At 38.6% G+C, this 63,876-nt stretch overlaps 4 protein-coding genes across 10 annotated transcripts; 1 reads left to right on the top strand and 3 right to left on the bottom strand.

Annotated features, from left to right (window-relative positions):
- Positions 1–3,266: 3,266 nt before the first annotated feature.
- Positions 3,267–15,436, bottom strand: syt5a (synaptotagmin Va). 2 transcript variants are annotated; one of them, XM_061026853.1, is made up of 10 exons: positions 15,281–15,436; positions 8,037–8,200; positions 7,844–7,858; positions 6,691–6,872; positions 5,748–5,831; positions 5,476–5,643; positions 5,224–5,391; positions 4,985–5,102; positions 4,748–4,881; positions 3,267–4,187 (listed from the first exon to the last, which is right to left on the bottom strand). In XM_061026853.1, the coding sequence occupies exons 2-10, from the start codon at positions 8,194–8,196 to the stop codon at positions 3,978–3,980; spliced, it is 1,239 nt and encodes a 412-aa protein (XP_060882836.1). In that variant the 5' UTR covers positions 8,197–8,200; positions 15,281–15,436; the 3' UTR covers positions 3,267–3,977. The 2 variants fall into 2 exon arrangements, with proteins under 2 accessions (XP_060882836.1, XP_060882837.1); XM_061026854.1 differs by lacking the exon at positions 7,844–7,858.
- Positions 15,437–17,228: 1,792 nt separating this feature from the next.
- Positions 17,229–19,214, bottom strand: LOC132995410 (ferritin, liver middle subunit). Its single transcript, XM_061065376.1, has 4 exons — positions 18,906–19,214; positions 18,216–18,362; positions 17,788–17,913; positions 17,229–17,670 (listed from the first exon to the last, which is right to left on the bottom strand). Exons 1-4 carry the CDS (start codon positions 19,005–19,007, stop codon positions 17,515–17,517), a joined length of 531 nt encoding a protein of 176 aa, XP_060921359.1. The 5' UTR covers positions 19,008–19,214; the 3' UTR covers positions 17,229–17,514.
- Positions 19,215–22,031: 2,817 nt separating this feature from the next.
- Positions 22,032–31,891, bottom strand: aldh16a1 (aldehyde dehydrogenase 16 family, member A1). The gene is made up of 17 exons (XM_061065373.1): positions 31,697–31,891; positions 30,370–30,469; positions 30,095–30,221; positions 29,851–30,008; positions 29,684–29,761; positions 29,049–29,236; positions 28,804–28,962; positions 28,531–28,689; positions 27,865–28,021; positions 27,577–27,652; positions 27,311–27,416; positions 26,828–26,964; positions 26,491–26,661; positions 25,225–25,429; positions 24,918–25,103; positions 24,080–24,205; positions 22,032–23,958 (listed from the first exon to the last, which is right to left on the bottom strand). The coding sequence occupies exons 1-17, from the start codon at positions 31,784–31,786 to the stop codon at positions 23,788–23,790; spliced, it is 2,394 nt and encodes a 797-aa protein (XP_060921356.1). The 5' UTR covers positions 31,787–31,891; the 3' UTR covers positions 22,032–23,787.
- A 581-nt stretch (positions 31,892–32,472) lies between these two features.
- Positions 32,473–48,991, top strand: LOC132995266 (histone acetyltransferase KAT7-like). Of its 6 annotated transcripts, none has more exons than XM_061065221.1 (16): positions 32,473–32,611; positions 34,887–35,031; positions 36,661–36,876; positions 38,389–38,673; positions 38,766–38,848; positions 39,096–39,182; positions 39,910–40,008; positions 40,112–40,222; positions 40,331–40,378; positions 41,044–41,235; positions 42,996–43,085; positions 43,489–43,629; positions 44,863–44,956; positions 45,468–45,614; positions 48,182–48,288; positions 48,429–48,879. In XM_061065221.1, exons 1-16 carry the CDS (start codon positions 32,597–32,599, stop codon positions 48,525–48,527), a joined length of 1,959 nt encoding a protein of 652 aa, XP_060921204.1. In that variant the 5' UTR covers positions 32,473–32,596; the 3' UTR covers positions 48,528–48,879. The 6 variants fall into 6 exon arrangements, with proteins under 6 accessions (XP_060921204.1, XP_060921206.1, XP_060921203.1 ...); XM_061065220.1 differs by lacking the exon at positions 32,473–32,611 and adding an exon at positions 34,390–34,762 and having other exon boundaries at positions 38,392–38,673; XM_061065219.1 differs by lacking the exon at positions 32,473–32,611 and adding an exon at positions 34,391–34,762.
- Positions 48,992–63,876: the final 14,885 nt, after the last annotated feature.

The raw sequence follows: 63,876 nt of genomic DNA, 5'->3' as shown, positions 1-63,876 counted from the left end.
TAAAATGACATTTTACAAATCAACAGGGTTCAACCTTGACAGCACATCATCAGGGTTTAAATGATGGGATTTTACCCTTTCATACATTCCTTTGAGGGAATGCTCTTTTTGGGTTATTGTGTTTATTTGGTGGGTGATAGTAAGTATAACCAAAAAGTCACAGAAGTAAATAAGGGGGAAAAGTGTTTTACTGAAACCTGTATTTATTGTTGCATCAAGTTAAAAAATGTCCAAACGCAAATTTTCACCTGCCTCCATTTAAAAAAAAAAATCAGAACTGTTTATCCTTAAGCAATTTTTTTCTTCTTCTGAAAAACATCAATGTGGGTACGCTACAGTCCAGTTTCTCACACTGTACAGGCTGTCACATAGGCTGCAAAGGCTGCTATGTAAAGTGTCAATCAGTATGAACTAATTCCATTCATATGCATTCATACCACCGCCAAAGCAGCAAGAGCAACTTGGGGTTAAGTGTCTTGCCCAAGGACACATCTGACATGTGGCTGCAGAAGCTGGGGATCAAACCCCCAACTGTTTTTGACTCTCTAAGCTAAAGTCGCCAGTTTAGCTCAAGATTCAAGCTTAATCAGCTTCCATCTTACCTGGAGCATAAAATATGTAACAAGCTGAGTGAGCTGTAGGCAGAGAGCCAGAGACATGAAAAGATAATGAAAGAATGAGCAGAAATAAACGAAAAGACGTGGGAAGGTGACCTCGGTCTTGCATTTCAGATGTTTGTGTTTTTTATTTTTGTTGCACAAGAACAATAATTTATCTGATGTTGGTTACCCGGCCATTGAACAATGAGAATCAACCTGAAAAATATTTGCCCATATTTGATGTCCAGACTACTTGGAACTTTGCTAATTTTTAATACAATTAAAGTGCAAAAAGAATAGAATAAAAAGTGCCGTCATTGTGGACCAGTTTGTCGGTTCAACTTGTACAGAGTCCTGTTCAGTCCTGTTCCTTATTAACAAAAATCTTTAGTTGTTAGTTCTTTTAGAAATACTACCCTGTTGAGTTGGTTTCATACCGCTGCATGACATAAACACATCCGCAGCAGCAGCTACTTTATTTGTTCACTGTAATAAAATGTCTGAATGACATACAGCCACTGTATCAAACCCTGCCTATATTAGGAAAAGGTATGTTTGACTAGACATGAATCAGAAGCAGAGACAATTTCCCATTGATCTGTTCTGGGAACGGATGTTTGGTTTGTATAATTATACATGTAACCATATAGAGATGGAGCCACTGCTCTAGCACTTTCAGTTGACACATTAACCCACTCAACAGTATGGGTGGAAATCACCAGAGTCCCCACGATACGATATTATTGCGATACTCGAGAAACGATGCAATTCTATTGCGATTTTTAACATTTTGCAATACGCTGACAATTGCGATACAATATATTGCGATTAAGCTTTTTAACTGCATGTTATGTCTACTACACTAAACTAAATCAAGAACTGTTTATTCAAATAGGATTAAATTCTCAGTCTGTTCTTCTCACTTCAGTCTTTATATTTGTATTTTAGTCTAATTGAACTTGAACATGAATTCTTAACAATGTCATTCGTTCAGAATGAATTTTGCAACCCCTTCAGCAGTTAAAAATGAAAAAAGAATATCTAGAATAACATATTAAAAATATCGATACTTGGCCGTCATGAGACCATATAATATCGCCACACAAAATATTGCGATACTATACTGCATCGATTTTTACCCCACCTCTAGTCAACAGTATCATAATGTATTTTTTGTTGTGTATTTAAAGAAATGTTTGAAGTGTTGTCCATTCATTAGCCTGTCGATATCTGTTTTCCTGCTCAGGGTCAAAGTGGGCTGGAGCAGATCCAAGCTGTCATTGGGTCAGAGGTGGGGTACATCCTATACAGGTCACCAATCAATCACAGGCACAGTGCGTATAGTTGGGAAGCATGTCTTTGGATTTGAGAGAAAGCTGGAATACCATGTGTGGGGAAAACATGCCGACCTAAAACATATCCCACAGATAGAGCCCTGACCCGCAGAGATTGGAACCAGTTACCTTATTGCTGTAAAAAGGAACAGCACCATCAACTGACAGCTAACTATAGCCCTGTTGTCAGTGTTGTCATCAACATAAAACTAGAGTAAAGAGCTCCCTCAGGTGGAAAAACATGCTCATTGCTTTTTTGATGAGACTGCAGAACGTCATGATGTAAAAAATTGTACACACTAAACACACACAGCACTGGACAACATTCAAACAGACATAGGCTGAGTCCCAACAGACTTTTTAGAAACATCTTTCACATTGTTTATCCTTAGATTTCTCATGAGATCAAATTCAAATGTTATGTCTACATGTTGTTTATGATCATTAAAAAAAAGTTTACCACAGACAGAAAAAAAAAGATCAACTGTTTATAGTGATAGCTGAATAGAAATTGCACCTCACTGTGAAATATGAACGTGGTACCTACTATCTTACAGTAAGACAGTTTTTAAAAGCAATCTTTCATTCTTTTAGTCTTCTTGAGAACAGAGATTATTTTCTCTCTATTTCTTCTTCTCTCCTTTCTGCTGTAATTATGTTTCCTGTAAACGCCCCTCCCCCCTCCACTCCCTCCCCTAATTCCTGCCTCACATGTTTGGATCAGTGCGTGAGACAAGGACTAAAGAGGGCACACTGTTAATCCAGTCTTTCACTTACTGCAACAGATCAGCACAAAAACATACACTGACCTGGTCCTCAGTAACTACAATCACCTTTTTCAATGAGGCGTGAGATGTGATCACCACAGTTTTTTCCAGTTAAAAAAGCTCAAGCGTTCATTATGTAAATTGATCAGTGGGACTAATATAATCACAGGTGGAGGGATCACTTACTTTTATAAAATGACAATAAACAGATCAAGTCTTCTGGATGCTACTTTGACACTATCAGTGATACACAAAAGAGGACAATCTTCTCATGTATTCACGATATGTCATAAACATATAATCATTCAAAAGGATCTTTCTAAAGATTATGTCATCTTTAACCGTGTGTGTGTGTGTGTGTGTGTGTGTGTGTGTGTGTGTGTGTGTGTGCGTGTGTGAGACAGATACTTTCTGCTAGTGTGCAATTGAAAAGCTATCATGTTTGCACATGATGGTATTAATTCCGTGTGTATTCATGTTCATCCATCCATCCGCTTAACCATCTGTTGTCGTTTGGTTTCATTTGTTCAGCTATTTATTTACAATCACACAATAAGAACCAAAGGTAAAACTTCAAACAGCTTTATAATACACACATATCATATCAATAGACACACTCAATAGACACTCCAGGGAGAGTCTCCACTCATTCAAATACATGTACACAAGAAGACACAAGAAGACAGACCAAAAAACAAATACAATACATTTCCCAGGACAAATCAAGTTTACATTGTTTGGAAAATAAGAGAGGTACCGAGGTTACAAAGAAGAAAACTAAAGGAAAAAATAAAACAGATGCAGTATAAATCTTCACACTTTTTATGGCTGGACTAGAGATATTTCATTTAAACATGAAGCCTGTGTTATGAACTAGAAGCAGAAAGATGTGAAAGATGAAGAGATCCAATGATTTAGTTTTCAGGTTTTTTTTTAAGGGTACTTAAATTCTACCTTAATATTCTACTTGAAATTAGTTTTTTTTTTAAATTGTCTTCTTAGTAGTCTAACTATGTAAGTGCAACAGTCAATTGTTGGAGTACCATCAAAGTTTGTAAGCTATTTATATGCAAATTTCGCTTCATATGTATTTCTAAGGTATGTATGCAAAAAATATAAAGCACACATTCGTACAAAGAGAACCCAATATCAAATGTTACAAAATCGATACTGAAAAACATCAAAACTTCAAGTTAGCAGTCATTCGTTCTGTGTTATGATGAAAATGATACCTCTCTATGCAGATGATGGTAAACAATATGTGTGTGAGAGTATATTTAGCGGATTGGGGCCTTCAGAGCAGCATCTACCTCCTCCTCTGGGCACAGCGAGTGCCACTGGGCCACCGGACGCCTGGGATTGGCCAGCATGTCTGACCAGTGGCGAAGCCCCACGCCTGAGGCACCGAAGCCGATCCAGCACTTTCCGATAGCGTCGTTGCTGCCCAGCTTATCGTAGTCATACACGGTGATCAGCACTTGGATTTTCTGTGGATGAAAAAAAACAAACGAGAAGAAGTCGTAGTGAGAACAATTTTTTCTGTCTGTTCATATTTCCATTTGGCTTATTAGAAGAAGTGGTAAAGGGAATATTTTTCTTCGACTATAAACATTCCATGTACCCTTCAGCCAGGCATAAAAAGCTTGTATGATGTCATATGGGTAATAAGGGCTCGGCTGAAGGCTTTACTTTTATAACAAGGTGTGCCATAATCACTGATTTAAAAAAAGAGGGAATCTAGGAAGACATTTTTAGCACTTGACCCAAACCAGTGTTTAAATGTTTGGATATATCAGCCACCTACATTTTCAGAGTTTATATTGTGCTTATCCTTCAGACACGGGAGAATAGTGAGTTTGTAAATGCTTCTATGTAGTTTTCTACAGCACAGAAATACACCCTTTAATAGTCCTTTAAAAAGTTTAGATGTTTCTGTCCCTATGACAAACATCTTCCCTTTTAGAGACCTGCTGCTAGCCCAAGTTAAGTTGTTATGATCAGGTAGAACTAGTAAATGGGACATTAACTGAAACTGAAAAGCACAAACCTGGATCTGGGAGAATGGTATCTCGAAGCTAAAGCTCTCATTAAAGTAAGGATTCAGAGTGTTTTGTTTGACTGAGGTCTTCTTCTTCTTCAGTCGTTTTCCGTTGTGTTGCAGCACCACCTTAACAAAGGGATCTGAGAAAAAGGCGTGATATTAGTTACTGGATCAGGAGAGCCATTGTGAACCAAATGACTAATTGACTGACAGCCTTTGGAACAAATAAGTTAGTGTGTTTACCTGACAGTCCTCCGACATCCATTTTCTTCAGGTTCTTGGCTTCCATGATATTAACTGTTAGCTTACCAGCCGTGGGGACATAACGAAGTGAAATGCAAATATCACCAAGCTTTTCTTGCTGTAAAGAAAGAAAAAAAAAACATATGAGTTTGTCAAATTGGACCATGCTTTTGTGACTTAAAGTGTTGGCAAAAATGTATTTTGATCCTATGGAACTATTTTTATGGACAAACAAGTACCTCCTCTTTCTCTCCTCCAACCAGATCCTTCCATTCATGTATTGGCTGCGCGAGGTCTATTGTGTTCATTTGGATCTTGATCTCACCAATGACATCATGTTTACCAAAACGGTCAAAATCAAACACCTGTAGTACCAGAGTCTGACCACCCAAATCACTGTATGGTATCTGGAGAGGGACAGAAGTTTAAAATGAACACTTTTAGTTTTCATGTTTATTTGTCAGCATGATCTCCAGTGTTTATGTACAGACCTTAAAGGTGAAAGTCTCATTGAAGACCGGACACAGGTTCTTGCGCTGGACTTTGGTCTCAAACTTCTTCTTCTTGTCGGGCAGCATGTAGACTTTAACATAAGGATCTGAGGTCCCACCGATGTCCATGGCTGGTAGGTCCTGGGCCTGGATGATACCAACTATCAGCTGGAGAAGGAGGGGGAGATTAGTTAAACTGCAGGCCTTCTTGAGTCCATAATCCAAGTTTAATTTTAGACCAATGAAACCACATAAACTCTGTATGTGCTTACTTGGTTATCAGTGAAGCTATAGTCCAGTGAGTACTCCAATTTCCCTAAGGACTCCTTCTCTTCCTCTTTCTCTTCCTCTCCATCCTGGAAGACACAATGGTTTATAGACGTGTAGTTTATTACACACATTTGTTATTCAAGCTAATTTGGTTTTGCTGCAGTAGTTTATATCGCCCCGCACTTAAACTGATTTAATGAAGTTATATGTTGATGTCACAGACGGATGCTGGCGGAGTAACACATAGGCAAAGAGATTTAAGCTGTCATTTTATCCATTAACCTGGATCAAAGCCAAACAGCTGTGGACACTGAGGCAGGGAGCACTGCTGCAGCTCCTAACTGCATCTGTCAGCCTGTGAAAAGACATCCATGTTCTTATCCTGATGCATGTCTCTAAAATGTATCGTTTGAACTGACATTAAAGTACTGTTTGACATTTTGAGAAATAAAATAACAAGCGTCATATTAGACGATCAATGCCGCGCTTATACCTTTACATTGAGCATGATGTTACTGCTAGCAGCAAGTAAGGTCATCATGGAGTCTGGAAAAGGAGGGAAACATGTATTGTAGCTGTGTCAACAGGTAACAAAATCTACTTACCAGCCTTGATATGTTGTTACCTTTAGACAAACCCAGTTTCCTCTATTTGTAGTAAGCTATTCTAACTAGCTAACAATTCCAGTTCTTTATTTACCACACACAGGCTTGTGGTAAAGACAACGCTTGAAGGCAACAAGTGCATCGCTCAAAAGGCAAAAGTAAACCTTTAATCAAACTATGGAAACTTTTTTTACTATAGGCTGCTGTTTTTGTCATTTTCAAACTTGCATTGTTTTTGATTAGTGAAACTTTGTTTACCCTGCTAGTTTGAGAAATGTATGTAGTGAAAATGTCTGCCAAAACTCTCGATCACGCTCCTCTACACATAGTTTTGTTTTACCTTCTTCTCGTCCCCGTCCTCTCCATCCTTGTCCTTCTTTCTGCGCCCTCGTCCACCCTTCCTTTCACGGACTTTCTTGGGCTTCTTGGCCTTGTTGCAGCACTTCTTGTAGATGCAGAAACCCATGCAGGCGATAAGGGCAAGGACCACAACCACAATGGCTCCCACAGCCCACATGGGCACTGGAGGAAGAGGGTAAAACCGAGGTTGGCATGTTGGACCATTTGATAAGAAAGAGCAGTGACCTTGAGTGAGGGCTTAAACTGAGGTGACCTTGACTTTTAGGGCATTGGAGAAAAGCACTTTGAGATCAATGTTGGTGTCATAAAAATAAAGATGGTTCCATGGTTAAAAATGAGCCCTAGAAGAAGAAATTGGCATTTTTTTTCTTTCTTTGCTAGCCTCTTGGCTGTATTGATAAGGACGTTCGTTTATCTGTTAGGTCAGTGTGACTTAGGTTTACTGAATCCTCAACAACTTCTGAAAGGATAAACATTTTATAACGGATAAACTTATTCAAAGAGGATTTTAATCCAATAATTATTTAAATGACCAATGCGTTGGTTTTTGATCTGTAAAAGAAGTAATTATCGTTTTGCTCAATTTGTTGTCCCTTCCAAAGTATATTCTCTGTAGGTCCATAACTTTATCCCCCTTTCACATTGCCATTTGAGTCATTATTATATAAAACATCTTTTATTTTAGCCATTTTAAATTTGGGGCTTAATCTCAAACATACTGTATCAAAAAGCGGGGAATGATGTTAGACTGCATTTGTTTTAATCCTTTTAATTTAAGAACTATTCGCAGGGCAAGATGTTCCTCTATCAATTAATACAATAGTGTCAGAGAGTACCTCGTGGTAACACAGCCTGAAGGGCCATGGTTAATTCCTCCAGGCAGGAGAATATTTATAACTTGAATTGTTGTGATTGTGTGAGTTGTTTTCTCCTTTTTTTAATTCCTAACTTTCTTTTATGCTGGTCAAGGTTTTGTCTTCTTAACGCTCCCGTCAAACTTCTACTCTCATGGCAGAGCGTCTTTGAACCCCAATTGTCAATACATAGCTGTTTTCGTCAGTAGTTAATGATACGACATATATGTTTTTTTTTATGATGAACAGGAAAAACAACATAACAACAGAATAACTTACTTTTAAGTTTATGATCTTGAGGATAGAGCAGAGTGGTCATGTGAAGAAATGAGAAAGGACAGAATGATGACATGAATCAAATGGAATTCAATTGGAGATGAACGGAGTGATTGAGGTTGATGATGGTGTATATGTAGGTGAATGTTCATTTGGGGTTTATATGTTGCATCAATGGATGTGTATGTTTGCTCACTTGGCAGGTGTGTGAGCTCGTTGAAGAACTTGTTCTTCATGCTGGCAAACTGGTGGTTTGAGTGGTGTGAGGGGGGTGCAGGAGGTGGGGGCTCCCTCTCTTTTTCCTCCTCCTCTGCGGCCCTGCGGAGGCGGGCACCCGCCACACTTACCAGTCGCATGGCTCTGCGAAATTAAAGGAGGACGAACAAGATACACAGTCAGTGAATTCCTAATCTTTGATCAAAAAATGAGGAGACATTTAACTTTCGCAAAAACACTGAACCTGGGTCACATTTGTTCCCTCTATAGATGTGTCCTTAAAAGCTCTATCTGTTTTGACCCTTCACCTGGCAATAATCCATGTAATCCTTTCTCACTCTCCATCCCTGATTCAATCTCCTGCCGTGCACCATCCAGTATATTTACAGTTAAGTTCAAGCATCACACAAACACCAGCAGTTCTCACAGAGAACAATGTTTTTTTTCCAGAGATTTTTCTCAACTAGAAGCTAAATCCCAGCATGAAATTTAAGATGGCTCAGTGGTAGGATCAGTCGTTTCTCATATGGAAGATTGGGTTTGGCCCAGTACATTTTAATAATAATGCTTGTAATTTATACTTTATTAATCCAGCGAGGGGAAATTCGGTTTTACACTCTGCTACACACTCATAGGCCGAAATACACACATGCACAAACAGTATCCTATGGAAATGCACTAATGGAGAGATGTCAGAGTGAGGGCTCGCCCACAGCAAGCGATCATGATCTGTGGGATGAGGTTCAGTGCCTTGCTCAAGAGCACCTTGGCAGTGCACAGGAAGTAAACTAGCACCTCTTCAGCTACCAGACCAACTTCCAGACTTGGGCCGCAAACTCGCGACCCTCTGGTTCCCAACACAAGACCTCAAGAATCATTTGTTTAGGATGGACACATACAAGTTAAGTTCAAATGACATATCTTCCACTCTTTACGGCTCGCTATCTTCTCTGCAAGAAAAAGGCATCATCAGTCTAAAGCTACTGTACCAAATAATAAGTATGATGAACTCAGACATAATACTGGTGAATTGATAATGTGTATCTTAAAGCAAAAATGTAAAACTTCAATAGGAGGGTTATACCGTACATTAATCCCAGCCTAAAACATAGCTCGCTCCATGATTTCTACATGCTTATTCTAAAAATGCATTAAATGAAAAATGTATCTTTCACATAAACAGACCAAATAGAAGTTCAATCCCCTCCATGTTAATTTAGATATTAACATGAGCTCTTGCCCCCATGCCAAACAACAACAACTTTATCAGCTGTCTCATAATAATACTCAGCCCAGCAAATTGCAAGGTGCAAAAATCTAAAAGCCACTGCCGAGAGCAGGAGTTTGTGGATGCAGGAGCAGGTGCATCCTCCTACAAAAATATGGTCATTGGAGGAAAAGTGTCACTATTTTCTTTAAATCTAACATTGCACAAAAAAAAAATCAAATCAGTCGAACATGATACAAACTGTAAAGGGTTAATATTTGATTAAAAAATTATGATTGGTGGAACACATCAGAAATTTAAACAAAATAATTGACACATATGGTCCTTGACCATTTTGTTGTCATAAGGAGTCATAGGAAGTTTAAGGAGCGGTTTAAAACAGAATTGCACCTATAGCTTTATACAGGGTTTTAATTAATTAAAACTTCATTCTAATGCTTTACTTTAACTATGTACAGTCAGGTGGAATTATGTCCTTTCTGAAACCAATGGTTTGAAGACTTAAGACAACTAGTTCAACAAACTGTTATTGGATGCAAATGAACTACGACTGGCGATAAAAAGTGTAACAATTTTGTTTATTTTCAAAGAGATAATAAACATTATCTGTATCTGGTTAAAAAATCCAACAGAAGAAAATATTTTTTTATCTGTTGTGATAACACATTTAGCACTAAGCCTATACCACCTTTAAATAATGCGTGGATAAAGAGAGACTGAGCTCCAATATTCCTGTTCCACTGTGACAACATGATAGATAATACTTGTGATGTGAGCTCTTTGGAAATCTTGCAAACAAACTTTATGGATAACGATGTTGAATGCTATAGGCCCTCATTTTTGTCTTAATTAATCCACTCTTCATCTTAACCTCGCCCCGACACAAGATGGCAGTGTGTCAAAGAAAGAGCAAAACTGAGTCCTGCAGCTCATTACTCTCACATAATAATCCTTTTGATTTGGATGTGGCTCAGTGGTAGAGTTGGTTGTCTTTCAACTGAAAGGTTGGGGTTTTGATTCCAAGCTCCTGCAGCCACGCGTCAATGTGTCCTTGGGCAAGACATTTAACCCTAATTTGCAGCCGCTGTGGTGTGAATAAATGGGATTAGTTAATACGGATGGACACTTCACATAGCAACGTCTGCCATCAGTGTGTAAATGGGTAGGTGTGACACCTACAGCGACACCTGCGGTTTAAAACGGCTTTGAGTAGTACAAGCTCAAGTCCATTTTACCATTTACACACACACACACACACACACACACACACACACACACACACACACACACACACACACACACACACACACACACACACCTTGATACACAAGGACTTTCATTCTGACCTTAATGGTAGAACAGGTGTAAACAAAAACTGAAGCATCTCATCTTTACATCCTTTATTGTTGTACTGTGATATTTAGAATTCCTTCCATGAGAAAAAGCTTATTGAATTCACTACATTTAACCATCGAAAACCCCATACAGTTATCTTTTGTGGACTTTGTTAAAACTAATATTTAAAAAAAAAACAAAAAAAAACGACCAGTTTTAACAATCAATCAGGCCATTTGTGAATATTACTCATTAAATATAAAGATTTTAACGGGCATTAATGTTTACTATCTCTTACACACAATGACCTTTTTACACTGACACAGCCCTCACCCATGGACGTCCCTCTGTCGCTGCACAGCTATGTAACAAGATTAATTGCCAAAGGTAATCTGAAAATCCCTCAGCTTAAACAAATTAAGGACGTTTGGCTCTCCAGACTCCTCCCCTTTCTCCGCCCATCCCACTATCATGTCTCCTTCATCCCACCCCTCTGTTTTCTCCCTCTGTCTGCTGATTATCCTCTCCCATGACAGAAGAGAGAAATACACACACAGTAAACATATTTCCATAATGAGATTTGATTTTGGTGGAGCTGTTTTATATTATTTATATTATCCCTTTTATCTCCCTGAATTGCATAAGCATGCGATTAGAGACAAAGATGTGTGTGTGTGTGTGTGTGTGTGTGTGTGTGTGTGTGTGTGTGTGTGTGTGTGTGCGTGCGTGTGTGCGTGCGTGTGTGTGTGTGCGTGTGAAATATGCTTATTGGCTATCTGGATTAAAGCTACAGCTAGCAGCTAGTTAGCTTTAAACATAACAAAGGGAAAACAAGCCTGATTCTGGCAAAGGAAACAATATAAATACAATTTAAACAACTTGTCTTTACCGGGTACGACCACTTCCCAGAATTTCTGCTGGATGACAGCAACTATTCATAGCAGAAGCCTTGCAAATAATCCAAAATGAAATGGCACAGTATCCTTTAGGTACACAGCAGTTTTGTATGGATTAAGATAATGACATTTAAAAAGTTAACAAGAGAACTCTAGAGGTACTGGTCGGCAGAATGTATTTCATTTGGACAGTGCTACAGGTAGTTTCCAGTTTTTTATAACATTATGCTAAGCTAGCTGATGCTATAGCTTGAGGTTATTAATGGACCAATGCTGTCCATCTTTTCATCTAACTCTTTGCAAGAAGAAAATAAGTAAATTTTCCAAAGACAACTTATTTTACATGTTTTAAACTGTGTCTTTAACAAAAAAGGAGGGAAATCTGCTAACTTTTAAAGTTTAAGTCTTAAACTGTGATTCTTACAAACAATTCACACTCTGACCTGGTCCTCCAGGATGTAACTTAGAGTAAAGGATAGTTTTCACTTAGTCTTTTTTTTTTTTTACACAAGCTTCATGCTACATGAACTATAATGAAAATGAATGGCATATGAAAGCTGACTTAGTTTAACGCTCCACTAGCGTCCTCATGGTTTTGACCTGTAAAGGACTCAAGGTCATTCAAGTGTATTTGTGTCTATAGGAAAATATAATAGAAGAAATAAACTTTTCTGGCAAATTCCGCTGAGCGAAAATGCATTAACAATGCTCATATAGTGAATTGGAAGTGTCCACTCTGTCCAAAAACAGTCTCTGGGCAATAGGCCTCTGAAATGTTTTTTTAGACACTAAAACTCTTCAGCGAAACCCACAACAACCATTAGATTGATTTGATTTTAAAAGGAGCAGTCGTTTAAAAAAAATACAATGATATGAAATGTTTTAAAATAGCAAGGACATATTAGAGGTAAATGAAAGTGTATGAATATTTGATATTAAACAAATGTCTAATATCAGCCAGCAGCTTATGTTGCTGCTGTAAGTACTTTATAGAGAGACAGTCTCTTTGTGCTGTCTCATGCTGCTGTTAATAACATGGCTTTCTGTTAACATCATGACATTTTAGCTCAGGTTCAGAACACCCCAAAATCAGGATAATATGCACAGCTGTTATCTGGGTCACTGCAGGTTTAGGCTGGACTGCTGCCAGAATCTTACATCAGTGAGTCAGAAACCTTGTCAGGTTTAGGTCGCTGTCTGTCTGCTGGGTCAGAGTTTTTCAAAAGTAAATGAAAGCTGAATTTCAAGCTTGATCAAAAAGCCAAATGGACTTGGTAAAGGTTGCCTTTTGGACCAAGCTTTGAGTTATGATGAAGTGGATGACTGCAAACCTTCACAGACATTATGAAAACTGACGTTAAGTTGAAAGAACGATGCTGTCTAAGTCGATGCTGCTCTGTTGTTTAAGAGTTTCACAAACTAAAGCAGTTCTGACACTAAATGGAAAACACTGAATATATAAAATGCCACTGACACAAAGGTTAATGGAAGTCTTTCATTTAGAGAGATGAGTTTTCAGCCATTTATATACAGGATAGAACAAACAAACAAGTAGTTTCATATAGGGATTCACTGATTGTGAAAATCAGGCCTGATATCAATACCAATAAAATAACACTACAGCTTCATCACTCTTTTTTTACATTTTCGATGTCTGTTATTCAAATGCCCTATATGATTGGATGTATTTAAATCGTTGTTAGTGTTTCCTCCTCTTAAAATGTCACTGGGACATGTCTTACTAAGACTCCCACTCTGCCAATGTTTTTGTTGTGTTTGACCATAAAAACAAATCAGAGTTTGTCCAGAAGAGGACTTCTTCTGCCCAATAAAAAAAAAATCCCTGAATCTGTAGTTTGGTATATTAACTTGTCCACATCAAAGTTATGCACCACCAAAGAAACACATTGGCTTTTGACATCAGAAGACAGAATATACATTATATACAGAAATGTTGCTTCAGACAGGTGTAGCCATTTGGGCAGGTTTTTGACTGGTCTCTGCTCTGATCCGCCTGCTGACAGATTGGAGGTGAACAGCCGGTGGGGAATTTTATCCGTCTAAAAGCTCACAGCTTTGAACTCAACCGAGGCCTCATAAGGCTTCCCACACCCTGCTCAAATAATGGAGGTATTTACATGCACATGTTAGTAACGTTGGCATTTGTCATCATCATTGTTCATATTTTTAGCAGTTGGACGGAAAAAATAAACCATATAAAAATCATATCAGAATTTTCTTTTACTTCTTTGGTTGAAAATAACAACAACAAAAAAAAACAACAACAACTGGGGTATGTACTTTGCTAAAATGTTGCAACATCTTAATGAGAGGGTAACATGAATTGCAACGTGTTTATTGCAGACATCTTTTTGATATTTTAAATTCTTTACATTGGAAAGACTAGAAAGGAAATTAATTACAAGTATGACAATTCTAATAAAAAAAAATTTCAATATGTTTTGGGCTACCTTTTCCTTTGAGCTGCTGTAATACAATTTATAATATTCATTCTGAACTTCTTTCCCTCAGCTAACACTAATTTGAACATAGTATCAAGTTAAAGAAGTTAAAGAATTTAACCATCTTGATAAGAATAAGATGCATATAACCTTGTCTTGCAGTCAATAAAGTCAATCAGTATGTTTCACAAAAGTCCAACAGTTTCATCAATTTGTGATTTTTCTGCAGAAGTTCCGAGGGAAATAAATTATCCGTGGCTGACATGAATCCTTGCTGCAAACTTTACTTTTGATCTTTAATTTCCTTTTAAGCGTCCTGGGTTCCATGAAAGGCACTATATATGTTCAACATTCAACATTCACACATTGATAGTAGTGGTCGCAACGTAGTATCATCCATCAGAAGTAACTTATCCCATTCATACACCACCACCGAAGCAGCGGGAGCAATTCAGGGTTAAATGTCTTGCCCAAAGACAAATCGGACATGTTGTCCAGCTGGGGATCGAACCCTCGGTTGAGGGTCGAGAGGCAACGACTCTACCGACTGAGCCACAGGACCTTCCACTGTTCGCTTTGTGTCTGCAGCATTGAAATGTCACAAAAGCCAAGACATTCCTTCTGCATTAAGGTATATAAGCTGCTAACAATCATCCAATCGAGCTTATCTTACTTGTTCCCCGTACATCAAGCTACATGACTGAATAGTCTTATTACTCAAAACTTCACATTGGCTGTCAGAGTACATAGAGGTAGTGTGGAGGTGTATTCAAGTGACTGCACGTGAACACACACTCTACAAATAGCTTCGCATTAGCCTTCCGATAATCCACTTCAACTAATCTATTACAGTTTAGGAAAACATCCTCCAATATGTGTAAAATCAAATGTTTCTCTCAACTTACTTAATTAAATGCATTCATCAACGTGCCATAGAAGAAGATTTGAACTATTAAATACAACATGTCAACATTAACCCTCACTGTGACCATAGCTGCCTCATACCAGATTTTACCAACAGTTATACAAGGAGAGATAAAAACAGAATAGACACGGGAATAAATAGTGGTGAAGGACGTTATTAGTGTGTTTAAAGCCGACCACTATTAATCCTGATTAGTTTTGTGGTCGAGTAATTCTCGAGTTAAAGCATCAAAATATTCACAATGAGTTAAATGCTTGAAATAAGCCGATTACAAACAACAACTTTTGATTAATAGATAAGAAAATATACTCCTTAATAAAAAATAAAAACATACAATACATTCAAAAGAATCATAGAACTCTAGAAGACATCACTCACCCTGGCCCGGTATCAGTCCGTCTATCTTCTTTGACTTCTTTATAAATTCTATTTTTTCTATTTAGCAACCAAACAAGCGTACTCCTGACAAATCCAGCACCACTGACTGCTGAGAAGTCGTCGCACACAACACCCCCCCCCCCCCCCCCCCCCACCCCCCTCCTGTTAATCCTCCACTATATCCCTCACAGCCAACTACTTACTGGGCACCTCCACTGCAGAAAATTACATCTTCACAAGCCTATTCCACAAACACTGTGACCTCTGAGTATACTTCTCTCCAAATGATTGACACAATTTGAACCACCTTGTAAGTTCATTGATTGATTATCATTCGTATTCTATTAAACAGCTACCAGTGTAAATGATATGTTAAGGTATCTGTATTATACAGTGTAGCAGCTCGGTCTCACAGTGGAGGGATATGAATTGTTTTCTCATTTGGATGAAATAATATATTTTGCTTTTTTTTTGATTGCTTTAACTGCAGAGATAAGCTCAACAATTTGACCTGAGTCATTAATAATAGTTCAGTGATTGTAGTTGAGTTGATCTGCAGGTTTCAGCACCCTGGACAGCAACTGACCAAACAGAGCGGTCGGTCATGAAAGCATCCCTCTGACATGTTTTAAGTTTAGTAAAGGACCTAACCTTGACAAAAAAGCAGCACAGCCCTACATGAAGACATGAAGACACTCAGTTTTTGAAAGTTTACAGTTGCTGCAGTAAAGTCATTTTGATTGATGTCCGTTTTCGAAATTCTGAAATCTTCATCTTTGCACAGCTACGTTGGCTGTGGAATCTCACTTTGACTTTGTCTCAACGTGTCTGCGATACTGATTATACAAGATTTCAGGTTCAATCAAAAAGTCCAGTTCTCGGTCTTCGAGGTGCACTACCAACCTTCTCCAGCAGAGGGCCGCCATGCATAACAATATAACACATAACATCTCGTGTCCATGATGAAGTTGTAGTGAGTGAAAAAGTCCCTTTACTCAGTTGCACAACACAATTTTGAGGTAGCCTACTTGAACCTACACTTTTTTTCTCACTATCATTTAGCAATTTTATGATCATAATTTATTTTTAGTTGCAACGTTTGGATTAGAAATACATTTCAAAAACCAAGGTTAGTTATGAAGTTGTGATGAAATGAGGCTTATTGATCTCAGGGTGGATATTCACCTTTTCTTTTCTCAACAATACGTATATGTTTGTTTGTGTTGCATTTTTATGCATGGCAATAATTAATTCATAAGAAATGTACAATATATATTTATTTTTTTAATTAAAGTCAGTAACTTTGCATGATTTATACTTTAACTTCTGGTGCTTCAAAATTTGAATGCATACATATTAGTCAGATTTTTAATTCTTGACCTGTTCTCATATCTTTAGACAATTTGCACTACAGGGATCCAAAACAGCTTCCATGAGAAGTTTTTGGTGTGAAATTCACAGAAAAGAATCTGATGCAACTGTTAGACTGATGGCTGATGTCAGCATTTACATAATCTGAGGACGAGAATATTCTGACCAGTTTAACAGAATTTAATGCTTGCTCATTGCATGCCCTTTGAAATTATTTTATTTTCAGAATTGTGCTTAAATCATGACATGATAGTGTCCTCTTTACATATTCAGCTAAGTGGCCTGGGAAGAAATAGACTGCAAGAACAGTGATGTTCCGGTCACAAAATTATATTTTTCATGCTGTACTCATCTTTGTTAGGGTTTCAGGAGAGAAAGTCCCCATTACTTCATAGGAAACGTTTTTGATACTACAATTAAACAATTTGAGCACCCCCTTAAGAATTCACAGAAATGACCAGCCTGTAACCAGTTTTCAAAGATGTTTCTGACTGACATGGCGCTGTGATTTAACATAACCCACATTCTTAAGTCAATGTAAAATAGGTTCTGTAACAGATGCAAACACACATTTAAATCCAGCTCAAAATGTTTATTCAGTTTCAGAAACAATCAGAAGTGCCAAAAGGAGGGCTTACAGGTAACGAGGGCAAACCCGTACCTTGATGAATACCCATCCTGACATATGACATTAAAGAACAGCGACACCACCAGATCAAGAGAATTTATCACCATCGTAGACAAAGCAGGTTAGACTTAAATTGAGGCTGAGTGAATGAACAGATAAAGCAGAAAGGTGTTTATTTTTTTAAAGCCTTTTTGTCATTAAGACTCTCATTGAAAGCTTAATCCTGACTCTGCATTTAGCTTTTCCCACCCAGGGTGTGCTTGTCAAACAGGTACTCTGCCATCTTGTTGGTGTGGGCATCCATGCGGGTGAGGTTGGAAATGTAGTCACCCAGCTTCTTGATAGCCTCCACCTGCTCGTTCAGGTAGTGGGTCTCCAGGAAGTCGCACATCTGAGGGCAGAAGACAAAAAAATTAAAATAAAAGTGTTGGTTTGGTAAAGAAACAGATACTTTTGAAATTTAATCAATTACACAACGCCTTCTTAGATCATCTTTAATGCAACTTACATGTGGGTCTACGTGCTCAGAGGCCAGTTTGTGCAGGTCGAGCAGAGCCTGGTTGACATTCTTCTCCAGCTGCAGGGCGCACTGCATGGCCTCAAGCCCACTGCCCCACTCGTCACGCTCCGGTTTCTAAAAAGAAGAAAAACAGTACATTTAGTAGACTGAACATTATCATGACACAATCATTAAATGATTGCAGAGGAAAATAGGTTATTTAGGCAATAATTATATGTGCAGTAGGCCTTTGGACTGCTACTAACAGCGGTCAACAGATATAGTATCTTTTGAACATGTTATCTAACATTGTAAAAGGTATAATATAGTTCAGGGCCTAAAGAATACACAGCAAGCAGGAATGAGCGTGGCACATTAATCCCACAGGCTGTGGTTACATATGTCATAACAAGACCGGTTCTGCAGTCTGCACCCACCTTGATGTCCTGCAGGAAGATGCGTCCTCCCCTGTTGTTCTGGAAGGCCAGCAGCTTCTGAGAATGCTCTCTCTCCTCGTCACTGTTCTCCTTGAAGAAATGGGCGAAGCCTGGAAGGGCCACGTCATCCCGGGAGAAGTAATAGGCCTGTAAGAGACAAGAGGGGAGGACAAAAACTGTTATTAGGGGACATAACCGGTTATTATTTGGAAGAAAAGAAGGTTGTAACAAATGGTAGTTATGAAGCCAGTGGTCAATAATATGAGTCATTACTTTGGTGTGCTGTCTGTTTAGACACAGATAGCAATGAGTAAGAGGGAGTCAGTGAGTAGTAAGCATGACACAGCACTTTCTTTGCAGTGAGGAGAGTGGGGGATACAGATCTCCTTATCTGGCAACCTGCTAATCAGCGATAAACAACCGTAGACTGCAAATATTAACAACAGAGAAACGCAGAGACTGAAAAGCTGCTTTGAGTAAAAGATATAATACAAACACTACACAGTTAAGTAGCATTTGTATCGATTTTTCATTCTTTCACCATGCAATAAGATGCTATACAGTCTATGGTTACTATCCCACTTTAGGTTGAATGTAAAGGTTTAACACATCACGCAGTGCAGAATATAAATTGTATTTTGGAATCTGCAGTGTAGATTAATTCTGTGTAAAAACGTGTTTCTCTCTCACCATGGAAGTGTAGGTGTAGGAGGCAAACAGCTCCATGTTGACCATCCTGTTGACGGCGGCCTCGCAGTCGCGGTTGTAGTTCTGACGTACTTGGGACTCCATTTTGGCTGACGTTTTTCTTGTGCTTTTCTTAACAAAACGGTACAAAAATAGAGCTTTACGGCGACCTTTTCAGTAGTGTTCAAGTAGAAAGTCTTGTCCGGAATGCAGACGAACTGTAAAGAAAATCGGGACGAAGGAAGAAGTTCCGTTCAAACACTGTTGAAGCAAGAACTCCTGCAGATTTCTTCCCTGGTGTGAAATGGTGGAGGCGTCGCTCCTTGTATTTATACCCGACGTACGGTCTCGTGACAGACGTAACGTCACTGCCCACATTTCCGCCAACTAGTACAAAGCTCACTTCTATAACACACCAATGCAAAGCTCACATGACGCTGGTGAAATGAGGATGAAGTTGCATTTTTCACCACTTTATCTGAGGTTAAATATTCTATTAGTTTATTCTGAGCTACCACTCAACTTCAGTCACAAAGCACGTTTGATGTTTCAAGAGAATAAAATCATAATTTTATGTGAATTAAAAAAACAAAAAATATGTATTTTTAAATTATTTATTTTTTGTGAGAAAGAATGTAGGCTGATTGTCAGTTTACCTCCAATTCCCTCGGGATCAATAAAGTATCTATCCATCTATCCATCTATCTATCTATCTATCTATCTATCTATCTATCTATCTATCTATCTATCTATCTATCTATTTATCTATTTATCTATCCATCCATCCATCCATCCATCCATCCATCCATCTTTCTATCTATCTATCTATCCATCTTTCTATCTATCTATCTATCTATATATCTATATATCTTTCTTTCTATCTATCTATCTATCTATCTATCTATCTATCTATCTATCTATCTATCTAACAATTAATAAGGTCTAAGGTCTAGATAAAACAGGAAAACCAAATGATATTTTTTAACACTAAAACGGTTTTGTGTTGTAGGCCTACATAATTTCAGTAGGCTAGTGCTATGAAAATAAAAAATGATTCAATCATCTTAAAAACTTTCATTTGACTGTTTTACTTGCAACTGCAAATAAAGTGGCAAATGACCTTTGATTAATGTTTTACTGTACTTGTTGTTTCAGAGTGTTCTTTGGGGCTGAGAAATCTATCAACCTTTTTTTATTGTTGCTAACTGAACTAGTTTTACCTTGTGAACGCACCATGAACTCCCAGAACTGCTGATAACATGCTTTTCACCGAGGTGTTTTTTATTGCATAACTTAATACCACTGTTGAGAAATACTGAGTCTGGAAAGCCAGAAAAGTCCTCTGATTGCTGAAAGCAAAAAAATGCTGTCTTCAAAAGTCTTATAGAGGTTTAATTCCTACCAATAATACATGATTTTGTATTGTACTGAACACCATGTCAAGGCTCAAGCTGCATGAATAGAATAAGTGGCATAAAGCAGTGGTTCCTAAAGTGGGGGTCGGGACCCCCTTGGGGGTCGCGAGTTGCCTTTCAAAAACAAATGCAAACTGGAAATGACTTGAAATTACATATTTTACCTATTATTGTGAAATTACACACAAAAATGTTGTTCAATTAGTTTAACTGCTGTATTTTTTATTGTTGTTCTAATGTCAGGATTGGATAGGCCTAGTAGTGCGTGCTGCTGTGTGCAGCGTTATGCTTTAACCACTTCCAGGGACAGAAGGGGTCCCCGGTCTGTCGCATCGTTATTTTGGGGGTCGCGGGATGAAAAGTTTGGGAACCCCTGGTTTAGAGAACTGGTGCAACTGAGCGTTGAAGGGCCTTGAAGATTATTGGACATGAAATTTAGCATCTGTGCTAAACACAGACAATTGTACCGTATTGTAACAGGAAATAAAAGAGAAACAGGTAGCAAAACATGCAGACTGATTGATGTAGCTACTGCTTACTTATCATCATTTTCATGTAAGCAACATAACCTGTCCTACATTTATTGTTGGTCTATAAACTAGGCAACAATAAAACCAATTTTGTTGATGAAGAGCACTGTGTGGCTATAATATCTTTGTATCCAACAATATAACACAGTACCTGCTGTGACTCAGCAATTTAGATGTCTTTTTTTTGCCTTGTCATATCACATAATTGCTCAATCTTGTGAAAAGCAGTATCAAGTTGAACTGAGAACTGTGCTGAGTCATTGTTGTGACTCAGCATACCACAGTCTCAAGGCCATACTTCCTTTACTTTGTTTGGTCATGATGGCGGTAAAAGGGAGGAGTCTTGTGACAAGCGAAGAGGTCTTACTAGACGTTTGAGTGCTCAACTGGCTGGAACAAGTTTGAAAAAACGAAAAAGGAACAAGGATTCAAAATGGGAACCGATACTATATATATATATAATATAAGCATTTTAAACACAGTGTCCAGTTCTGCAACAGTGTCTACACTTAGTGATAGCTAAAAGATGAACCAAGCTACAAAAAATAAGAATAACATATTGTGCATAGAAATTGCATGTTTTTTTCACCACTGTTTTGATTTTCTTAAAGGTTGAATGTCATGCAAAGCTGCTCAATTCTAGACACAAAAGAAACACAACTTGTACTCAAAGTTGTTTTTGTTTCTGAATAGCTAGCCCGTTTTCTTATAGCCTTGCAAGCGTAACAGTGACCTATATTGTCATGTTGTTCCAAAATAAACCTTTTTAATTGTGGTATTCTGATTTCTTTTTCCTTTATTAACTTGGGTCTCTGAAGATGACTACAGTTATGAGTCTGCTTTGATTTTAATGCTCATGTCATCATACTGACAAGTTCACAAGAAATGCCAAACTGTTGATGTCAGGCAGCTGTACCATATTTAAGAAGGCTTATCAATAGTTTTCTAGGTATTGGGTCTGCAATTAGATGAAAAATAAAAGGATTATAAATGGGGACTATGAATGTCGGAAATAAACACAACTGCAATCTGTTATTTGGCTGTATATTTCAATTCAACTGATGATAGACTAGCGGTTATCCCTTACGCTCTCCTCCCCACATTTCCTGTCTCTCTTCAGCAGCCCTATCCAATGAAGCCTAAGGCCCAAACATTTACTTTAAATAAAAAAACATGTGCTAAAATCCATTAAATGTGATCTTCTTTTATGAATTGCATTCAGTGAAACAGGGCATACAGGGACATGAACAGATCTGCATGAAACATATTTTTCTACAATGTGAATTTGGACATGGAAACACACAACATTTTACAGGGAATGTTTGCTGCAAGGGCACTTTCATGGCTTAAAACAGAATGATTATACAGTATTAATGATAAACAGTACAGAATGTTTCGATTGAGTCAAACCATGATCGAGAGACTTTTGCTCAGTCATGAACAGAACCTTTAAGACGTGTGAGGTTTTAAGTGGTAGACTGAAAAAAGAGATATATTTGAAGTCAAATTACTACTTCAACTGAGACATTGTAATGAAATGAACAAGTCTCTGTTATGATCTAATGTACTTCAAAATCTCAAGAGTCCTCTTAATATTCTCTGAACCAGGGTTCTGCTATCTTCAAATCTGCCTGGAAAGTCAGAATAGTAGAAATAAACCAGAGGTGTGGCGTGTATGAAAAACAACGTGATTGCAGAAGAAGAGGTAGAAAGTTATGAGGTCATGTGTTATGATTGCACAAACAGCAGAGCAAATGTCAGGTGGACTTTTTACTGAGAGGAATGACCGACACTGGCTGTCTTTATTGGAATGGAGGAATAGGTCATTTAAATCACCCCATTGTAGATGTTCACAATTAAAGCAACAGTCACAGGTTAATGCTTCAGCGATACTGTAGACATATGACCCTCATAAAAGGAAATGTTAAGTTTAATATAAACCCCTTTCTAATTCAGTGCCTGTTTAAGTGCTTTTTGTAAATGTGTTTGAAACCCAGATTGAGTCACTGTAGCTTCTTCTGCCATAACCTCCGTATTAAGTTGGTTAATATATTTAATCTTTTGATGTCTCATTCTGCTGACTCACTTCCTTCTACAACCCCCCCCCCCATTGTCTCACAAGTGACCTTTCTAACAAATCATGTTATAACCAATTAAGACATTCACCGTTTTTTTGGGCAGGACTTCATGATTTCTGGGAGCATTTGAATTGTTTTGTGGGAAACTTCAAATTTAAATACATTTAAATTAGTCAATATTTTTTTATATTATATCTTAATTTTAAGGTTGCATGTTTTTTAAATATTTGTATTTAAATATTATATTATTATTATATTTATTTGTGTTTCAATATTGGAGCCCACCAACACATTTGAAAGCTGAGGGTTTTACATTTACAATTCCTTATTCATCTTTGATTTTGATTTGTCAGGTTTGTTTTGTTTCTGCTAGCCCTTGTCGCATTACCTGAGACCTTAGGTTTCACTAATGTTTGATTTCTTGCATATAAAAATGATTGGCCATAAGATGTTGAAACAACTGCCTCAAGAAATAATTACCACCTAAAAAACAAAACCAATAGTTAGCATGTCTGGCTAACTAAATCATTTATAGTAGTAACTGTGCTTTAAAAAACTCTAAGTTCACAACTAGAAGGTCCACACTGTTCAGTTTCCCCGCTGTATGAAAGTAAGTTAGTATGTAAAGTTTATTTATATAGCACCTTTGAAGAGCAGAAGTCACGAAGTTGTAAACTGCTAATGCAAGTAAAGTAAGTTGGCACGTGTTGCAGCAGTTATTAAGGAGGGTGGTGGTGTTCTTACTTTAACGGTAATTTAACTAACATCCAATTTTTCAAACAATCCTTCCATTTAAATCCAAGCCCCAAAGGTTACATTTTATTATATATATTTCACTTTTCATACTCTCTCCCTCTGTCTCTCATGCTGTAGGAATCCAAACACTTTTCCATTGGACGGCATTTCTCCACATCTCTTCCAGGACCAAAGAATGACACCAGTCTTTCCCTCCGTCTTCTCCAGCGTCATTTTGGCAGAAAAGGCGCAAGGTCTTCAGGGGGCTGGTGCAGGTGTACTGGAGGAACTGACAGCCCTAGACAAAAAAAAAAACAGAGAGCAAGAGAAGTTATTGTTTAATACAGAGTGAGAACTTAAGAGAATTCTGCTCTCAGAAGTAACAATGTTTTTTAATGGCCCTGTCTTCACGTCATCACCTCAGCTTTGCCCCAGTACCAGATGGCCTTGATGACGCTGTGATGAGCCAGAGCTGCTGTCAGTTGGTCTTTACTTCCAGAGATGACATTAACCAAACCTGCTGGCAGGTCTGAAGCCTGGAGTACCTAGGGATGAGCAGAAGGAAGAAAGGGACTATAGACATGAAAATCAGGGTGTATGTCACAAAGACTGCTGTACACAAACGTCTAGTATAGTCGTTTGACTTTGGCATACCTCAAGGATCTGTTCTTGGCCCCACTGAATTTGTGTTCATAATTTAACGATAGAATTTTAAATAATAATTTTTATGTAATTTTAGACTTTTATGCAGATGACACTCAGCTGTACAAGACTGTCTCAGCAAACTTACCAGCCCAAAGAACTGCAAGGGCTCTACAGTCACTCGAGTAGTCTGTCTTTGCTCTGATGTCAGAAAATGACAGTGGTGTCAGAAACAGCAGCCCATTGGTCATGATTAATGTTTCTGTGTTATGTTCTGTTTTTTAATATAACTGTTTAATCTGTACACCACTGACAAAGAGCTGCTTAACTGCCATTCGTTGTTTATATAGCAACGACAACAAAGATCTATTCTATTTTAACTTCCAAAATATCTGCAAAAAGAATTATGTACGGTAATTTAAGCATGTTTCCATCCATGAACATTATCAGTAAGTTTATTAAAATCAATAGTTGGTTGCCCTATCGCTCCTGTTGTTTTAAGTCAATGCAGAAGATGATAGCACAATGACATAGTCCATATAAACATACATGTTCATATGAATACTATAATATCTAACTTAAGCCAAAAAGCAAATTTAGCATTTTAAAACTGACCTGAATAAATGCCAAAGCAGGTAGTGGGTACTTCTCACTTGGGACCAAGATGACTGCATTGCCAGTGGCGACAGCTGCCCCAAGAAGTGTTACCATTGACAGGAGGGTATTCTTGTCAGGGAGGATGACCCCCAAGACTCCTAAGGCTTCAGCATATGAGAGAGCAGAGCCAGACTGTGGCATAGGCTGGAGGGACAAAGGACAAACAATATGTGAAAGCTGTCTCTGGAAATACAACCAATTTTTCTGACAATAATGGAAAGTTTTTTTTTTAAATTAAATTTGCGTTACATGAAAAAGCCCTCACCAGATTTCCTCCCTGGACTTTGTCACAGTAGGCTGCCCAATCACTAAGTCTGATGATGCTAAGCTCCACCTCTTTCTCAGCCTCTTCCATTGACAGACCGCTTTGGACATTGATTGACGTAGATATGTCCTTCCTCTTTGCTTCCAGGCCCTTAGCTAGAGAGTAGAGAGACTGAGCGCGTGCAGAAGGGCTCTTTTTCATCCAGCTAGAAAAGGGAAAAGTTGTTAAAACAAATGTCATATACAACCACAGCCCATAACATGAGTGATTTATTTTATTCTATACACACACGCAGATACTGTATATAATATATATGATCATGCACTGTACCTGTAAGAGCTAGTGTTTGGGTAACAACAGGTAAAGCTGTGTTTTGGGGGGTATTTGTAATTCTGATGGTTTACTTTATTGTTCACTCTGCATTCCTTTTTTTTCCAAATTAGTCTATATGTACTATATGTATGTACAATACTCAGCAAACTTCTGTTTTTTACGAGTTCTTAAAGTCAAATTGGACTTTGACTGGTGATAAACACACATGCCTACAATTGGCTTTGAAATAACTCGATGTCCATCTGAATTGAGAGGCTGAAAGTTTGAGTAATAGTAGGTGTTTATAAAGGGTCAACTTTCACCTGGATGAATTTAATTGTATTAATTACATTTTGAGGTTTAAAAAGGGGTTACATTCAAAAAGTATTGAGAGTTTCAGCCTTGGTCAAATTGAATACTGTAACTGAGCACAATAATGCTCCCTGGCAGCAGTGGACCTCGGAAAACTAGGATTTAAATTTCAACAGCTTTTCTAGTAAAACTAAAAGAGAGTCATGAAAGAGGTACACGGTTTGGGCCGGTCAGTTTTGTTTTTGAGAGAAAAATTGATGCCTTAGTCATGTGTGGAGATGTGGTGAAGAAATGTGTAAGCATGTTATTACATTCACAATGGACAGCTGCTGACTGAAGCACTTTCTTTAACTATTGCTGATTACAGCAGCTCAGGGCAATTTCTTTGTAATGTCTGCTGCATGAAAACCAAACAGCAGATTGGGAAAAGAAAAATGTGTGCCTTGTTTAAATGTATTGTTACTCAGCTTATTCCTATATTTGTATATACTGTATGTATATCTATGTAATTTCAGAATGTATCCACGGAGGGTTTTTAACATAAGAAAAGAAAATGTATTTTAGTTTTAGAACTTCGACGGCTTAACAACTCACAAGCATTTGTTGTGTTTTTGGTCTATATTTGTGTGGCCAAACTCTCACCCTGGCTGGACTTTGATAGCAGCCTCCACAGCATTACGGACATCTTTTCGGCCCCCATCTGTACAGTAGGCTAACACACTGCCGCCCCCTGGTGACTGTATAGCCACACTGCAGCCAGACACTGATTTACATGCCTTACCCCCCACAAACTGTAAGTAAGGCTTTGGAGCACTGAGGGGGGAGAGAGTGACGCATGTGAGAAGAACATCATCTTGTTAAACCTGCATGAATTTCAATGTATGATTTTTGGATGAAGTACTTAAAAAATAATTATGTGCTTATATTGCCTAATCTGTTATAAACATGACTCAAAGTAAAGGAATGCTATCGAACCAACCTGGCAGGGTCCGAGTCATCAGGAATGACAGTGGGAGATGCTGTGGTTCCAAACTTTGAGTAGTCCAAAGAGACAGGGAATGAGCGAGGGAGAGGAGTAGAGGGAGAAGAGGAGGGGCGGAGGAACTGGTAAAGACCCTGGGAAAAGCAGAGAGGTGATCAACACACAGCACAGGACTCATATATACACAGTTGTAAAGATGGCGCTCATAACCAAAATATTTTTCTGTAAATATCTTCTGGCCTTGAGAGAATCGTGTGTGTACTAACTTAATTTAAAAAGTCTAGCTAAACGCATTATAGCTGTCATGCTAATGACTAAAAAGATAGCTAGCTAACCCTATTTGGAAATTAACAGATGTGCTTCTTTCGTCACCTTTACGTGTATAGTATATCTCTGGTACAAAATATTTCATAATAGAATGCTGTCCGTTTTTGGTAACCTGTCTAAGTAGTATGTGTGTAATAAAATAGTGAAACTCACTTCCTGTCCTCCGTCAGTGCAGGTCCCGCTGTCTTTGTGACCAGAAACGGACAGACAGGGATCGGACACAGAGTGGGAATTCACCCAAACTGAGCCGACTGACAGACTGAGAATACAAAAGAAGAATATAAATACAAGCCAGGAATAAAAAATAAAAAAAAACTTTTCACAGCAAACATTTTTGAATGCTTTCTCCCTCAAGAAATAAAAAAAAACTGCAGAAGAAAGGAAAGAGGAGAGAAGGGGGAGAAATTGTATGCGTGTACCTCTTAGCTGTCTCTAGAGCCAGGGTGAGGTCTTCAGTCCAGACAGAGGCTGCCTTCCCATGAGGACTGTGGTTTCCTAATCAAAACAGAGACTACAGCTGTTTAAATGTTCAACACAAATGCTAAAATAAAATACAGAGTATATGTACATCTCTCAAAAAGTCTAAAAATTGACATTCAGTTTTGTAGGACAAAATGTTCATGTTCATCAACTGTAACTAAACAAAATCAGACAAATTGTTCAACCATTTTTAATTCATGAATCGATATTTACAGAGCCCCGCTTACCCAGGGTCACTGCTTCTGTGTTGCTTCTGAAGGTCATGAGGGGCAGCAGTGGGCCAGGAGAGGGACTGATCACAAATGGAGAGGAAGGGACCGACCCACAGAGCACTGTTGGGGGGTACTGAGAACCTGTTGGGGGTGCAGCGCAGGACTGAACCAACTGTGGATCAAAATGAGCAAAACCAATCGTTTTTTAAAAACTCTTAATTGGGAACTTTTATCTTTTCACAAGTTTTACATATATTTGCTACTGAGAGCGTGTTAGGTTAATTTATTTGCAATTACTTGTAGGAAGACACAAAATCACACATAATATTTAGGATACAACAATTACATTCAAATATTTTTACTGTGGTCCTTATGAAGACAAGAGACATGGACTTAAAGATGTAGATAATATAATTAAGATAGAAGCAAAGGGTCACAGGTGTAGCTGGATAGAAAAAAATAAATAAAAAAAGCTCTACCTGTGTGAAATACAACACTGTGGTTTGAGGAAACAGCTATGACTCTATCCATGTGTTGACTAACTACTGGATGGAAAATCTAATGAATGTACACTAAGTATCCATCAAATATTTTCCTCTAATGGAGTGAATGTACAGTATACTGTTTCAGTTGGACATGTTGAAGCCACTGTAGCTTGGCATAACTTTCTTTTTGACTAACCGTGGCCCCCTGCTGCTGAGCTGCCAGTACTGCAGCATCCACCAGGACCCTATCTTCATCACTGTGCAGGCCCACACACTTCATCCCTGCCATGCGCAGCTTGAGACGGGCCACAACAGTGTCCAGTACACTCTCCTGAACGCACAACACCCAGTGGACCTGGGGGGGGGGGGGGGGGGGAGAGAGAGAGAGAGAGAGGACATGTGATGGTCTGATAGGCTTGCATAAGACACAATCCATCTTTCTGTGGAGGGTACTAATCTTGTAAATCACCTCTCTTTTCTTCTTGAAGGCAGTTTCTATCACTCCATCCACTGCACTGTCAATGTCAGCTGATTCAAAGATGATAAAGGGACATGTAGCACCAATGAAGGGGGAAAAAGAAACAGGGACGCTCATCCCAGCTGTGGCCTTACAGAGAGTCACCCCATTCTGAAAGATACGAAAACCATTTTGGTCATTTAAAAAGTAAACATAAAACAAACATATGGGTAGGCGACAAAGGTTTCCTCACACACCTGCTTGTTGCCACTGTAGGTGATGTAACTGATGCTGGGGCTCTGGGCCACTTTAGCACCAAGTGACACGTCACTTCCTGTTAAAACATTAAGAGCCCCAGCTGGAAGCCCTGCTCCCATAAAAAGCTGTGCGAGCAGCAGCAGTGCAGGTGCAGTGCTCTGACCAGGGACGACGACGACAGAGTTCCCTAGAGGAAGAAGGAATTTAATTACAACTCACTCTTCTTCTTACCACAACTGTGAACCAAAATTAAAGATTTGATTAAAGTCTGATAACTGAATTATTATTAATTTCAAGCAAACATTTAACTGTTTTAGCAGAAATGTGAACATTTACTTTGATCCCCTGAATTTGTGTAAGCTGAACATCTTTGTACTTTTTGATCATTTTTAAGATAAGATAAACATCACCTTTGACTCTTAGAAAACCGTAATGTTTTTTTTTCCATTGTTTTGGAGTGTTTCAATGACAGCAAAACCAAATGACCAACTCAGAAAAAGATTGGCAGTTTACTTGATAATTATAGTTAGAATTATTTGCAGCCCTAGAGTCAATGCTAACGTACAAGGGAACTTTTTCAATTTACATCTAAAAAGTGCGGTGAATGTTTTTATGTGTGTTTGTTGTGTGTTACCCATGGCCAGTGCTGGTATGACTTTGAGCATAAGGGAATATAGGGAGCAGTCATCAGAAACAACTACTGCCACCACACCTAGGGAAAAAGACATTATACATTCAAACAAAAACTTCACTGAAAATAAAACTTATACTTATATTTTGTCAACACCCTGATAACCTCACCAAGTGGAGTCCAGTTACTGATGAGGGTGTCTCTGAGCTGAGCCCAGCTGCTGTAGTACTGCAGCAGTCTGACAAGGGTGGAGGGAGAGCAGGAGGCCCCACATGCCTCACACAGCTCCGACACACACTGACCGTGCTGGCCGAGAACGCTCACTAACCTGTAAACGGAGACATGCAGCTTCACATTAGGACAGCCAGTGAAGAGACAAAGTGTCTCAAATGTGGGAAGGGGAGTTTGTCGTACTTGAGCAGCACTTTGGCCCTCTGGTGGCAGGTGAGTCCACTCCAGGCTTTGTAGCCGCTGACAGCAGAGGACGCACATTGGGAGACATCATCCTCCACAGCGCACACTACGCTGCACACATTTCCACCTGGAAGACCAGAGTAGTCGGAAAACATGCATTTATCACTTTCCTCATCTTAATTTAAAAAAAAAAAACTGTCAGAAGATGAAAACACTATATTAGAAGTGTCTTCTGGGTGTGTTTTCTATGCAATTTAGATTCAGGCTGCTTTTACCTTTAGAATCAGTCAGGGAGCAGCTCTGTCTGCCTACTGGATGGATGAACTTGCCATCGATAAACAGACCCAGAGAACGAGAATGATGATCCAGCCAGGCCTGAGGGAGAAAGAAGAAACAGTCAAATCAGATGGTAAAAAGATGATTAAAATATGGTAACCAAAACCACCTCTAATAATGAACGGTGGCTGACATTTGGAGTTGCTTTTCCTCCCACCATAAACAAAAAACGGCAACACTGAGGTAGGTTTTAAATGTTTTTTTACTTTTACTTTTTATGTCTTTATTTGGAGATAGGACAGTGGATAGACTAGAGTGAGAAATCAGGGAGAATTGGGATTGACTTGTGGGAAAGGACTAGAACCACAGCCACCCACATGGAGTACTGCAGCCATCGTGCATGGGGTGCGTGCACTAACCACTAGGGTACCGGTGGCAAAAAGTTAATTATTTTGCATGTCAAGTTACTACCTTTCAAAAACTTTTCTTTTTTTTTGTGTATTAAATGGCAGGATATATTCTTCATGACAAAAAGAATACAACTGGTCATTATGCTTTTGATTTCAATTTAACTTACTTCACATCAACTTTATTAACACGGAACAATTGCCTCAGAGCAATCTTTATAACACAATCTGCCACTGCACATGAGAGATATCCACACCTATGCTTAAGTTTTATTGGTCAGGAAGACACCACCTCTGCTGATGGAGAGTACCTAGTGGAGTGGTCAACTATTTACAGACCGAAGATCAAAGTACAGAATTGATCTACTCTCCAAATCAGCAAGCTCATGGGCATAGATCAAACTCAAGCTGTGTCTGCATTGCTTGTAATATCGCACAGTTACATTTTCTTTGACTCTGTCTCTAGTTAGAACAAAATACCACATAGAACACTGACAACACATTTGCTTACAGTACTCTGTAATCTTTTTTTTCTCATCCTTTACCATGTATATCACCAACAAATAACCAAACAACTTTCTCTTTTATTTTATTATTGTCAGATGATTTAAGTCTTGGGTTAACCCAATTGGAACTGACTTGATAATCAAAAACCAGTATTCGAGATTTTCCTTTAAGTGGAAACACAGGTCCAAGCCTCTTGCCTTCAGCATTGACATTTCATAACTTAGTAAACTGAAGCGTTACGGTGTCACATGCTTACCTTGTGGGCTACTGTCAGTTTTCATTAAATGAACTTCACATGGGTCAAATATTTTTACAAGAAGACTTTTAACCTAGTGAGCAGTAACCTTAAAATATGCCACAACCAAAGCCATAAAATACCTTCCATTGTCGTGAATGACAAAGACAACTTCACCTGTGCAGTGGCAGTGCTGGACGCTGCTGCTGGTCCGTACTCCATGCTTTGGAAAATATCGTGCACAGTCTTGATGGTGCTCCCAGCCATAATAGTTAAAAGCCGGAGAGGAGCAGTTTCTTCAACCCTATGTTCTTTGTCAAGCTTTCAACTTGATACACTTTACTATGGAGGTTGGACGGCGGTGAAGTACCAGACAGAGAGAGGGGGAACAAAAAGTCAGCCGTGCTCCTACAACACGTCAAACGCAAACGTGCTGCCAGCTAAACTTCCCTCCCACTTACAAGAAACCTCAGCTGTAAAAATGATGTGCAGAGCTACAGTCTTGGTTTCACCCCCTGTTTACTTCCGGTGTTGTTTGTAATTTCCAAGGGTTCATTTATTTTCACGAATTAAACCGAATCAATTAACCACAATAAATGTTAATTAATTAAACTAACCGACGGTCATCTTCAGTTGTATAAAAAAAAATTGACAATTTGAGAGTTGAAGCCAGTTGGTCAAATTCTCGTTTTACCAGATAATGTTTAAGTAACTTAGTTCTCACAACTCTTTATTATTATTATTATTATTTTTTATCTTTTCCACATTTTTAACACGTAAAGTTCGAGCAACATTATTAAACGTCATTATGAATAACTGACTCAAACACTGTTTTCCACACGGAGGTATTTTGTCGACGGACGTTTTTTCCCCAACCAACTGTCGCGAGTTTGCGCCGCAACCAACAGGGAAGTGTTGAGAAATCGATGCGCTTTTTTCTCCCCCCCCTCCCCAGCTGACTTTGCTCATATCAAAAGCTGCTAATTTTTTGTTCTGGTTATTTATACAAGTTACGATTATTTTTCCCCGACGTACTGAGCATCAATACTGCAGCGGAGACGCGCGGAACCTTTGAAAATGCCCCGTAGAAAGGTGAGGCGGGTGTTTGCTGCAGAGACTGCATATCGGACACTTCACAACATCACGTCATAGCTAATGTTGGCAATCGAAGTGGTAAAAAGCAAACTGGTATGGATTAACCTATGACAGTGTGTTAGCTCAAATACGATTTTACATTGGATTATATTAATGTGTGTTTTGCGATGAATATGCATGTTCATGAGGTTACTGTACAATATCTGTTTTGCTACGCTAGCTTATAACATTGCTGAGTTGCAAGAACGTGGTTTTGGTCATTAAGTTTCGTTCCTCCTGTAGAGTAAGCGAAAGGAGCTTGAAAATTTGGGTTCTGCAAGTTTTGGTTCTTTTTTCATCAGCATGTGAACGCAGATATCTCTTAACTGATGAAAGAGAACAAGCTGTTCTATGAGCGAGTACGGAATGAGCCGTCCGCACCAAAACAAGGCTGTGATAGGACAGCGCAAGGGAAAGGGCAGCGCTAATTGGTTAGGCCAGCACTGACCACGCCCATTCTCCATTGTAATTGGTCATATGTAAATGAGCTGCCCAGCCCCTTCTTGTGAAGTTTATTAAGTGAAATGTGCGCTTGTGGTTCACGCTACAGTAAAGGGTGGTATATCTCATATTTTTCTTTTTTGTAATAAATGTCCATTACCGCCTTTTTATTTTCATATTTTATTTATTTAAAGATAAAGATAAACTTTATTGATCCCCCATGGGGGAATTATTTGCATTACAGCAGCTCAAGAAAACAGGAGACGGGAATATAATTATTAAAAATAAAAATAGAAGTTAAAAATCAAACATATTTACATCAGTTAAATAAAAAAAATACAATAATGGAAAATTACACATTAAAGAAAACATTTCAGTAACGATGTGTAATACTTAGAGAACAGATAACAGATACATAGAGAACAAAGTTCAAATATCTTTCGCACCTGGTCAATAAAGCTGATTTAGATTCTGAATTAAACGACCTGTTGGCCATAAGACATGCTATTGACTTTATTATGCTAATTTACCCTTGCACTAAGAACTGTGCAACCTACACTAGGATTCAAAAATCGTCTTACTGTTTGTTGTCGCCAATTTCATGTGTGTTGTGGTTTGTGTGTGTGATTGGTTGTGTGGACTTTTTCTGCTGCAAACGTCACCTGCGCACCTGGGCATAGTTGGTAATTACAGCCACAGGTAGGTAGAAAGGGGAGACACAGGTGGATGGGGAATTAGTGGAAGCCACACAGTTTTTCAACCGTAAGTGTGTGAAGATGTTGTCCGGCGCGTTTAGACTTTATCTATGTTTATGAGCTAGTTTTTGTTGGTGTTTTTCAAGATTGTTGATAAATAAATACTGCAAACATAATTAACGGCGGACATTCCCTTTTTTACCCACCATGAATTGGAAATGACTTAAAATTCCCTCCAGTGGCACTTTTTGTTGTTACACTACACTGTTCTTGTCTAATTACTGCGATCATTAAATCTTAATGTCACTTTTAAGGAACCTGCTTCATGATGTCTCATTAATTGACTAATATCAATGATACATATACAATGATTAAATCTAATTTAAAAAAAAGAAACAGTATGTGCAAGGTATGCAATTTAAGAAGCCCTGTGACATCTAATAAGAGAGATTTCATTTGAGAGTAGGGAATTGGCCCCAATATTTTTTTTTCAATGCAAATGGCCTCAGCCCCCTTCCCCCACCCCCACCCTGCCGGATTTTGGTTTCTTGTGGTGTATAGGGTGAGCCCATATACGCCTCAGCATCGCCCCATTCATCCCGTGTTTGTGTTGTTAGCATTACAGCCATGCGATTTCGATTTTAATTGAGACGCTTAAAATAAGTTACCGAGTATTTCATTTGTTAATTTATGTAGTAAAGTGATCGGATCTTACTCGTGTCTTCTAAATATTTTGTCCACTTAACTGGCGACAGACAATTCACGCGGAAGGTGCCATTCAGGATTTAAGACCTCATGAGATGATTCAATAGATTAATTCAGAATTAATCGTTGTGCGTGCGAGGGGATTCCGAATCGGGTTATTTTGAGTTTTTATTGACAGTCCATCGTGAAAGAGGGGGTACAGTTCCGGAGGAGATGTAGAGGCTGACGCTCCTCCCCCAGAATGGGATCTTTGTTGAATTATCCGCTGGTAATAAAACAAACAAGAAAACAAACACACAACTTTAAGTCTGTCTGATTTCTCTTGTGCATCTGAGGCGGCGTTGGTCACTGTCTAGAGTTTAATCACGCTGAGTGTTTGTTGTTGTTTCCAGAGGACAGCAGGCAGCAGCTCGGATGGGACGGAGGACTCGGATTTTTCCGCCGATCTCGAGCACACACGAGCTTCTGAGAGTGTACACAGGCGCAGCAGCACGCGCCTGACCCGTGCGTCACTGCGCCTCAGCCGAAGCTCACAAGGTAACCATTTAAAGTTTTATTTTAAATAATGAACTATCGGAAAGACAAAAAACGTACGCAACTGAAGGATATAGTATAGGCAGGAACATAACGTTTGACGTAAATTGTGAAATAAAAAAACATACAATCCTTGCAGCTTTGATAGGACTAAATGACATCATAGGATAGCATCAGTAGCCTACATGCTAATTATATTCTGTCAAAACATTCCTTGTAGTTCAAGTCTTAAATGTGTTGACGTCATGGCTTGGGTCACCATATTTTTGTCACGTGTGCTTATTTTTAAGAGTAAAATATTCTTGGAAGAGCCTCATTGGGGCAGAGGAATAATGAAAGATAAATGATAACTTATGGCAGACACCGTTTAATAAAATGTTATTTTTTTATATTTTCTTATTTGTTGCTTTGTATATTTATAATATCTGGTTAACATTTGATTTTGAATGAAGTTAATATCAATGACAAAGTCTCAAAGTGACAGCTGAATTTTGCAGAAGTTTGCAAATTAGGAAGCACCCGGAATTTTCATCCATTTCTTTCTTTTTATTTTTATTTCAGTGGTATGTAGGCCTACTTCTTTACCTATACAAATGTGTTTTTCATGGACATGAACATTTGTGTTTTCATTTAAATGAGGAGGACGATCTCAGCGAAGCTTTATTGAGTATACCAGCCCCCCACACTTCAGCAGATCAGCAGTGGCTCTTGTATATTGGCAGCCTTAAAGCCTGAATGGGTTCAGACAGCGCGACCTTCCCCCACAACAGACGTACAAACTCTATTCCACCCCCTGTGTGACCTCTTTCTGTTGTGGCTGCCAGAGGGGATTTACAGCAGAGAAAGAAGGGATGGCACTGTTTCCTCTGCTTTTTGTTTGCAAGAGAAGTTGGCGAAGCTCTCGTAGTCCATGAACAAGCTTAGAAACCGCACAGAGGCTATAGTTTTAGCCAAAAGAGTGAAGTCAGAGGTTCAGTCTTATTTTTCTGTAGCAGGATTTTTCTCTTCAAAAACCTTTGAGGTCGCTCACAACAAGTAAATATCTATCTTTTTACCATGTTTCCTTCAGTTATTCAGTAACAGTTGCAGTTACTTTTCATATGTCTGTTCTGTGGTTGTAAACTGAAACTCTCTGCTAGTATTTTTAGAAGACAGACACAGAGAAGGAAGCAGCATACTATGACGTTCAATATCATTTTACCAACTGATTGTTGTCTGATTTGATCACTCATCATCTAAAACCGGAAGATTTTTAGTGCAGTTTTGTACAAGAAAATATCTAAAACTATGTTTTTTTTTCTGTTAATCAACAAAGCAATCTACTGACCAGTTTTTCAGTTCAGCACTGGAAGTAGTCAGGTCACACTATCAGCAGGTCAAAGGTATTTAATTGCAGTTAAGTAAAACAAGAAATATTCCCCCCAAAAAATTAATACATTTGTAATTGAATTCAAAATATTAAATTACAAGCAATGGATAGTAGTCATAATTAAAGTGTGAGAATCTTTATAAAATTACAAGTGTTTAAGGTGGTCTAACTGGTTAATATTGTCAGGATATTTAAATAATTAGTCTGTATGTTTTATACTTAAAACCGTATTGGACCTCATTGAGTAAGCTCTTCTTTTTTAGATAACTGCAGCTCATTACGGAGCAATTCTCCTCCAGCGGGGGGTCCAGAAGAAAGCTTGGACCTAGCAGCAGAATCGAAAGCAGCAGCAGTGGCAGCATCTGTCTTCTCCTCTGGACGCAGAATCACACGCAGCCAGCAAGGGGCGATAAACACCACATCCAAAAAATACCCGCTGCGACAGAGCAGGTCATCTGGCTCGGATACTGAGGCACATGGTAAGACCAATAGTGTCTCTGTAGGTCTTAGAAATTAGACTTATGCAGTACCTTAGGACACTGTTTGTGTTTTTTAAGCACACCCTCTTGGCTGTCGGATGAAGTAAATGAATCTGTCATAAAAGGGAAAAAGCAGAGGCACAGAAGAAAGAAGAGAGGAAGAAGATGAAAATAGAGGGAGGATGAAAATTGAAGAGAGTAGTTAAATCAGGTGATGAATGATGAAAGAAAAAGAGTAAATAAACAGACTGATAAGTAGACAAGAGAAGGGGGTCGAGAAAAGAATGGCTGACTAAAGGAAAAGCTGCAGAGAGGACAGGGGGAAGACAGGGCATCTATCTGCATGTTTCATATATTCATTGATATGCAGCTCAGATGATCTCATGAGATCTGCCTGTGATCACAGCGTGTTCCTGATTATGCAGAAGACAAATTGGTGTCAGTGCATATCCTGGACTGGACCTCCTTACAGAGATGGGATCATTTTTGACATAGAATTTAAGATATTGGCGATAATCCGTTCAATCAAAGCAAACACAATCTATTTTTCTGTTAGACTAATTTTACAAGTTATTACCTAAACATTGAACATTGTAGTTCCCTGAAACAATAATAAGAGAGATGTCAGCTACACATGTATTGAGTGTGACTCTGCTGTGTTATGTTTTGATGAATTTAGCTTTTTTATTATTAATATCCCCATGTGGTTCTTCCTTCAAATATGTTTCTGCTACAGAGGGTTAGCATTTGTCTGGAAAATCTGCTCACGATTACAAATAATTAACAAATAACAATTCAATACCATGACTGTTTTGTCGGCATCAAAACCTCACAGATTTTATTTTTAACATTCACAATGTAGTGCCTAAATAACTAGTTTATCATTATTATCTCTTGGTCCTCTGTTTGCTCGTATACCTACAGGGTTTTTCAGAAAAGTTTAGTTAAAAATGTAAATGGTATTATGAGGGATGTTTTTGTCTAGCATTGACGTCAATAAAAAGTTTGCCGGACGTCTTATATTCCCCAGTGTCACTGGAAAATAAAAGAAAGGATTTGCCCTGCTGACGTCCACTGTTTCACTTGTCAGTTCTAAGCTAAAAAAGCGATCATCTGCTGCAGTAACACCAGTCTTTCCTATTAGATTTCTCCCCTAGCAGCTGTTGCTGGAGGGTGGTAAATGCATCTTTTGCATCCTTCAGTGATTTTGCTTAAGAATGATGTGTGTCAGTTTGGATCGTTTTATTGCAGAAAAAGTTGTAGGATATTTTCACAACATTGAATTTAGGGATATACTATTAAATCATAGATAGACACTGGTCTATGAACTGATATTTTGTAATGTCGGTAGTACTTCTATAGGTGTACTGCCTATTATCTAACCCACAGTTTTTATATTTAGTACATCACCTTTGTCTTCCACAACAAACTTTTGTATGGTATGTCGTGTTTATGTAACTATTTTATTTGTAGTTCTATCTGCTCCCTGTCCTTTTGTCATGGTTTGTTCAGCAGACCAGAAGCGGGGGGCGGATCGTGACGAGACCCCTCCTCGCACCCCAACCGGTAACGCGCCATCTTCAGAGTCAGATATCGAGGTCTCAAGTCCCAGCAATGATCACGTGTCCTCAAGCAATGATATTGTAGTTTCACAAGAGGAGGACGAGAGATTAGCTAAAGAGCTGTCACTCAAAGAGGCTGCCGCCCACGATCTTTCCCATCGCCCCAAAAGACGGCGGTTCCATGAAAGCTACAATTTTAATATGAAGTGTCCTACGCCTGGTTGCAACTCATTAGGTGAGGGCAAAAACACTGCAGAATTTGTTATTGCATCATATATCCTACTACTAGACACCAACCTGAATTGTCTTTGTTATAATTTGCATCAGGTCATCTTACAGGGAGGCATGAGAGACATTTCTCCATATCAGGATGTCCTCTCTATCATAATCTCTCTGCTGATGAATGCAAGGTACTGTACACACGCACACACACACACATTTCACTTAATTAAAATCATTTGAGCTTTTATAGTTTTGCTCTTTGGCAAACAAAGATTCCACACTGTGTTCAGTGGCTGATACCAAAGGATACTCACAGTGTAGAATTCAAGTTGTCAAGCAGCGAAACCTCTCACATGGAGGTGGTTGCTGAAATGTTGCTGCTGCGGGGGTTGGTTGTGAGTCATTTGGTGGTAGACAATGTTGATGTTTTGTTAGGGCAAGGCATCGACGCGCGACAAACAGGCCGACGAAAGGACGCTGTCGCACCGCCAGGACGAGAACAGACACTCCACAAGAAGCCAGGTAGTACAAAAGCTCACACACACCTATATATATATATATACTGTATACAAGCAAGTGCAGCAGACAGGCACTTTCACATTATGAAACATGCCTAGACACCTAAAACAACTGAGTGAGTGAATCCAATTAAGGTGGTGCCCTTCCTCAATTTTACTAATCAATACAGGAGAAATAAAAACCTTCCTTCATCATATCTGCAATGATTCATGATTTAAAAGAGTAAGTCTAATTTATAACTCAATTTTTTGTATCCATTGTTTGGTCCTGATGTTTGAAAAGCAAGTCTTAGGCCTGCTTTGAACTATATTCTGATGTAATAGTTTAGCAGACTTGGAACAATGGACAATCGCAGTCTGTGAAAAATCTACATTGTATCTTTGATGGCAAAAGCTGAGTATTAAAAAAGAATATGAGTGGGGACTGATGTTTTATTTTCACCCATTAACCACATCATATTAAAACATGAAATGGTCCAAGTATATATCCCTGTGGAACACCAGTGCTGATGTTTACACCGAATGATTTTAAATTCCCATATGCTCTTTTGTAAAGTGTCTTGAGATAACACTTGTTATGAATTGGTGCTATACAAATAATGATTGATTGATATTAATCTTATTATTATAATCAGACATTTAAATTTAAGACATTTTTTCAGTTTTTACTCCAACACCACTTGCCAAAACAAAGTTTTCAAAAGTGTGAAGTCATCTCTGTCTGGTCTCAGGCCCCTACAGACCGTCAGCTGCGCTACAAGGAGAAGGTGACGGAGCTGAGGAGGAAGAGGAACTCTGGTCTTAATAAGGACCAGAAGGAAAAGTACATGGTAAGTGGGTTTGAAGCAAAAATCTGTGCATTTTTTCTTCTAATCTTACTGTACATATGTCCAACATCTGTCTTCCTTTTTTGATCCTCTCCCACACCTCTAGGAGCACAATCAGAGCCACGGAGCTAGCAGGGAGCCGCTACTAGAGAACATCACCAGTGACTACGACCTCGAGCTGTTCAGGAAAGCGCAGGCACGTGCCTCGGACGACCTTGTAAGAGAGAAAACTCATCTTCACCTCCCTCCCTTACCGTGTTCTCTTCCCTTTGTTTTTTTGTCTCCCCCTTTTTTCCTGCATTATTCCTCTTCTTCTCTGTTTCAGTCTGCAAACCCTCCTCTGCAACCACAGGAGGAGTCAGAGATATTTTTGGTAGTTTGGAGAATCACTTCCTGTTTTTTGTGTTTGTGCTTTCTTCCTGATCTGTTATTTTGTGATTCCGATGAGACACCGCTGATTTCTTTCAGGCGTACAATCAACACTTATTTACAGGGTTTTCTGAGTTTTAATAAGTAAAATAAAAGCAAAGATACCTAATCGAGTTCTCAACACTTTCTTACAATAATCTTTTCAATGCAAAAGTTTGCTGATTATCTCAGATTTACTTGCCCCTTATTCAAGACCTTAAACAAAGATTTAAATCCAGGTTCGAAGATTACTATGGTAGTGAAAATTAGCTATTTTTCATGCAAATATTTTATTTTTGCCACTGAAAAGGTCTCAAAAACATATGAACAGAAACATTATCACCTTCATATTAGGTCTTCTAAATATTAATTATTAATATCTTCTTCCCATTTTTTATCTACTTTTTTTAATTGTTATATATTTCAAATCTGTTGTGCATGGTTGCCTCCACTGAGGACTTTCTGAGTGTGCTCTTTGGTTTACCTGATCCTTTTCTTTTAATAATGGCAATTTTTCTTTCTTCTCCTCTATCCCCTCTGCTTGCTTTCCTTCCCTTTCTTTCTTTCCTTGTTGCACCTTTCCCCCCCCCCTTCCCCATCTCCCTTACCTCCTCTCCTTTACCTGTACAGGATAAGCTTCGTCTCGCTGGCCAGGTGTCGGAGGGCAGCAACATGATAAAGACAATTGTGTTTGGTCGCTACGAGCTGGACACCTGGTATCACTCTCCATACCCAGAGGAATACGCTCGCCTGGGGAGGCTGTACATGTGCGAGTTCTGCCTTAAGTATATGAAGAGCCAGACCATTCTGCGCAGGCACCTGGTAACACCACTTTTTGATTTTGTAGGCAAAAAATATCATAAAATATTTACATTAAAAAAACGTTAATGTTTGAGATCAATCTTAACATTTCAGTCCTTGAATTGGTTTAAAGAGACGGAATAGGACACACCACTAGGCGTAGAGCATTGCCATTTAAAAATAAAATCAAAGTAAGCCATTACCATTTTACTTTACATTTTAACAAAATATAGAACATTTGAAGATATATCAGGGTTTGAAGATCATCAGTGGACATCAAACAACTCTACAAACAGGCAATAAACAACAGCAGCCACAACATCCATTAGCCAGTTAATGTGTCCCACTATCTTGCTCTCACACATGAGCGTCTGCAGATAAGGGTACTCACAGAATGGGTACAAGTCGGCATCAGTGCTCTTTTGCACTTGAGAATTTGACAGAAGGACAGACCTGAGCCCTCACACATTAAGTGAGGATGTGCTCTACATGGCTAATGTTTTGATTAAAGATAGTTTTTGGCACATTTGCCTTTGTTGATAGGACAGCTAATGAGAACGGGATATACATGCATCAAAGGACAGTGGGCTCTGTAGCCTCCCTATGTGAAGCACCTGATTTACCGACTGAGCTAAACTGGTGCCCCAAACATGGATAATCTTTCAAATTAATTCATGTATTATTTAAAAATGTCCAGTTCACACACTTAAATCAAGTGTGGTTAATTGTGTTGTTTTTCATGAAGACAAACACACACAGTCCTGTTTGATTTGAATGTGTCTGTATTCTTCAAGTTAACTTCAGATGAACAGAATGGGGTTGATAAAGTTCTGGACCCTTAAAGTCTCTCTTTTATATTGTCAGTCTAAACATAGTTTTGTTAAGGTTGAGAGCTCTGGATTTAAACAAAAATAATGTTGGTCTTTAACAGATTTTAACTTTTAACCCTTTAATCTTTTTTCAGTTAAGTTTCTATTATTTGCAGATTTATTTTTATCTCACTTTCGCCTGTAGAATTCAGTCTTGCCTGTAGCCTTGATATTCAATTCCTTGTATAGGTCAATTTTTCGTAATTCAAAAAGACTTTTAATATACTTAAGTGGATGAAACATTGTACCATCTATGTGGAGCATTGGACTGAGAGAAAAATAAAACACCAGAAAAGACTTTAAACTCCTTTGCATGTTTGGGGAGGGGGAGGGGAGGCGGGGTTACTTTAGCTGATATGTCTCTGATTGATAACCAAAAATGATTGAAGTTTCTAGTCAGCGACATTGAAGTGTCAAAGGGAAAATGGCATAAAATGAGTCTGGGCTATTGCCGTAGTTCAAACTATAAATTCACTATCTCTGCTCCTAAGGCTATTCATAATTTTATTCCTACTTCATGCAGACTCTATTTAGATAGACTGTATAGCTTTGCCCTTCTGATGCACTTCACACCAATATTATACTGGAGTGAGAGAAGCAATAATAGACGCCTAAACCCTTAAATGGTTTGGAGTTATAATATAAAAAATATCCCAAGACACACCCAAAAATTGTTGAAAGGATAAAATCTATTAAAATAAACATATAGCATGGTTTATATGAGCACAGATCTTACACATAATTCTCTATGGCTATTGTTCAGTCATTTATCCCCTTTTAATCCCACACTCAAAGTTGAGATGTCACTTCAACTTTAATTGAATTGAAGGTTTTTTTTCTTGGTTCAATGAACACCATATGAAACTAAGAGCTGCATACAAACTTACTTCTTCTTACTTGTATCGCATTAAGGCAAAGTGCGTGTGGAAGCATCCACCGGGGGACGAGATCTACAGGAAGACTAACATCTCCGTGTTTGAGGTGGACGGAAAGAAGAACAAGGTAAGAGGAGCACTGAGACATTTACCTCAGAGTCACCGGGCCTCTTGCAGGAGATTTTTTATTTGATCATATTAAAGTCAAACGAGTATTCTTCCCCTGGTGGAGAACAAGGCCCTTTAAGACCTAAAATAAGTCCTGGAGAAAATGTTCATACTTCCTTAAAGTGTGCTGTATTTGATTGTTTGTGAATGTAAAAAATAACACTTCTGATTGGTTTTCTCTAGTGTTACCTCTTTGGCTTGAAACATGGTCGGTATCTTTGACATTTCTCGATAAATCTTCTGCTTTAATGTAAGACCCCACAGACCTAAAGAGATGGAGGTCTGTCTGTGTGGGACTGGTTAAATGTGTGTTTCCTGTCAATTGTGATGGATCATAACGTCGTTGATGCTCTTTCCGATAGATCTACTGTCAGAACTTGTGTCTGCTAGCAAAACTGTTTCTGGACCACAAGACTCTGTATTACGACGTCGAGCCTTTCCTCTTCTATGTCATGACTGAAGCAGACAACACAGGGTGCCACCTGGTGGGATACTTCTCCAAGGTAAACTGGGAGCCAATGACAGCTGGATGACTTTTAAAGAAAGAAAACAATCCAGATTATACTGTACAAGAAAATATTAAGTTTGTGTAAGGGGATAGAAAGTATTTTTTACAGATGGCTTTCTTTGAAAAATGTATTCTTCAATGTATTGTCTAACTAACACATACGTGGCATAAGCTCATTGGTAAGGATAGCACCTTTATTCATGGTGTACCGTAAAGTCTGGTGTTTAAGACGCACTTTTGATGCCTATTTTTTTCATCTAGAAAGTTTGCTGCGTCCTTTATACCGATACAACCAATTTACCAGGGAAACATACGGAGGCATGCACTGTCATTACTGTATGTGCAGCACTTACCATCACACACTGCATGCATCATGATGCAATTTTCAAATGTTCAAAAAATAAAATTTCACTCCTTGTCATTGTGTATTGCAAGCTGTGTTGGGAAACATAGCAATGCTGACGAGGCCGGCAGCGCCACTTTTTACCATCTTTGCTCCGTCATGAGGTCATAATGGTTCATTTATAGTAAAACGGTGGTATACTGTCATTAAAGAAAGCTTGTCAGATGCTAGGTTGATTGAATGACTCCTAAATTGGAATCAATGAGTGACCAGCAGAGGTGGGCAGTATGACTCGAGCTATCACCGTAGCCTGATAGCGCAACTACCGTATTGAAACTAGTAGGAGTGCAAAGTCCACAAAGTGAAAAGAGATGGTACTAAAAGAGTGACATAGCTGTACAGAAACTGCACGCTGTAGACTTTGCTGAACACAATAGAAATCGTCACACAGGAAGTTTAAACCCTTTTTCGCTCTGGGAGACCATCATATCAGACTGCGTCTTATATATCCGTTCAAATTAAATTCCAGATTTTACGGTACTTAAACTCTGCGGGGTGGGGGCCAGTAAATGTATTTTTTCTCTTGTTGACTGTCCAGGGTTAGGGGTATGTTATGTAAAGGATGCAATATTGCTACCGATTATGTGAAGACGTGTCATGTTGGTTTGAGAGTGAGTTGTAAAAATAAAAACGCTGAGTAGCTTATATTAACTGTATAGAATTTGATTACTGCATATGCCCCTGGGATATGACGTAATAATTAATTCTGTGTGAGCTACTATGAATCTATCAGTTTACCCAAGGAAGGTATGAGGTATGAACTACAAAGTAACTCCATCTGGAAGATCAGATCGGATTTATGGATTCATCGTTCTTCTTCTGCAGGAGAAGAACTCTTTCCTGAACTACAACGTGTCCTGCATCCTCACCATGCCGCAGTACATGAGGCAAGGCTACGGCAAGATGCTCATAGACTTCAGTGAGTACAGACACCCTGTTTGTGTGCTCCCTGCATTGTGTGTGAGAGAGCTTTTCTGTAAGAAATCCAGCACTCGCCAAGAGATTCTGCAGAGTGAAACCTGGTTTTATTGTGAAGACCTGCCCTCTCCATGTTTGTTTCTTTTCTCTTTGCTTCATGCCTGGACGATCACAAGGAGTAAACTCCCCGGTTCTGTTCAGATGTTGTAGTAGATGAAGGTTTTTTTTTTGGTTTTTTTTAAAATGAAGGAAATATCTTGGAAAAGCCATATGGACAAAGACCCTCAAACATAAAGTGGATCAAGGAAGTCTGTTAAGTAGTGAAGGTGATGTGTGACGGAAAAGATTTGTAGCTTTTTTTAAATAAAAAAATGAAATAAAAAAACCTCACAAACCTGGATTTAGTAGGTTTTGTATGATATCATTCTCTGCCCTTATTTCTGTGTTCTCAGTGACAGAAGGAGATACTGCAGTATTCATACAAAGATCCCTATGTGATGTGTCTCTTAAAGGTTACCTGCTGTCTAAGGTGGAGGAGAAGGTGGGTTCACCTGAGCGCCCTCTGTCTGACCTAGGTCTCATCAGCTACAGGAGTTACTGGAAGGAGGTGCTTCTGCGTTACCTGAACAACTTTCAGGGCAAGGAGATCTCCATCAAAGGTGAGAGTTGGATCACACTCACAGTTTGCAGTGGTGCATCTCAAATCAAGAAACACTGTTGGTATTGTAAATCATTGGTGGGAAAAACTGTTAAATAAAAAGCGAGGAAAGAATCTGAAAGCCAGCTAGAACTCATACAATGGGTATGCGTTTGTGTGAGTGTGAGTGTGTTTGTGTGTGTATGTAAAAGCAAGCATTCATGTGTTATCACTAAGGGCTGTGAAAAAAGCAACACAGAGTTTACAGCCACACTAGCAGCTCAGTTGGGCTTAGTGTGAAATCCTCCTGTCAGTATGCTACCATGCTGCCAATAATAATGAGGATGCCCCAATCTTGGTGAAGCATGCGAGCATGCTAAGACTGCACGGAACTCCATCTTATTGGAGTTGAAATACTACTAGTCAGTTTGTACCAAATTAGTTCATTGATAATGCTCCAATGTTTGTATGGACACAATTTATCCAAATAATTGACGTCCAAGTCTCTGCTATACATTAGTGGGTGACATCAGAGCTTATTCTACCATACCTGTTAAATGTCCTCTACGTTCAGATGCTTCTGACTGACACCTGAGGAAAAAAGAGACTCGTAAAGTTCTCTTTTGCTCGACAAAGTTTCGTTAACATTTAGTATTTCCAACTAAAGCCTGTTGTCTCTATCCTTGATGTATAACTTACATGTTCAATGTACTTCCTTGCTACTCATGTGGAATTTAAAGCCAGTTGTTTCAATTGTTTTTAATGGGGCATTGATGACAACGGTTTTTGGATAAACAAAATAGCCGGAACAGATCTCATAAATTTGCACGTTAAATACAGATAAAACCACAATTTATCCGAGGTGCTAGTATTAATTAAATACTTATTTCTTCAGGGATGGGGATGTGCTTTAATATTTGTCATGACAAAGACTGAATTGTTCACATCTTGACTGTATATGTCCTCGGTTCTCACAGCTTACAATTCCTCCTACCCGTTAGATATTTAAGAACAAACGGATTAAGCAACAGGCACGCAACATAGTGAAAACTCTCAGACATTCGCTTCAAGCTTTCAACCACATGTTAGTAACGTCTGGAATTCACACTCATTTTACATATCATAGAAGGAATAATCTAAGTTTAAATTATTTAAAAAACCAAACAAATACATTTTTGCAACACTGAATTAAGAGTTACCAAAATCTCTAAGGGCCGCCGTAACCATGACAGTATGACACACAGCTAATCATTTGGTTGTAACATTGTGTTCTTCTAGTCCAGGCCTCTTTTTCTCCACCTTTTTTTTTCTTATTGTGTTTGTTTATTTTGTCAAAGGTGATGTATGTTGTTTTGAATTGAGGAGATGTCATTACAAAAGAACCTTCCTAATAACCCCAGTCTGCATTCTGAAAAGTGTTTTTAAGTGTTCACGCTGCAGAGATATGCACACATTGCACAAAGGCGCTTTAATCAAAGCCTTTGTGTTGTTAATATTTTCTGCATAGAAAAAGAAAATACCACAACAATGAACCATCTGTTAAACAGAAGGAGGGAAATAAACACTGGGATCTTTTTTCTCAATGTGAATATGTAACTTCCACTTCCATGACCTTATAAGGAGTCCAGTGCTTCTTAAAATTATCTCCTCATGCTACTTTTCTAAACAACTAGAGCTGGTTATTATCCACAACCTCACTATTCAATTCGATTTAATTCTTTGGGTCACGAGTCAAATCGATATTGATCAATATGCGTCAATATCGATTTAATAATACATACAGATAACAGGAATACCCAGATAACTCATCACAGTACCTTCTGATATTTGTTAAATAATTATGTGTGCATTGTTTGTATAGGTTTAGAACAAACTGACTAAAAAATGTATTTTATCATTGCATTATTCTTTAATAAACAAAGAATAAAACATTTAAGTACAGTATGATCTAAGTGCACATTTGTGCCTGAGCTGTATTTGCTGTATACACAGCACCCACAGTGCCCCCAGTGGAGAGGGACGTCATTACAGCGAAAAAAATCGATCTCAGGATTTCCCTGAATTTGGAAAATAAAAATTGATGAATCAATTAAACAGCACATTAGCTGGGTTATAAGAATGAAATGTCCATTGTTCACTTTCTTGGACAGAAGGGAAACATCGCAACATCTAGTGAACCCTGTGCCGAGATTATTTTATTTGTGATTTGCCAACTAGCAAATGCTAATACACAAACCAAGATGGTTGGTATTATAGACATGGTACCTGCTGAACATCAGCATGTCTAAGATGTAGGGTGGCACTTGTAAATCTTGTATTTATAGTTGTACTTCTTAAAATAATGATAATATTAATTTCAGAAATGTTGAACTATCATGTTTTAGTGCTAACAAGCATATCTTAGCAGCCAAAACACAGTAAAACATTAGCCTTATGAACTATCATCAGGATATTAACTCTGTCATTGTTAGCTTGTTAGCAGGCAGCCTTGCAGAGCTGATGGCATGCCTGGAGCTCTTCAGTCTTCTCACTCACACAGTCCTGATCCCATACCTCTGACTTCATCTTGTCCCGCTGTTGTCTTCACAGAGATCAGTCAGGAGACCGCCGTGAACCCCGTGGATATCGTCAGCACTCTGCAATCGCTTCAGATGCTCAAATACTGGAAGGGAAAGCACCTTGTTTTAAAGAGACAGGTAGGAAACAGCGCTATACTTTGAACGGTTGGACTTGCTTGACTTAAGTTTAAACTCTATTTACTCTCGACCAGCACATTTAGGCTTTATTGTATACATTTCTCTGCTGTTGTCAACATGAGTGAATTTTGTTTCCGCAGGACCTTATTGACGACTGGAAGGCAAAGGAGACCAAACGTGGTAACGGAAAGACCATCGACCCCACAGCCTTAAAATGGACACCGCCCAAAGGGTCGTAAAGGAACGTTTACACTAACAATTTCAAAATTTCGAATGCACACACTGATCCCCCTCTGCACACTGATACGCTCACAGTGACTGAGCCTAAACCCTCACTCGAACTCCTGTACAAAACGCTTTCAGCAGCTACAGCCGTCAGTCACTTACAGACACACGTTACTCTGGATTCAGCAGTCACACAACGCTGAGGTTGTTGGATGAACGTCAATCCAACAAACCCAACATTAGCTGGATGATAAGATTCTCCACCAGAAACTAAGACGGAATCGAGGCAACAATTTGCAAGAACCTGAACCTCTTAGAGATGGCTTTATAAAAAATAATTGAACCTTCTAAAAGAACAAATTAGACCTTAAATAAATAAGTCACTTCTCTTGAATGAGAAGCTAATGACTTTAAAATCAAGTGTTTTGGAATAATAATCACATGAATAAATGTTCTAATACAAGGAACACTAATAATTATTTTCTTTGTCATTACACCAGTTTTATAGGTTTTTGGGAAACGATAAAGATAAACCTATTTCAAAATGCGCTTTTTCTTCAAACAATCTTCTCCTGTTTCACTTTTATTTCATAGTGTGACCTGTCCTGGCGGCAGTGTTGTCGCCAACCGCTCATGTATTAGCCAATCACATTCCAGCTAGTGAGCTCAATGGCTGAGAGAGCTGCTGGTTAGCTGTGGCTAGCTGGAGCAGAGACACTCACTTATTCAAGGTTAATCAACTAGAGGCTACAGCTTTACATAAATGATATGATGTGTCATGAAATTATTCCATTTACATTTCGCTGCTTTCAGTAATGACAAGTTCATTTTGAGGTGTTCAAAATGTATTCCTGTGATTATTGATTCAACATTTTTTAATTCAACACTTTAGGTTCCATAGATGAAAAGTCACTGTTCACTATTTATGTTGGATTTTAGAGTTTCAGTGAAAGGCTAGCAGCCGGTGTTGTAGTTTGATTTCCCGAAAAGTGAAGTTACGCTCTTTGTCCAAGTCTTCTAATTAGCACAGAGCAACAGTTCTTAGTTTGTGAGGCTGTTGACACAATACAGATTTTTAACATGTCATCTTATGCGTTTCTTTCTGCCTGACACAGACTAGCTTGCCCAGAATAACTTTGAAGAATTAAAAAAAAAGAAAGAGCTTCAGCTACCAAGGGAAGTCTGCCTACGATCGTTTATACCGTTAATTTAATTTAACCGATCTTCTTCTTATGTAAGAAAGAGGTTTTAAGATGTTTTTTTCTGACAGTGACAGTGGCTGTTTGAACACAGAGTAACATGTTTCATGCAACCAGCTCATTCATTGTTTCCTGTATAAAACCCATCACACCTGTCAGGTCATTAGTCATGAAGCTATAGCTGCCATTGGCTACGTTACAGTCTATGGTTCAGACACTTTAGTGTCACCAGGACATGATCTTCCATGATGTGTTTTGTCAACACGTCACTCCCTCCCTTTCGTTTGAACCTTTTAACTGTGTGAGGGGGCTTTGTTGTTTCTTTAACATCCACATTTGTACTCTGAAGAGAAAAAGGTTTACGGTGAGTCTAAGCTATTTGGAGTGTTGGCGCTTTTAAACGTTGTCGTTTTTTCCCGTTTCCCTTTTAGTGGTTTTGTAAAAGTTCTCAAAAAAATGTTTCAACTTTTTCTACCTCTAAGGTTTACCACTGTTTTCAAGCTCATATGGCCCATTTTAAGCTTCCTTTTAAAATTATCTGTTAACATGTGAATATTTGTAGATGTGTGAGTGTTTTTTTAATTACATTTTCATATATATATATATATGCTGTTTATTTTAAAAGACAAACATGTAAGTGTGTAGAACATAAAAGACAAAGTCAGATAGAGGAATGTCTATTCTATTCTATATGTACAAATATTTATCTCAAATGTTTATGTAGATCTGAATGTGTCTAGAAGCTCTTGGAAGGTTCAGGAGGGAGAATCAAAGCCACCCATCAAACAAGGACAGAGACAGAAGTCATTAACATTTCTGAGGTTTGTCTCCTTTAATCAAAGGTGACATGAAGCAGTTAAAACGTGTCTCTCTGGCACATTGTCACTCCTTGTTGAAACAGAAATTATGGGAAATAATGCACAAGCTTTTTGTGGGAGGGTGGTTGGCAGCATTTTTGTACAGTTCATATTCTATACAGCCCACTGTGCGTGATTGAGAACTGATTTGAGTTTATTGACAATCTACATATTTACAGATTTTGATCAATTTATGTTTTTGTAACCAGCTATGAGATTTTTCAGAAGAAACATTCACATTTTGTATAATTCAAATTCTCCTTGTGTTAAGAGTTAGAGGACATCCCCCTTTAGATATGCAAGCTAAAAACTAAGTTAGCATTTGGTTAGCATAGCACAAAACTACAAAAAACAGCTAGTCTGGCCCCAGGATCTCTCTACCTGTAAAAACAAGTCCCTTATGTTTAACACAAGACACAGCATGTTAATCAGTGACTTTCATTCGTTCTGGTAGGTGTATTTTGTTACCTTTATGACACCGCCAGGTTAGCTGTTTTCCACTGTTTCTAGTATGCTGTGATAAGCAAATCTATAAACTGTAGCAGATAAGTTTATTTCCTGAAACTGTCAAGCTATTCCAACCAATGTGCAGGAAATAAGACAGCAGCTGGCTGTGAAATTGGAGGTGCACACAACAATGTCATATTGAATCAGCTGTTTCCTTTTTATTTCGCAGCCCTTTTACTATTTTCAAGGTTTTGTATCACACTTCAACATGTGAAGGGATGTTTTCCTCGGCTGCCTTGAGTTGATGTTTGTTTGTCTTTGACAGTAAAAGAAATGTTGCCTTTAGATTCTGTAATGTTGAGGAGGTTTCTCATTGTGTCTTGTATTCTATCTTTTCATGATTTCTTTATGTCATCTGTTGATTTATTTATCTGTGTTTTATATTTTTATATTTTTTTCTAATCCCTTTGGTTTTGTGTCTATGCGTTTAACGTGAGGGGATCAGGAGACACCTCTCCTCCCAGTAGTTTCCAAATCAATACAAACAGGAGCTGCACCTTCCCTTTTAGCACCTGTTCACACTTGACCTGTGTGAAATGTGTGACTGGTAGAAATCACTCACCACTCTTGTGAGTGTAGACAGTGATTTGTTTTTCTTAACAACATTCTGAAGTGCATTAACAGATAGGTGCACTTACTTTTATACACAACTTTCAAAAGAAAAATCCAGTTTTGGAAAGGAAATCATACAATGATGATTTTCCATTCATGGGAGTTACTTTTATTTGAGTTTTATTGAGATATAACCTGCATAGACATGAAAAGTAAAGGGGTGAATTATTTAGTATTTAAACTAAAATATGTCATTTTGTCCTGATATTAACATCCAGGGAAAAGGAGAGAATATGTTGCATTCTTAGAGCAACAGAAAAGTGACCTGGTTGTAACATTTAATGGTACTAGAAAAACAAATTAAAACAATAAATTACAACGCGTTGTCTAAAACAGCCCAGAATGTGTAAAACACCCAAAATCAATCATCTTCAATTGTCTGAAAGTCCCTTTTACTTTTATTTATTTCTCTTGTTGTCTTGCATTTTTTCGTCAATGCCAGTGGCAGCTATAGATTGGCAGCTTCAGAACGCCTTGCTTGTCATTAACCCGAGTAGTGCCAGATTATTAGAGAAAACACAAGACACATCCCATCGCCTTCCATTGGCCACCAGTGAGCTGTTGTAATACTGCAGCACTGCACCGCACCCTGCTTCCTGCACTCAAAGCAACAACACACAAAAGTAGCGTGGCATCAATATGTAGCTCAGTTGTGCTCTTGTACTTGCTTCTACCCCTTCCTCCCTATTCAATAAATGCAAACGGTGAAACATGGTAAGCTCTCTCTCACGTGTCATTTGTGTGTTTGATGTTTCCCATGGAAACAGTGTAAGAGTCTTGATGTTTGAAGAAATGTTTGGACGATTTGGGAGATGTAGTTCTGCCTTCTCTCTCTTTAAGACAAGGCTTTCAATTCACATGAAATACATAAATATAAAATAATTAAAGTAAGTTCACACATGTTCTGTTTTAGAGAAGTTTATGTAAGTGCAAATTTAACCCTGAAGACGTCACAGTGATGTCATAGGGGCCATCTCAGCTTGTATTTGAAGGTGACTCATTTTCAACAGGAAGACCGCATTAAGAACCCTAAAATTTGATTATTTTGTTTTCATGGGTATTAACAGGGTGAAAGGGATGAGGGAGAAATAGATTTTTTTTTTTTGGAGTACTACTCACAACTGGAAGATTAGTGAGGGTATCTCTGCATCTCCAGCTGTCATTGGGCGAGGGGCGGGGTACATCCTTGACTGGTTGCCAGTCAATCACAGGGCTGACGTACAGAGACAAAACAACCAGTCACACAGACACCTCGGGCAATTCAGAGTCACAAATGAACTTGACGAGGAAGTCTTCGGACTGAGCGTGATGTTGGCCCCAGTAAGACCCTCTCTGATGTGGATACCAACCATTTCACCACTATGCTGCCCACCTCTGTATCCACTGCTTATGTAGTGACTTTCCCCCTTTTTAAACCTGTTATCTACCCCTATATGTTTTTATGTGATGAGATACGTAATAACTGTAGTGCTGCTTTAAGTGATATGATGCAGGTATATAATTAATCATTTTGATTTCAAGCAAAAGCAAGACAGTCAGTGTGAACAACACATGAACAAAATATGGTTTTATTACTTAAGCTTCAACATACAATAAGAATATCACCATGGTGTTATTAGAGCATCATTTGTGGTCAACATTGATCTTAAAAGGCAGTAATGTAAACAATGTTTCGTGCTAATACATCCAGATGAATATTCCATTTTGTGGTTAACAGTGGTGAAACAGAATGAAGACACGCTAAACTAATGTCATTAGCTTTGAGTGGATTTAACTGATGGAGGCTTCCTTAATAGACACAAGAGTGTACGTGTACAAAGTTTGAAATAAGACTCAACATTATCAAAAACATAATGGTTAGAACTCTACAATGATCGTTGGCAGTAAGGCCAGTGACTTAATGCAGCTGAAACTGTGCAACTCCATCTGTCCTTTTCAGACTGTGAAGAACTCTGTGTCCTGTTGACACACAGGAAAGGACAGAATATGAAATAAAAGTTGATTCTGAGATTATAATTGTGAAGTTATCTTTAGTTCAGTTTTTGATCTTTAGTAGATGTCAGGTTGCCATTCTTCTGAATCTAAAAAAAGAGGAAGAAATAGAGCAAGACATGAGAATCAGGGGTTAACACAAAGTTTGCATTTCGAGCAGGATGACACTGAATCTGATATTTCCAAGTTCAAATTAAGAAAAAAACATTACATGGAAATGAGTAACTTTAAAATATGGTTGCAGAAATTCAAATTACCTTCACCTATATTCCTTTTGCCCATAAGTCCAACAAACATATCCCCTTTATTGCCTGACCAAAAGAGACAGACAGACAGAAATTAAGGGGGGAAAAAATCTTTATTAAGGGTGAAACATTACCAGATTATTCTAAAACCTCAACATTCATAGCTCTCTTGTGGCGTCATTACACTCACTTTTCCTGCCCAGTCTGACAGCTTGAGATCGGCCTGAAATAAAGGGGGAATAGAACAAGTTTAATATGGTGGTCGTAAAAAACAAAATAGGGCAACCATAGGTGTCTGTAGTAATATTATGCTGGTATACAAGGGAAGAAAAAAAACGTGATTTAATTCAATACAGCTCCATACAAAACAATATGATCATTATAAATTCACAGTAAAGTAGGATGAAGTTGTTTATTTACGTGAACTTCTACCCATCAGGCCGTGGAACTGCTGTGCTTTGGACCGCTTGATGAGCTCTGCCAGATGCATAGTTAAATCTCTCTCTAGAGGGTAGCCCTAAACACACACACACACACACACACACACACGTCGGGCACAAGAAAAAAAGCATGATTCATAGCCGATATGACAAAGGGCAGTTTTTATTTCTCCTGTAAATCATACAGTCCCTGCTGTCTGATGGACTTGAAATGACAGTGCTCATTTAAATTAATTCAAATCATCGGGTACACTGCTAAGGGACAAAACTTTCTCTCAGAATGAGTCAGGACATTACAAGCCGCCATCCATCCCAACCTCTCGACCTCACTTTCAAATATCCAGCATCTTTCCCATTCCTTTGCATATTTTAGTTGAAATAACACATTTAAATATCTCTTCACTTTCTCTTCAGTTGTCAACATCCAGATGAGAGCGGGTGTGATAAAAATGTGGCACACTCATCTGTGTTTCTTCTACTTATAACCATGCCAACACAACAATAAGAGTTTGTAGTCTGAATATATTGTGTGCCCTGTATTCTTTTTTAATAAGCTGCACACAACCTCTGCTTATTTATCAACAGTGAGTATTTTCCCAGAGATGTTACAATTTATGATCACCCAAATTTGATATCACACATGAAATCAAGATGTGGCATTATTTTTTATGCATGCCAAAATGACTTCAATCCCGTCCTATAAAATAGTAATTTAAAAAAAATAATAATATGAATAATAGGTGCTTCTTTCATTTTCTGCATTTTGTACCACTGTCTGGAGAATAAAGTAGGCTATTAGGAACAATTATATGGGACTTTCACCAAAGGTCGTTTTTTTTTTAATTTCCATCTGCAACCAACGACTCAACTTTTTTTAGATATTAAAAAAAGGATTAGGGTTTTCTTCATGCTTAAATCGTTATCATGATCAACACTGAATCAGGAAATGAACATGAACAGATGCAGTTCTTGTATCTCATCGTGTTAAATGAGTTCCAACGCGGGATGCCGCTGTCCTTGGTGCTTACATGTGTCAGACAGCTGCAAGTGCAAGTTAAAACATTGTTGGAGAGCAGCAAGAAAGGAGCTACTTATGTTTGCCTGAGATACAACCTAAATATCATAAACCTCAGATTTAAGTCACATTGAAGGTCAAATCTGACGTCATGGGATGGTGTAGAATAGTAGCATGATAATAAAGATAGGCTACGTCGGTGAAAGCAACTCCTTATTTGGGGCAATTTTAGAGGACTATCAGAAAATTAGCTAAACAGTCAAATACTGCTGTAAACCTTCAATAAACTTCCACAGGCATCATTGAAACTGCAATGTCAGATGTATTTCTCAAGACATTAAACTATGTTAAATCGTTACAACAAACATCGTTGTTTTGTCCAATTTGGAACTAAAATGTATCAAATAGAGTCAGTAAATCAATCTTAAAACACACCTGTGATGTTATTTTTTACCTGCCAGTTGTCAGCTGTCCACACCTCATCTTCTTCTTTAGAGAGCGAAGTTCCCAGCACGCCAACAACCTGCACGAACACGAACACCAACAACACAACCACGAACTTCAGAGCTTCCATCGTCCGAAAACAACAGCGACTGCAGAGTGTCAATGAAAACTTCTCCGATTTGGACGCATACAGCAACAAAAGAACTTCAAAATCAAAGTGTGTTTTGTTCTGCACTTTGTGCGTCCTGAGTGACGGTTTCAGTTTGCCTTTATAAAGCCCCTCTGCTCGCCCCTCCCCGCTTCCTCCTGCCTCACAGTTACGTGCATGTCCTGCTGGTCCTTCTTGCCCCCCTTGGTCTGACTCAGACGCGACATGCGTAGACAGTGAATAAACTTCACCCACACTTCACCCAGCTGACCGTGTCTGTTACTCACCTGCAGTTTTTAATTTTGCCTACAGGATTGAACGAGGGGCTCATTAGGCAGCTAAATGTATGAAATTTATTGTATGGCAGGCAGTTCATGTGTTTGAGGTATCAGGTCAATAAACGAAAAGCAAGAAAAAAGGGCCACAGGCAAAGAAGGGACGTACTTTATTTTACAGGTTGAAGAGCAAAATACGTCAAACCAATTCACAAATAGTAGTGACAAGGTTATATTTACAATTTCATGCCTGCCTTCAAAGCTGAACCAGATCCCAATCTTGTATTTGGATCATCTTTATGGCTTGTGTCACCTTCTGCAGGTGCAATGATTTTCAGCTGTGATGTATTCATGCTTTGTTTGTGTGTCTCCGCAGGTGGTTTGGCCAGCAGCATGATGAATTTATGCTTTAAATAATCACTGCAGCGACAGCCTCTGACAAGAATTCATGATTCTGTCAGAACAGTGTGATAAAAAAGCATTTAGCTTACTTAAGTATTTTCCATTATAGTCCAGACTGATTTTAAATGAGTCAAACAGATTACTTTTTCTTGATTGTCTACAATGGAACTATCTACTGTTTTTGCATTGTAAAGTCCTCTGAGAGTTATGAATTCATAGATACTTGGGCCAAAAGTGCTACACCAAATTTGATTAACTTAATAAAGCCAAAACATTTGAACAAAATAGATTTTAAATCAATTCAAAAAATAAAACTATTAAATGCCAAATAGATAAAAGTCACACAAAAATATGAGGGATAAAACAAGTTGTAAAACTGATAACTTATAAAAACTGAAAACTAATGACCAGGTACTCGGCTACCAGTCAAGCTGAGGATTTAAAAAAGTGCTGACCGTGTTCAAGGCATTAACTGGACTTGCCCCTGCTTACCTCTCAGAGCTCCTGTCCCCATATCAGCCAGTAAGAGATCTTATCGGTTCCATCAAAACCTTCTGTCAATGTCTAGATCCAGGACAAAGTGCAATGGGAATCGTGCTTTTTCCATTGCAGGACCAAAACCGTGGAACTCTACCTCCTAACATTCGTTTCTCACCCACTATTGGTGTTTTTAAAAACTCGCCTCAAAACATATTTATATAATGCCTTCAATTTTCAATAACCTGTCAAGCACAAAATCCATAGCTCTGTTAGTCTTGTCAAGTCTTTTTTTTTTTCTATCTGAGCTGTTCGTGCTGAATTTGGATCAACTGCGTTGTGTGTAAAGTGTTATATGAATAAATTTGAGCTGAGTACTTGAAGACATATCCAGACTAAAAATGTGTTCCTAAAAGGTGCACTGTGTAGTTTTAGAGAAATGTGAAAGTTGGAGAAGTGTACAGATTATGTGGTATATGTTCATAACTATATTCTCAAACTGTCCTCAGGACGCTGGAACACTGTTTGAAGATAAAATGCTATGTGAGAAGTTATGGTGGGTGGCTAGCAAAAGTGAAACAGTAACTCTCCTGGTAGCTTTTTAGCTCTAAACAGTGTTCAGGGACCCATTTTTTCTTTGAGGAAAGTTTTGTATTTAGTTAAAAAATATATAGCATAGAATTGTTTCACTTCTCCAACTTGATCAACACTGAATGAGGAAATTAACATGAACAGATGAAGTTCTTGTATCTCATCGTGTTAAATGATTTCCTATTGGTTGATCTTTTCCCCTAATTGCTCTGCAATCGTGAGAGAAATGTAACAAATTGATAAACTGTGAGCCAAACGCGGGATGCCGCTGTCCTTGGTGCTTAAATGTGTCAGACAGCTGCAAGTGCAAATTAAAACATTGTTGGAGAGCAGCAAGAAAGGAGCTACTTATGTTTGACCCATTTTTTCTTTGAGTAAAGTTGTGTATTTAGTTAAAAAAAATATAGCATAGAATTGTTTCACTTCTCCAACTTTCAAATTTCACCACTAAAACTCCAGAGTGCACCTTTAACTTCAACATTTCAAGTCACGAGCATTCTCTGATCATCAGGAATACTTGTCTATTTAGTAGAAAACACTATGACATCTAATAGGAAAGATGTTGTCAAGTGGAGGATCTAAGAGATATCTGCTTAGCAGTGATTTGAAAAGCTTGTCCTAAGGATAGTCTGGTGCTATGCCACACAAAATATCCAAAACTATTAACCAATGCTCGTTATTGGTAAAGTGCCAAATCATAACAAATGTTATCTTAAGACAACTTTAATAAAAACTGTAAGATAATCATTATAAAGATAGACTACTGGAAACCATTGGAATGACATATTATATGGTATGTGCTCTCAGTCTGGAATTTTTCAGGAGGGTCTTATTGACAAACTATTGTTCCCTGCTCCCACTTTGATCCCTGCTTTTATTCATTTTAAGGGGTCACAGGCCAAGGTTGGAAAAAGACTTCTGGTCCAACATGTGAAGTAAAATTCCAAGAGAATAGAAGCATGACATAGCTGCTGCAAAAAGTGATCTTGCAAAGGGCGGCTGTGGATCAGCGGTATAGAGTGCGTAAACTGGAAGGTCAGCAGTTTTGATCCCCTGCCAATACACTCAACCGCAAGTTGCTCCTGCTGCTTCGTCAGTGGTGTATGAATGTGTATGAATGGGATTAGTTACCTCTGATGGTCAATTTACATAGAAACCTCTGCCATCAGTGTGTGAATGGTGAATGGGTAGATGTGACCTGCGGTGTAAAAGCATGCTTTGAGTAGTCAGAAAGTGATATACAGTACAAACTCAAGTCCATTTACCTTTTACCAAGTCCATTTGTCACAGTTTTGCTCCTCTGCTCCACTCTGCCTGCCAGCCACGCCCACCTATCAGCCAACTCAACTCACCTGTGCACACAGCTGCCTCTCATCTGCAATCAAGCCAGTATTTTAGTCTCTCCTGTTCACCCGGACGCCGCTTGGTCGTTCTTTGCCTCACGCAAGACTTTCTCGCCCTCTTGGAAAGTTTGCTTTCTTTGGACTGCTTACCTGTTGACAACCTTGCTGCCTTCCCGTTTACGTCCTAAGCCTACTGTTACACGGTTCCTGTCTTGGAGTTAAAACTGTTGTGTGTGTGTGTGTGTCAAACTCACACATTTGTTTTTCTTTGTTCCTGACCGTTCAGGATTCTGGACCTTTTAGGCTTCTGGTCTCATTGCTCAAACAAACCATGTTTTTTCTGTATCACTAGAATAAAGTATAGTCTTTTGCTATATTTTTGTGTGTGTGCTGCTTCTGGGTTCATAACACTACCTGTGACACCATTATGAAACTACTGCTCTTACAATTGCCCATAGCCACACTGCATCCATAGTCCTTTTGTGTTCTAAACTGCACATTGTACAAATAAAGTCTAGGGACTCTGAAATGTGTTATCACTTCTACCATTCCCTGTCTTTTCAGTTGCTGATCAACTGGTAAAGATCTTGATATTTGATAACTCATAAATGACCTTTAGACTTCAGCTAACATTAGCAGCAGCCCATCCCTGTTGTTTTAACACAGCCCAAAGCTAATGGGTTATTCTCCCTGCTAACAGTAATGTTATCAAGCACTGTCTTCTGTTATTTAGCTCTAGAAAATCAAATAAATGTGTTACCCTATTGACAGATCTCACTCCACATTTTGGCTATCTATTTTAGTTGCTTATCAAGAGGAGGTACTGATAACATGTGTCCTCTACTTCTTTATTTTATCTATAAGGACCTTATTGTAACCTGAACCACAGAGTGAATGCAACAGCATTAGAGAACCCCGTCCTGAGTGGGAAGTCTTCGTAAAAGCCCTTCTAAGGACAGGTGTGGCAAATTAGCGTCTGCTATACACCATGACACTGTTGCTGTTTTCAGTTTGTATCTGTCACTATCAAATAAAATCAAAACAAAGTGGTGGATATGAATATGGGGACTCAATTTTTACCGTAGCAGCAAGGCTTCTTTTAAAATAATGCATCTTCATCATGGAACACTTTTATGTATGGGTGTCTGGTATTTTTATTTTTTTTAAAACTAAAATAACATATTTTATTACCCTTACCCCCCCACCAGGACCTTTAACCTTTTATTTAACCGGGAAATGTCGTTGAGATTAAAAAATAATAATAATAATAATTCAAGAGTGTCCTGGCCAAGACAGTCAGGCATGTAAAACTACTATGAACCTTTGTGCTATAGGCTATTAGCAGTCAGCTACCTACTAGCCAACACTTCCATTACAGCATGTGGCTGAATGCCATGGCGAGCTCAGCTTTTGCGTGCCTGTAGCTAATATCAATTATGTTGTTTTAATGAAATGTAGTAATTGAATTGAGAAAGTCTTCATCTTGAAGTGTAGAAATGATAATGCCTGTTAGAAACCATTATCTACATTAATTACAACCTGTAATAGCAGTGTGACATTTCAGCAGTGTTCAGCTCCCTCTGTGAGCCTGATGTCAGAAAATCAATGCTGTGTGAAAATGGTCAATTCTGCTACTACCAAAAAATCCATTCATTCACAGGGTCTTCTCAGTCAACATACCAACAGGTTCCCAGGAATCAGATTCACTTACGTCAAACCTTTTATGAGGGAGATTTGGAAGCCATTAAAATGGACTCTATTCCTCCTGTTGTGCTGGGAGAAAGGGCTGAAGACAGATGGAGAGAATTAGACTTGAGCTCCTCTAGGATGCAGGAACACAGAAGAGTTAAAACATAATTCACAACAGTGAATCAAACACCTGCATGACATCTTTACAAACACCTCAGTACACAACCTAAATAGCTCTGTATAGTTGTCAGACTGATAATGGTCAGAGTCAAGTGTCCATCCAATCATCTGCTCCACTTGTAGTGTCCTGATGATCACGACTTAGGCAGCTGTTCTGTATTTATCTATGCAGAGACAGTCTATAGCAGGGGTCTCCAACAGGTAGCTCGGGAGCTACTGGTAGCTCGCGGGCAGGTTTACAGTAGCTCGCCTATAGGTTGACCGACTGTGTTAAAAATAAAAATCTGACGACAGTAAATGCACCTCTTCCCACTATTCGTATATTTGGCCCATTAAAAACAAGTATGAAGTACTAATGTTTTCTTGGACATTGATGTGAATTTAAGATTATTGATAAGCATTGGCTTATTGCAATTTCACACATGTACAAACAGTAGCTTAATTCAGCTGAGCTATGTAAATGAATGCAAGCGATTTGATGCAAGTAGCCCTTGGCCACTTTCATTTTTTGAAAGTAGCTCTCAGATGAAAAAAGGTTGGAGACCCCTGGTCTATAGTATTATTCAATTATATTATGTTTTCATTGCCACTTATGCATTGTGTCTGCAGTTTTTAGCCAAAAACCTGTAAAATTGGTTAAATTATTGCTATTCTAAGCTTTCTGGCTCATAGCAGAGCCAAAGCTCTCCATAGACTTCCATAACAATCTCTTATTGGCAAATCTTAATCATTTATTTAGGCCCTGTGTCCACCTAGCGTTTTTTTTCTGAGCGCCAGCATCTTTTTTCAATTATTTTCAATGAGGAGAGAGCTTCCGTAGCAGAAAGCAGCCGCCTTGTCCTTTTTCCGAGCGCTCCACCTTTTTTGTGCGGCCGCTCCGAGTGCTCAAGTTGAAAATCTTTCAATGTTAATTTTTCACCTGAGAGATATTACATCCCACTATGTTCTGTTAGACACACAATACACAGCCAGCAGCCGTCTGCCCTGAAGAACCGCTAGGTGGACACGGGGAGCTCAGTGAAGTGTGTCATTGCAGTAAAGTTTTATGGGATTGGAATTGTTTTTTTTTTTCAGGGTTTAGTCAGAGCCTCATCAGTTACCAAGGAAAAAGAATTACAGCCTGTTGGAATCGTAACTTTTTGATAATACATGAGAAAAAAATAACACGTGGTCTTGTCTTTTTCTTCAATAAGCGAACATTGTACAAGTGGGATAGTGTCATTTGATGTGTCTCTAATCAAGCAACAGAGGCTCATCAATGTTTTTTAGTCATCACATTCCAGTTCAAGGTCCTGGTGCTGACCCCCAATCAGTCACCTTTAACTGTGGCAACAAATTACAACACTATTGTTGAGTACTGATTTGTCCAAGATATCCACTTCATTAATATAATGATAAGTGAGTGTCTGTAAGCACCTTTAGATTAAAAAAAACTACATGCTGCAATCAGTCTCCATTGACAATCAGAAAGGATTAAGAATCAAAGACCATCATTTTGTTACCCTGTCATTCATGACATCAATAAAAAACAATTACTGGCTTTCAAAGACAGGTGTTCCTTGACGTTCCTCTGTCATTGTCTTTTCCGTTTGCAGCAGTAATCTCAAGCTCTCTGAGGAGATGTGAAAGGACATCCTGCTGGCTAGCTAACTCAAACAAACTTGTTAAGCCTTGCAATCCAAACACATTGGAGCAAGTTTTGGATTTGCCAGAAATGAAAGAAAACTGTAAATATTTAAGGTCTACACTGTTGATGCTTGCCTAAAAAAATCTCTGAAGTGAATATGTTGAACAATAGCACGAGAAAATAAAAATAATGTAAACCTTACTGTTGTTGGCCTCCTCCTTTGTTGCTTTTGGTGTGCTAGAATAAATGCTTCAGTTCATACAAATTATCCAGGATGCATCCTCAGGATAACAAGCATGTCACAAACTCTTACTTTAATGTGTACTGCTTTTGATGAAGTGCCATCTTGTGTGTTGGGACAGCATTTTGGCAGCAAAAGTTGACATATCACAAGGACAGAAGTTCAGACAGGAATGTAGATTAAGAAATGCCGTGAGAGCCTGCAGACATGGTAGCCACTCTGATGGGACTTAATAAAGGCAGAGTGGCTAAATTCTAATGACAGTTCAACATTCCCTCAATGTTGAATATCATTACATAATCAGGGACAATGTTTACCGTGTTTACCATCTTGGATTTATGCTCAAATGTGCTCATTAGCATTTAACACGAAGTAAAGCTGAAGCTTAGCTCACACAGTCTTGCGCTGCCCACCCGATCTAAAGTTAAGAATAAAATGCCAATAGCAAAAATAGAACAGAAAATGCCGCAAAGTTACGTCTCTAAACTCCTGAATGAGTGGCCGTCTTACTCCTTCTCTGAAGTAACCCCATGACCACCCACTCCTCTCTGGTCATTACCTGGAGCTCATGTGAAGATTTTGGTGGGTTATGAAACAGATTTCTTGCCAACTGGAAGTTCCTTTATTTCCATTTTGTGCAGAAAACATTCTCAGTGTGACAGTGAATTATGAATGTCCGTACCAGATTTGGCGTCAATCCATCCAGTTGATGATCAGACATTTCACTGGACCAGGCTTGGCACCAGTGGAAACAGAAAGAATTGAGCTGATAGTTGTTGAGATGTTTCAGCACTGACCAAAGTGGTAGAAGAACTGACCTACAGACGTTTGCATTCAAAGGCTACTGTAGGTGTTCTCGTTGTTTTATCTTTCCTACGGTCAATATCCGCCACTGACCTAAATAATTGGTACTTTTTGCCTTGATGACGCTGGACTGATGTATGCTCATTACCTCAGTTGTGTTGAACCGTTGTACCATGATGACTTAATGACTCACAGTAGGGAAGAGATAAACATTTATAATGTCAAGAACATGGTTTGAAGAAGCTGTTTGGCTTGAATGACACAGATACAAAATA

Source organism: Labrus mixtus, chromosome 20, assembly GCF_963584025.1.
Source record: "Labrus mixtus chromosome 20, fLabMix1.1, whole genome shotgun sequence".
Classification (NCBI taxonomy): domain Eukaryota; kingdom Metazoa; phylum Chordata; class Actinopteri; order Labriformes; family Labridae; genus Labrus; species Labrus mixtus.
The sequence above is the reverse complement of the archived record's forward strand: the minus strand, read 5'-3'. Positions and strand labels throughout refer to the sequence as shown.

What these genes read in the sequence shown, in the direction of transcription:
- LOC132995410 (XM_061065376.1), bottom strand. Translation starts at nt 19,007, where the DNA reads ATGGAGTCCCAAGTACGTCAGAACTACAACCGCGACTGCGAGGCCGCC. An exon ending in CCTACACCTACACTTCCATG is followed by an intron (nt 18,363 to 18,905) that starts GTGAGAGAGAAA and finishes TGTCTCTTACAG; the next exon opens with GCCTATTACTTCTCCCGGGA. An exon ending in CTGAGCACGTAGACCCACAT is followed by an intron (nt 17,671 to 17,787) that starts GTAAGTTGCATT and finishes TTCTGCCCTCAG; the next exon opens with ATGTGCGACTTCCTGGAGAC.
- syt5a (XM_061026853.1), bottom strand. Translation starts at nt 8,196, where the DNA reads ATGCGACTGGTAAGTGTGGCGGGTGCCCGCCTCCGCAGGGCCGCAGAG. An exon ending in ATGAGACTTTCACCTTTAAG is followed by an intron (nt 5,392 to 5,475) that starts GTCTGTACATAA and finishes GTCCCTCTCCAG; the next exon opens with ATACCATACAGTGATTTGGG. An exon ending in TACCATTCTCCCAGATCCAG is followed by an intron (nt 4,188 to 4,747) that starts GTTTGTGCTTTT and finishes TTTCATCCACAG; the next exon opens with AAAATCCAAGTGCTGATCAC.
- LOC132995266 (XM_061065219.1), top strand. Translation starts at nt 34,736, where the DNA reads ATGGGATCTTTGTTGAATTATCCGCTG. An exon ending in CAAGGAGATCTCCATCAAAG is followed by an intron (nt 45,615 to 48,181) that starts GTGAGAGTTGGA and finishes TTGTCTTCACAG; the next exon opens with AGATCAGTCAGGAGACCGCC. An exon ending in ACCTTGTTTTAAAGAGACAG is followed by an intron (nt 48,289 to 48,428) that starts GTAGGAAACAGC and finishes TTGTTTCCGCAG; the next exon opens with GACCTTATTGACGACTGGAA.
- aldh16a1 (XM_061065373.1), bottom strand. Translation starts at nt 31,786, where the DNA reads ATGGCTGGGAGCACCATCAAGACTGTGCACGATATTTTCCAAAGCATG. An exon ending in AGGGCCAAAGTGCTGCTCAA is followed by an intron (nt 30,009 to 30,094) that starts GTACGACAAACT and finishes CTCCGTTTACAG; the next exon opens with GTTAGTGAGCGTTCTCGGCC. An exon ending in GCTATCAAAGTCCAGCCAGG is followed by an intron (nt 25,430 to 26,490) that starts GTGAGAGTTTGG and finishes TCCCTTTTCTAG; the next exon opens with CTGGATGAAAAAGAGCCCTT.